The 72,089-nt window shown below is 34.7% G+C and overlaps 2 protein-coding genes and 1 pseudogene across 4 annotated transcripts; 2 read left to right on the top strand and 1 right to left on the bottom strand.

The window, feature by feature from the left end:
• Window positions 1–43,673: 43,673 nt before the first annotated feature.
• Window positions 43,674–44,201, top strand: LOC121230499 (uncharacterized). Its single transcript, XM_041115393.1, has one exon. It carries the CDS (start codon window positions 43,674–43,676, stop codon window positions 44,199–44,201), a length of 528 nt encoding a protein of 175 aa, XP_040971327.1.
• A 1,310-nt stretch (window positions 44,202–45,511) lies between these two features.
• Window positions 45,512–48,563, bottom strand: LOC107962915 (uncharacterized; annotated as a pseudogene).
• Window positions 48,564–55,899: 7,336 nt separating this feature from the next.
• Window positions 55,900–63,340, top strand: LOC107962914 (trafficking protein particle complex II-specific subunit 120 homolog). Of its 3 annotated transcripts, none has more exons than XM_016899479.2 (10): window positions 55,901–56,435; window positions 56,809–57,012; window positions 57,132–57,314; window positions 57,842–57,951; window positions 58,259–58,318; window positions 58,686–58,974; window positions 59,103–59,395; window positions 60,176–61,053; window positions 61,578–62,531; window positions 62,708–63,340. In XM_016899479.2, exons 1-10 carry the CDS (start codon window positions 56,025–56,027, stop codon window positions 62,926–62,928), a joined length of 3,603 nt encoding a protein of 1,200 aa, XP_016754968.2. In that variant the 5' UTR covers window positions 55,901–56,024; the 3' UTR covers window positions 62,929–63,340. The 3 variants fall into 3 exon arrangements, with proteins under 3 accessions (XP_016754969.2, XP_016754968.2, XP_016754970.1); XM_016899481.2 differs by having other exon boundaries at window positions 55,911–56,454; XM_016899480.2 differs by lacking the exon at window positions 58,259–58,318 and having other exon boundaries at window positions 55,900–56,435.
• Window positions 63,341–72,089: the final 8,749 nt, after the last annotated feature.

Below are 72,089 nucleotides of genomic sequence, written 5' to 3'. Positions count from 1 at the left end.
GTGATTTCGCCAACCAAAGTTGAAATTTATCCGAACATGACTTATGGCGAAGAGCTGGTCAAGATTTTGGCTCGAGAAGTCAAACAGTTAAGGAATAAGAATATAGCACTCATGAAAGTTTTGTGGCATAAACATGGAGTCGAGGAAGCCACATGGGAACTCGAGGAGACTATAAGAGATCAGTGCCCGAACTTATTCACCAGTAAGATTTTCGGAGACAAAAATCCCTAAGAGCGGAGAATTGTAACAACCCAATTGTGAAAAAGGACTAAATAGCATAAAAATCCCTAAGAGTGCATGAAAAATTTGATGGGTTAATTTTAACATTTATAAGCCCAATTGTGAAAAAGGACTAAATAGCATAAAGTGAAAAAGTATTGAATTTATAGCTAAAGGTGTTAAATAGTTAGAGAACCAAAATTAGGGGTCTTTAAAAGGCAAATAGACCCTTAGAAGAAGGCATAGCCTACCATAGAGTCAAAGAGGAGACAAATTTGTCAAAATTAGGTGAGTTGGTGACCAATTTTGACTAGATTAAAATAAAATAAAGGGGAAATGATATCATTTTTTTTATCTTCTTCTTCACCAAATTTTTAGCAAAAATTAAGGGTTTGAAAGCTTGAAATTTTTCAGCAACTTGAAGCACTCACAAGTAAGTGGTTTTAATGAGTTTCTTCAAGATTTTTACATTTTTGGACCCCTTGAAGCATAAGCTTTCAAATTATGGTACTATTTTGCAAAATGGTTGAAAGTCTAGGGTTTTTTCATGAGAGAATCTAGGGTGTTTTCTAAAATTTTATGGAAGAATATGAGTCTTGGGTGTGATATAAACAACTTTTGTGAAAGGTGTTAGCATAAAAATACCTAAAGGGACCATTTTGTATAAGTTGTAAAATAGATGAAAAATGTGCAAAATAGTAGGATTTTAGAGTTGTTATAAGAGTAAAAAGGGCTCGGCTAAGGTTAAGATGCAAATAAATTCGATAAAAATCAATTTTCGAGCCTAGGGGTAAAATGGTCATTTTGTCAAAGTTTAGGAGCAAAATGGTCATTTTACAATTTTTGATTTCCTAATTTTATTTAGTGATTAAATAAGTGTATTTTGCTATTATAGATCAAGAATTACTGAATCTAAATCTAGACCAATCGACTAAAGCGAACTAGTCGCCATATTTTGTGATCCGAGGTAAGTTGTTTGTAAATAATACAACTACGTTGTTAATGTATATGTTGAATTGTACTTGAATTTAATATAGTATGAAGTGCTTGATTTCGGAATTGGGAAAGCATGATGATAATAAAGATAGCAGAGTTCCCGTTGAGCCTAGGAAATAAATCGGATATTCATGCCATGACATATGGGTTAATGTGAGCTAGTGTAAGACATATCTGGGACATGCATTGGCCACATTATGAGAGCCAGTGTTAGACCATGTGTGGGACATGGCATCAGCATCGAGACGAGTGCTAGTGTAAGACATGTCTGGGACATGCATTGACTTCGAAATGGAAGCCAGTGTAAGACATGTCTGGGACATGCATCGACTACGAGATGATAGTCAGTGTAAGACCATGTCTGGGACATGGCATCAACTTGAGATATGAGCTAGTGTAAGACTATGTATAGGACATGGCATCGACACCTCACCCCACGTTTGAGGATATAAAAATATCTGATAATGTCTCAAATGGTTCAATGGAGAAAATATGACCTCAAATTAAAGAAAAATTTTAACTGTGTTGTGAGTGGCACAGGTACCTATATGATATGTATGACATGTGAGCTCAATATATGCTATAAGAGGTGTATTGAATATTCATGAGTAAGGTTTGCTTTTGCCACTTGTGTATTATGATACTTGTTGATGAATGGTAAAGTTATGTTGTATATTTATTTATGTGCAACTTGTTAAGCTTTATGCTTACTCCCTCTCCTTTTCTATTTTCTTATAGTGCCACCTATCTAGCTCAAGGATCAACGAAAGTTAGAGATATCAATCACACTATCAATTGAAGCATTCAGTATAGCTTGTTCTATATTTTTTAATATGGCATGTATAGGGCTTAGAGTTTACTATTTTTGGTGCCATTGAGAACTGGCCAAATGTGTTGGCTTGGGTTGAAAACCTTCCATTTTGTATTAAGCCTTAAATGATGGTAATTATTCATTTTGATTTATATGCAAAGATGTTAATTTCATATATGAGTATAATGCACACATGGAATGTTGTTTATTGTGGTTGATTTGGTTTCTTGAGATAGCCTTGTATTGGCTGTGGTTGTTAATGTGTATGTTGTGTAGGTAAGGGTGGCAAAGAGGCTTGGTAAATAGCCTTATATTGTCCATATGGGTATGCTGTGTGTGGCACATGGTCTGTCCTACGGGCATGTGGTTCGGCCGTGTGTCCCTTGCACGTAAACAAAATTTCAAGTCAGTATGCATGGTAGTAAATACACTGGCAGAGACACGGTCGTGTGTCTCAACCGTGTGAGGGACACAGCCTAGCACACGGACCTGTGCTTTGGCTGTGTGACATTTTGGGGATACTGACATCAGAAATAGAATGTCCATGTTTTTGCACACGGGCTAGGACACGGGCGTGTCATGGCCATGTGAAGGACACGGGTCAGGCACACGGGCGTGTACCAGGCCATGTGAAAACCTGTGTAAGTGTGCATTTAAAATTAATTCCAAACGAGGACACGGCCATGTCCTTATATTGCTTAGATTGTGTGAGCCACAAAGGCCATCAACATGACCATGTAGAAATGGCCACACGGGCATGTTGCCCTTCTACATGGGCGTGTGCCTTGTTTTAAAGTCAAATTTTCTATAGATGGATTAAAGACCCAGGCTGATCTCGAACAGTTTTCAATGGTCAATTTGGGGCTCGTAAGTCCATAATAAGAATTTCAAGGTAGAAACTGAAAAATTTTTAAATTGGACTGAGTCTTGGTGACTCGTGAACATTTGGGTGCATGAGATCGAGTTAGGTAATGTCTCGTGCTCCGCTCCGGCGTGGGTTACGGGTATGGTGTCTTACAACTTAGGCCCTTAACTGTGTGAAATTGATTTTGTGAATTATATACTGAGCATGTTATATATATAAGCATGTATACTGAACTGTGCGTGTATCTGATAGACCTATGACATCTCATTGTATGTTGCATTGCATTGGATTGGGTTGATTATATTTGTAGAAAGTTTACTAAAAGGCTCTTAAGCCTAATATACTGGCAGCTCAGCTGCAAATTACTATTTTGTGCCTCATAGGTTGTCACAGCCCGATTTTGGGCCTAGTTAGAATAGTGGTTTTGAAACCACTAATCCGAGGCTGGAAAAATTATTTTTAATATTATTTTATGTGTTATAGCATGATTACATGATGCATGAAAATTTTATGAATTAATTTTAGCAATTGTGAGCTTAATTGCGAAAAAGGACTAACTCGCATAAAAGGAAAAAGTTTTGTTTTACTAGCAAATGGTGTTAAATAACTAGAGAATCATAATTAGGGGTCTTTAAATAGAAAATTGAGTCATTTTATAGGGGTGGCCGGCCATAGAGATAAAGAAAATAGAAAAGTCAAAATTAGGTGAGGTTAGTAACCTATTTTGACTAGAAATAAGATAAAATAAAACAAAAGGATTTATCCATTTACCATTCATCTTCTCTATCGAAATTTTCAGCCAACATAGGGATTTTGAGAGCTCAAAATTTTAGTCACTCTTCACTCTTGAAAGTAAGTGATTTTGATGGCTTTTTTTTTATAATTTTTGTACTTTTAGAACCCTTGTAGCATAAGCTAACTAATGGGGGGCTATTGTAACAGTTTGGTTTTGACCCTAGTTGGAATAGTGGTTTTGGGACCACAAATCTGAGTCTAAAAAATATTTTAATAGTATTTTTTGTGTCTATGATATGTAAATTGATATGTATGAAAGTTTTGTGCGAAAATTTAACTGTTTATGTGCTTAATTTGCAAAAAGGACCTAATCGCATAAAATATAAAAGCTGTGTACTAGATGTTTAAGTGCTTATTTGAGTTGGCTTTCTAGAGTAAAGGTCCTTATGTGGTTATTTGACCATTGGAAGTTTGAATGGACATAAAATGGCATGTGTTAGGTGAAATTATAATGGTTTAATAAAGGTTATAATGGTCAAATGTTTAATAAAGTAATATATGTTATAAAAAAACATGAAAATAGGCATTATATACCTTGTTTGTACCGAAAATTGAAGAACAAAAAGAAAAGATCAAGAGTTCTAGAGTTCGGCTAGTTGGAAGCTTAAATCGGGTATGTTTTTGCTTCCATTTTTTATAATATCTATGTTTTTGTGATCGTTGCTAAGTGTACTATAAAGCCCATGTCTCAATTTCTGATTTTATTGATGATTTAAAAATGTTTCATCGATAAATTCATGATTTTTGTGTTGTTAAATGGTGAAATATGAAAGCTTGATGTTGAGTTTACATGTTTTGTCTTTGGATTTTATTTGGATTTGAGCAAATTCGGGCTAATTTGTGAAAATGTTATTTTGAGGGACTAAAATGTGAAATAAATGAAATGTGTGGACTAGTATGAGTTCTAGGAGAATTCAACCAAACATAAATATATGCAAATTATGTGTATTTTGTGATTTTGTGAATTAGGGACTAAAGTGTCAAAATGTGAAAATATGAAGGTTAAATTGTAGAATGCCCTAAATATATGTTTGTAGATGGAATTGTATTAATTGATGAATAAAAAGGTTAATTTTGAAAGCCTATAGATCAAGAAAGGAGGAATTCGGACTTAGATCGAGGAAAGTCGAAGGTTATCGAGTAGATAGTCCGAGTCGACAAATTCTGAGTACGAGGTAAGTTCGTACTTAAAATGTGATGTTAAGTAAGTTTTGATGCCTTTATTCTACATGAGTTGTATATAATTGAATTGGATAATATGGTGATGAATTGGAAGCTTTGGCAGTAAGTGTTCGATTTAAACTAGCTTTGGCACTAAGTGTGCGATTTAACTAGCTTCGGCTACTTGAGGCACTAAGTGTGCGATACCGACTTAGTCTCGGTTATTCGAGATGGCACTAAGTGTGCGAAAATATTTAGCTTCGGCTAACCTTATAGCACTAAGTGTGCTGATGTGTAAAACACGAATAACTTATGGAAAGTCTTATAACATTCATCATGAGGTAAGTACAAAACTGAATAAGTACGGGAAGCTTCAGGTATGTATAATGCCTAAGTGGTAGATGATGTTATGTATATGAATCTCATTGAGTTGATATAGTTATATGGATTGAAATTGTGCAAATACTCATAGGTTATCATTTTATGTTTATATACTATGAATGTTTTGAGTACGAGCTTACTAAGCTTTTGAAAGCTTACTCTGTGTGATTACTATCTGTTTTACAGTTATCGTAGCTACTGAAGGCTCGGGGATAGTCGAGGATCGTCACCACACTATCGATCTCATTTTGGTATTTTTGAAAATGTAAATATTTTAAGTATGGCATGTATAGGCTAGTAGTTGTGAAGTATGTTTTGTGATGTATATATATTTAGCCATGTGATTTGGCTAATTTGTGTTTGAACTTATGGTTGAAAAAGGTTTATGATATGTGATGTAATTTGCAACTATGGCATGAATGATGTATGTTTTAGCATAAAGAATGGTTGATTGGGTTATACATGTATGTTTGTTTTCTTGCTGTAAGTTGACCCATAATGGGTGGCAAGTTGGCTTAAACCAAGCCTGCATTGTGCCACACGATCAGGGGACACGGGCGTGCCTTGTGGCCGTGTAAGAAAAGTAGTATTCTCTTAAAAATTACATGGCCTCGACACACGGGCGTGTCATATGGCCGTGGGCTAAAGTCAGTATCTAGCTTAGTATCACACGGCCATAGAACACGAGCGTGCCTATTGGCCTTGGGTGAAAGTTAGTATGGTTACCCTGATTTGGCACGACTGTTTCACATGGATGTGTCTGATACCCGTGTAAGGCACACGGTCTGGTCACACAGGCGTGTGACCTCAAAAGAATAGAAAAATTTCCTAAGTGTTGAAAGTTGTGAACATGTTCGGTTTAGTCTCGACCTCTTCCTAATGCATGTTTATGGTCTCATTGACCTAAGAAAAGGACTTATGTTGATGTTTGACTATGATGCTATGATGTTTGTGAAATGCATGCGAAGTGTTTCGATATGTTTGGCAACACCGTTTAACCCTAGTCCGGCGATGGATTCGGGTTAGGGGTGTTACAGCTATTTTGCAAATGGTTGAAAGTTTTAGGGTTTTGTCATGAAAGCTTTTATGTTTTTTGCTGAAATATTATGGAAGAAAATGAGTTATGGTTGTTAAATAAACAACTTCTGTGAAGTAGTTTTCATGAAAACCCTAACTAAGGACCATTTTGTATAAGTTATAAATTATGTGGTAAATGTGTGAAATAACTGGAATTGTGGGCTGCTTCTAGTATGCAAAGAATTCGGCTAGGCTTGGTTAGTGAGAAATTTGATGAAAATCGATTTACGAGCCTAAGGGTAAAATTGTAATTTTGTGAAAGTCTAAGGGCAATGTGGTTATTTAGCCAAAATATGTTTTGTAAAATGTCTTGATTAATGTGATGATTAAATTAGTGAATTTTATCATTATAGATTGAGAAATATGATATCCAGACTTAGACTGGGGAAAAGCCAAGCTAGTGGACTAAATCAAACTAGTCGCCCATATTTTGCATACCGAAGTAAGTTCGTGTGTAAATAATGTACCTTATATTTTGCAATTAATAATTGATGTTGAATGAGTTGTTTAATTAATGTTACAAATATGTCTAAAGAGACTTGATGTGATAAATTCCCGGTTGAACCCTAGGAATATTAGGATACCGAGGTCATGACGTTATGGTACATGCGAGCCAGTGTAAGACCATGTCTGGAACATGGCATCGGCCTCAATATGTGAGCCAGTGTAAGACTGTGTTTGGAACATGGCATCGGCATTGTTATGAGAGCTAGTGTAAGACCATGTCTGGGACATGGCATCAGCCTCAATATGTGAGCCAGTGTAAGACCATGTTTGGAACATGGCATCGGTATTGTTTTGAGAGCTAGTGTAAGACCATGTCTGGGAAATGGCATCGGCCTCAATATGTGAGCCAGTGTAAGACCATGTTTGGAACATGGCATCGGCATTGTTATGAGAGCTAGTGTAAGACCATGTCTGGGACATGGCATCGGTCTCTTACCCTTTTGTATGAGGTTTCTCGAGTATCCTTTAGTATTCCAACCGGTTCAATGGGAAATTTAAAGATTTTATCAAATAAGAAAAGTTGGGATTATGTTGTAAGTGGTACAGGTACCTACACGAAACTCATGAGAATTGAGCATCGGTTTATGTTATATGAATAGTAAGGATGAAAATGAGTAAGTTATGCCTATGATCATATGAAAATTTTGTGTAAGTTTATAATATATTGTGCGCGTGTTAGTGCATGATTAATGTTATTACTTATTTACATGCAAACTTACTAAGCTTTATGCTTACTCCCTTTCCTTTCCTTTTTCTTATAGCATCGCCAAGCTAACTCAGGAATCAAATGAGGTCGGAGGCTCGATTACACTATCAATCAGAATATTTGGTATAGTTAGGTTTATTATTTTGAGTATGGCATGTATAGGGACTTGGTCTTTTTGCTAAGTGTCATATTGTTTTAGCCAAATATGTTGGCTTGTCATGAAGGTTGTTTCATTTTTTATAAGGCCATGGATGATGGCTAATATATATTATAGCTAAATACATTTAATGAAGATTATCATGGATGTGGCTGTTTTGGTTATGTGTGTTTATGCGTAGATAGGAGATGTTTGATGTTGTGTAGGTTGGTGTAAGTAAGGGTGGCAAAAAGGCTTGATAGATAGCCTTGTTTTTGTCCAAACGGGCAGACACACGGGTGTGTGTCTAGGCTGTGTGTGACGCACGGTCTGCCCTATGGGCGTGTAGTCAGGCCGTATGTCCCCTGCACCTAAATTTCACAAAATAGAATCCCAGTAGCAACCACACGGGCGGAGATACGGCTATATGCCTCAACCATGTGGAGGACACGGCCTAGTACACAGTCGTGTACCATAGCCGTGTGGCCCTAAAGGGTTGATGACGTCAGAAACAAAATGTCAAGGTTTTTGAACACAGGCTAAGACACGGGTGTGTCATGGCCGTGTGAAGGACACGAGCCATGGAAATGGGTGTGTTCCAAGCCATGTGAAAACCCCTGTAGGTTCGAATCAAGAAATAAATTCGCACGGACCAGGGACACGGGCGTGTCCCGATATGTTCAGTCCATGTGAGCCACACGGGCTTTCAACATGGCCATGTTAAGAGGACACACGGGCGTGTCGCCCTTCCACACGGGCGTGTACCCTTGGTTGCATTGAAATTTTTCAAAATTTTTAAAAAGTGTTCGATTTATTCCAAAACTATTTCCAAAGCATGTTTTGGGCCTTGTAGGTCCATATTAGGGACGTTAAGAGGAAGTTTGAAAGTTTTAAATTTAAGCAAAATTTTACGACCCAAAAATGTTTGTATGTATGTGTTTAAGTTGAGTAACGCCTCGTACCCTTCCCCGGCTTAAGATACGAGTAAGGGGTGTTACAGCGGTACTATCTGGAGTGTAGGGATGGGTGGGTGGATTTAATCCCCACATGGAGTGTAGGGTTAGACAGGGATGGTGTGCAGAGGCTGGTTGGGTAGGACTTTGTTACTGAATCATAAACACACTCATAAGCCAACACATTGGCTAAACTAATATGACATATAACAAAACAACCAAGTTTCTATACATGCCATACTCAAATAAAGAGGCTAACTGTAACACCCCGAACCCGATACCGTCGCCGGAGTCGAACACGAGGTGTTAACAGACTTCAAACCACTTATTCGACATTTCCCAGACAAACTGCCAATCTGCGTACTAGTCTCTTTAAAAATCATATCTTGAGTTTCACAACTCGAAAATCAGTTTCGTGATTTTTCCCTGAAACTAGACTCATATGCCCATCTCCATAATTTTTTCTAGAATTTTTGGTCGGGCCAATTAGTACAGTTTATTAGTCAAAGTCTCCCATGTTACAGGGATCGACTACACTGACCCTTGCGCATTACGAATTGGATATCTCCCTGCACAGAGCTTCAATACTGATGTCGTTTGTTTCTATAGAAACTAGACTCAGAGAGGAATCTGTAAATATATGGCATGACTCCTAATTATCTCTGGTTAATTTATAATAAATCTCCAAAGTCGGAACAGGGAATCCAGAAACCGTTCTGGCCCTGTCTCACGAGAACCTGAATATCTCTTAACATACTGTCCATATGATCTTTTCGTTACTTCTATATGAAAATAGACTCATCGAGCTTCGAATACATAATTTATTCATCAATTAATTCCACTCCTACTATTTTTAGTGATTTTTTGATCTCACGTCACTGCTGCTGCCAGCATCTGTTACGAAAGCAACTATGTCTATTTCGTGATTTCTCCTTGATCTAACTAGTAATTCATCATACATATCACCAATTATGATCATGACTAGCCATGCCAAAGGCTAATCATTGTCAAACATCACCCTACTACACTATTGCCATATCATGAATTTTAACACCAAAAATAATCAACCATGACATATGGCATAAAAAGGTCGAATTATCAAGATTTACGACCTAACGTTATGAAACCAAACCCAACCGAACATTTATGCCATTTTCGCATGGCTAAAAGTTTACATACCAAAGTTCAAACACAACATAATAGCCTATACATGCCGAAATGCTCTCCTAAGCTGACTAAGAAGAAAGTACCAAAACTTGCTAGCCGGTGTGATGACTCCAATGACGGCCCGATCACGCAAGAAGAGACGAGTCCAAGAAACATAAAATAGGTGACAAGGAAACAGCGAGTGAGTATATAACTCAGTAAGTCATAAGCAATGCACTACCATCCATTAATAACATTATCACAATAGGAAATAAAATGGAACGAGGCTAGTTACTCCATCCATACCGAACCATGCCATGGTTCCTCAGACCTATCGGTTCAATCTCATACCAAATCATGCATTCACATTCCGTATACTCATCAATAGGATATTTGAGGCATTTTCATACATCATTTTATTTTCGTTACAATCATACAACTAAACGGCCTTTCACCTATTCCACGATAAATCTTATGTACGTGACTTCAAGTATATTTGTCACATAGGTTCAAACTTACCAAGCTCAACTCCAAATATAGACATAGCACCTATTAGCCATGAACTCAAGGTACTTACCCGATCCGCTGTCCGTGATCGACTCAATAACGTCGCACACTTAGTGTCCATAATGATTCAAAAGCATATAATAAGTCCGCACACTCAGTGCTATATAATCAACTCGCACACTTAGTGCTATATAATCAAACTCGCACACTTAGTGCTACATAATCAAACTCGCACACTTAGTGCTACATAATCAAGCTCGCACACTTAGTGCTGTACAATTTAAACCCGCACACTTAGCGCCAATCTCATGATCATAAATGTTTATACCCGCACTCTTAGTGCCGAGATCAACAACTCAATACATCTCACCTCTTTTCTCTTCATCCAACACTTTCATCACCACATACATACATGTATATATATATATATATTTCTCATTCCATTCAGCATCATTACATAGACGTTATGATCATTTAAATTAATACAACTATATGCTTAATGACTTACTTGGTGTTGGGTAAGACGGTTCCAACTCGGCTACTCGATGATCTTTTCTTTGCCTTTGCTTGATTCTCCTCCTTTAACTCCTTGAGCTTAATCAATAAATCAACTAGTTTAACCATCTTGCTAAACATTCATAATTCAATTACACATGCATATGTATGTTTGTATATTCGGCAACCATCCTCACTAATTACCCATTTAGTCGATTATACACATAATTAAAGGTAACATCACGAATGGGCATACTTATGTATATATACATATATATGTATATATATATACTTCGGAATGGGCATCACAATTAGATTTAACACCACCTTCATACTCAATTAGATGGCCGAATGTATGTATACATGTACAATGTCAACTATAACATCATTTAAACACCTAATTTCATCTCATGAACACTTAATCGAATTTTCCTAATCTAGCATATTTTCACATCTATTTGTAACATCATGTAAATCCACATATAACTACATTTCTTAAGTTCCATATCTTAATGCCCATTATAGCCACTCCCATAGTCTAAATCTAGCAATCGGCAACACCCACCTTTCCACTATGTTAGCCGAATACTCATTCTCTTCCTAGTCCTAAATTCGGCACCTCCAACAAAATAGCTTAACAATTTCAACTTTCATGCTAACATAACAAGCAACTTAACACATCCATATAACTAGCATGCTAATAGCATCAAGGTATCAACTAAAATTTTTTTAAGCTCCTTAGCCGAATCCTAACTCTCCAACAACCCCAAATCCAACCATGGGATAGATAGAATTTAGACTCATCACCCAAAGGTTGTGTAAACTTCCAAAAATATCATTGAACATACCTTGATCTAAAGGACCACCTTGGCCGAATCTTGCTTCCTCTTCTTCCTCTAGTTACGACAATTGCAAAAGAAAGAAAACATGAACACTCCTTCTTCCCTCCTTATTAAGCATTCAAACTCCCTCATTTTCATGCCACGACATCAAACACTCCTCCTAGATACAAGCAATGGCCGAACTCTTTCAAAGTTTTTCTCCCCTTCTTTTTCTTGGTTTTTCGGCTAGGAGATGGCAAGTATGACACCCATTTTTTTTTGTTCACTTTCCTATTATTATCCCCATCATTTGTTAACCAAAAGAAAACATATTAAATTAGAATGAGTGGAGCATCATCACTCCTTGGCCGGCCACCATGTATTTTATGGGCAATTTGACATGCAAAGCCATGCTTCCTCTCCCTATTATTAATTACTCCTTATAATTCATCTATCATCTTTTCTAACTTCGTCAACTAGGTCCTTTTTGAATTAATTCACAATCCTAAAGCTAATATTAAGCATTTAATTTCTCATATATTCGTTGTCACACAAAAATTTATGCAATTAAAACACAAAAATAATTTTTTTGGCTCGGTAATGTGGTCTCGAAACCACATTCCGACCAGGGTCTAATTTGGGTTGTCACAACTCTCCCCCACATAAGAAATTTTCGTCCCCGAAAATCTTACCGGTAAATAATTTTGGATATCGATCCTTCATAGAGTCCTCAAGTTCCCAAGTGGCTTCTTCAATTCCGTGTTTATGCCACAGTACTTTCACTAATGAGATTTTCCTGTTTCATAGTTCTTTTACTTCATGTGCTAAAATATGAACTGGTTCTTCTTCGTAACTTAAATTAGATTGAATCTCGATCTCCGATGGAGGAATTACGTGCGATGGATCGGACCTATATCGTCGAAGCATCGAGACATGAAAAACGTTGTGAATCTTTTCGAGCTCAGGGGGCAAAATTAATCGGTATGCAACGGGTCCAACTCGTTCGGATACTTCGTACGGACCGATGAACCTCGGACTCAATTTGCCCTTACGACCAAATCTAAGCACCTTCTTCCAGGGTGAAACTTTGAGAAATACTTTGTCTCCAACCTGATATTCAATGTCTTTTCTTTTCAAATCCGCATACGACTTTTGACGATCCGAAGCGGTTTTCAAACTTTCGCGAATTACTCGAACTTTCTGTTCGGCATCCTTAATCAAATCAACCCCAAGGATCTTACTTTCACTAAGTTCAGTCCAAATATTGGGGTACGGCATTTACGACCGTACAAAGCCTCGTAAGGTGCCATCTTAATACTTGATTGAAAACTATTGTTGTAAGCGAATTCAATCAAAGGTAAATACCGTTCCCATGAACTACTGAACTCGAGGATGCAACATCTCAACATATCCTCAAGTATCTGAATTATCCGCTCGGATTGACCATCGGTTTGTGGATGAAAAGCGGTGCTAAAATGCAGCTTGGTACCCAAAGCTTCTTGCAATTTCTTCCAAAATCGCGAGGTGAATCTCAGATCTCTATCCGACACGATAGAAATAGGTACTCCATGTAATCTCACAATCTGAGAAACATACAATTCGGTGAGTTTATCCAATGAAAAATCCGTACGCACGGGGATAAAGTGAGCCGACTTAGTCAGTCTATCAACAACAACCCAAATCGCATCCTTCTTACTTGCTGACAATGGCAGTCCGGACACAAAGTCCATTGTGACTCGATCCCATTTCCACTCGGGTATCATGATCGGCTGAAGTAATCCTGACGGCACTTGATGTTCTGCTTTCACTTGTTGACATATTAAACATCTCGAAACAAAGTCGGAGATGTCCCGTTTCATACCATGCCACCAAAACCGACGTTTCAAATCGTTGTACATTTTCGTACTCCCCGGGTGAATTGACATTCGGCTACAATGAGCTTCGTTCAGAATCATCGAAATGAGTTCTGAATTTCTTGGAACACACAACCGACTTCTGAACCTCAAACAATCGTCATCATCAATTTGAAATTCGGATTCCATATTCGGAATACATTCGCCCGTTTTGCAACCAATTCATCGTCGACTTTCTGAGCTTCACGAATTTGATGAATCAATGATGGTTTGGCCTTTAATTCAGCTACTAACACATTGTCGGGTAGAACAGACAAGTGCACATTCATCGCTCGTAAAGCAAACAGCGATTTCTGGCTTAAGGCGTCCACAACCACATTAGCCTTTCCCGGGTGGTAATCAATGACAAGCTCGTAATCTTTCAACAACTCAAGCCAACGTCTTTGTCGCAGATTTAAGTCTCTTTGAGTCATCAAATATTTGAGACTTTTGTGATCCGAAAATACATGGCACTTTTCACCAAACAAATAATGTCGCCATATTTTCAAAGCAAATACGATGGCGGCTAGCTCGAGATCATGGGTTGGATAATTTCTCTCGTGTGGCTTCAATTGTCTCGACGCATAGGCCACAACTCGACCTTCTTGCATCAATACGCAACCCAACCCGAGTAGGGATGCGTCACTATAAATGACAAACTCTTTGCCTGATTCGGGTTGCACCAAAATTGGAGCTTCAGTCAAATGAGTTTTCAGTTGATCGAAGCTTTTCTGACATTCCTCCGTCCATTCGAACTTAACATCCTTTTGAAGTAGCTTCGTCATTGGTGTGGCTATCATCGAGAAACCTTTTACAAATCGTCGGTAATAACCGGCGAGCCCCAGGAAGCTCCGAACTTCGGTAATATTTCTTGGAGGCTTCCAGTTAAGTATGGCTGAAATTTTGCTCGGGTCAACTCAAATACCCGTTGCGGATACCACATGACCCAAGAAGCTAACCTCTCTCAACCAGAACTCACACTTACTGAACTTCGCATATAACTGCTTATCCCGCAAAATTTGCATCACTAATCTCAGGTGTTCAGCATGTTCGGTCTCATCTCTTGAATAGACCAAGATGTCATCAATGAACACAACTACGAACCGATCCAAATATGGTCTGAAGATCCGATTCATCAAATCCATAAATACCGCAGGGGCATTAGTGAGCCCGAACGGCATCACTAAGAACTCGTAGTGACCGTACCTCGTTCTGAAAGCAGTTTTGGGTACGTCCGAATCTCGAATCCGCAACTGATAATAACCCGATCTCAAATCTATCTTTGAAAACACTGATGCTCCCTTTAATTGATCAAACAAATCATCAATACGCGGTAACGGATACTTATTCTTTATCGTCACTTTATTCAGTTGACGATAGTCAATGCACAACCTCATGGTTCCGTCCTTCTTTTTCACGAACAATACTGGTGCACCCCATGGTGAGAAACTCGGTCGAGCGAAACCTCTATCCGTCAACTCTTGCAATTGAGCTTTCAATTCTTTTAACTCGGTTAGTGCCATACGATACGGAGCTATCTAAATTGGCGTAGTTCCAGGTACAAGCTCAATACCAAACTCTATCTCCCGAACAGGTGGCAAACCCGGTAACTCCTCAGGAAAAACATCCGGGTATTCACAAACCACCGGCACAGATTCGGGTTTCTTTTTTAACTCTTTGTCATCAAGTACATACGCAAGGTATGCTTCGCACCCTTTTCTTACATATTTCTGGGCCAACATTGCTGATATTACAGCTGGCAACCCCCTTAAGTCCGTAGACTCAACTCGGATTATCTCGTTATTTGCGCACCTCAAATAAATAGTCTTGCTTTTGCAATTCACAACCGCATCATGCGCGGTCAACCAATCCAAACCAAGAATAACATCAAATTCGTCAAACGGCAAAAGCATCAAATCGGCCGGAAAACAGGATTCTCGGATTATTAGAGGGCATCTCTTACCCACTTTATCAACAAGTACGCATTGACCCAAAGGGTTTGACACTCGAATTACGAACTCAGTAGACTCAACAGGTAGAGTCTTACTGGATGCTAAGGTTTCGCATACATATGAATGAGTAGAGCCAGGGTCAATCAATGCAATCACATTAGTATCAAAGAGAGTGAAGGTACCAGTGATGACGTCGGGGGAGGATGCCTCCTCTCGTGCGCGAATGGCATATGCTCTAGCAAGAGTACGGTTCTCGGCTCGAACAGCCGTATCAGGGGCCCCTCTCTGATTGCCATCCCTACCTCCTAAAATTCTCGGTGGTCTACCTCTAGTTGTCACTCCACTAGGTCTTGCACCTTGAATCTTATTCTTCTCATCCAGCTCCGTGAAATCTCTAATGAAGTGGTCCTTCGAACCGCATCCGTAACAGGCCCTGTTAGTAGACTTACCCCAACATTCACCTAGGTGTCGTCTTCCGTATTGGGGACATTCAGGTTTCTCTTGACAATTATTGCCCACACTAGCTACCGAAGTAGCTCGGGAGCCCGTCGATGGTCTTGCTCTGATGGAAATTCCCGCAGTCGTCCTCGACTTATTAGTGTCCTCCCTGAACTTCTTAACAGCTGAGAACGGAGCTTTACCCGTCGATCTTTTATGATAGTCTCTAGCTTCAAATTCAGCCTTCTTCTTCTCCCTTCCAAGTTCTTCCGCCTTGCAGGCTCGTTCGACTAGTGTTACGAATTCTTTTATTTCCAAAATACCCATTAGTAGCTTTAAATCTTCATTCAATCCTTCTTCGAATCTTTTGCACATAGCAACCTCATCAGCTACACACTCCCGGGCATACCTACTGAGTCTTACGAATTCATGTTCGTATTCAGATACTTCATACGGCCTTGCTTGAGTTCCAAGAATTCCTTACGCTTTTGATCAATGAACCGTTGACTAATATATTTCTTTCAAAATTTCGTCTAAAAGAAGTCCCAAGTTACTCGTTCGTTTGGGACTATGGAAATCAGGGTCCTCCACCAATAGTAGGCTGAGTCTCGCAACAAGGATATAGCACACTTTAGACATTCATCGGGTGTGCATGACAGTTCATCAAACACCCGAATGGTGTTATCAAGCCAGAACTCGGCCCTTTCAGCATCATCAGTAACTATGGCCCTGAACTCCTCAACCCCGCGCTTCCTAATCAAGTCTACAGGTGGCTTACTCAGCCTCCCAGAATCAGTGACTGATGGCATTACGGGCTCTTGGGGTGGATTATTCAAATTCGGGAATTGTTGGACAGCCGGATTGGTTCGGGCATATTGCGCGACCTACTCATTCATCATGGTAAAGAAGGCTTGTTTAGCCCCCTCACCTTGATTATTCGCAGATGACTGAGGTTCAACAGGCGGTGTCCCTTGTGCAGGAGCAGCCGCTACACTTTCAACGTCATCCGCTAAGATTCTTTCTACACCGGGGTCCATTTACTAATCAAAACAAAAACATTTTAACCGTCAGAAGTCATCACACAGTTAAACATTAATATTCGGCATGTATAGCTAGACTCATACGTGCTATGGTAGTCCTAGAACCGACTAAACCATAGCTCTGATACCAATAAAATGTAACACCCCGAACCCGATACCGTCGCCGGAGTCGAACACGAGGTGTTAACAGACTTCAAACCACTTATTCGACATTTCCCAGACAAGCTGCCAATCTGCGTACTAGTCGCTTTAAAAATCATATCTTGAGTTTCACAACTCGAAAATCAGTTTCGTTATTTTTCCCTGAAACTAGACTCATATGCCCATCTCCATAATTTTTTCTAGAATTTTTGGTCGGGCCAATTAGTACAGTTTATTAGTCAAAGTCTCCCATGTTACAGGGATCGACTACACTGACCCTTGCGCATTACGAATTGGATATCTCCCTGCACAGAGCTTCAATACTGATGTCGTTTGTTTCTATAGAAACTAGACTCAGAGAGGAATCTGTAAATATATGGCATGACTCCTAATTATCTCTGGTTAATTTATAATAAATCTCCAAAGTCGGAACAGGGAATCCAGAAACCGTTCTGGCCCTGTCACACGAGAACCTGAATATCTCTTAACATACTGTCCATATGATCTTTTCGTTACTTCTATATGAAAATAGACTCATCGAGCTTCGAATACATAATTTATTCATCAATTAATTCCACTCCTACTATTTTTAGTGCTTTTTTGATCTCACGTCACTGCTGCTGCCAGCATCTGTTACGAAAGCAACTATGCCTATTTCGTGATTTCTCCTTGATCTAACTAGTAATTCATCATACATATCACCAATTATGATCATGACTAGCCATGCCAAAGGCTAATCATTGTCAAACATCTCCCTACTACACTATTGTCATATCATGAATTTTAACACCAAAAATAATCAACCATGACATATGGCATAAAAAGGTCGAATTATCAAGATTTACGACCTAACGTTATGAAACCAAACCCAACCGAACATTTATGCCATTTTCGCATGGCTAAAAGTTTACATACCAAAGTTCAAACACAACATAATAGCCTATACATGCCGAAATGCTCTCCTAAGCCGACTAAGAAGAAAGTACCAAAACTTGCTAGCCGGTGTGATGACTCCAATGACGGCCCGATCACGCAAGAAGAGACGAGTCCAAGAAACATAAAATAGGTGACAAGGAAACAGCGAGTGAGTATATAACTCAGTAAGTCATAAGCAATGCACTACCATCCATTAATAACATTATCACAATAGGAAATAAAATGGAACGAGGCTAGTTACTCCATCCATACCGAACCATGCCATGGTTCCTCAGACCTATCGGTTCAATCTCATACCAAATCATGCATTCACATTCCGTATACTCATCAATAGGATATTTGAGGCATTTTCATACATCATTTTATTTTCGTTACAATCATACAACTAAACGGCCTTTCACCTATTCCACGATAAATCTTATGTACGTGACTTCAAGTATATTTGTCACATAGGTTCAAACTTACCAAGCTCAACTCCAAATATAGACATAGCACCTATTAGCCATGAACTCAAGGTACTTACCCGATCCGCTGTCCGTGATCGACTCAATAACGTCGCACACTTAGTGTCCATAATGATTCAAAAGCATATAATAAGTCCGCACACTTAGTGCTATATAATCAACTCGCACACTTAGTGCTATATAATCAAACTCGCACACTTAGTGCTACATAATCAAACTCGCACACTTAGTGCTACATAATCAAGCTCGCACACTTAGTGCTGTACAATTTAAACCCGCACACTTAGCGCCAATCTCATGATCATAAATGTTTATACCCGCACTCTTAGTGCCGAGATCAACAACTCAATACATCTCACCACTTTTCTCTTCATCCAACACTTTCATCACCACATACATACATGTATATATATATATTTCTCATTCCATTCAGCATCATTACATAGACGTTATGATCATTTAAATTAATACAACTATATGCTTAATGACTTACTTGGTGTTGGGTAAGACGGTTCCAACTCGGCTACTCGATGATCTTTTCTTTGCCTTTGCTTGATTCTCCTCCTTTAACTCCTTGAGCTTAATCAATAAATCAACTAGTTTAACCATCTTGCTAAACATTCATAATTCAATTACACATGCATATGTATGTTTGTATATTCGGCAACCATCCTCACTAATTACCCATTTAGTCGATTATACACATAATTAAAGGTAACATCACGAATGGGCATACTTATGTATATATACATATATATGTATATATATATACTTCGGAATGGGCATCACAATTAGATTTAACACCACCTTCATACTCAATTAGATGGCCGAATGTATGTATACATGTACAATGTCAACTATAACATCATTTAAACACCTAATTTCATCTCATGAACACTTAATCGAATTTTCCTAATCTAGCATATTTTCACATCTATTTGTAACATCATGTAAATCCACATATAACTACATTTCTTAAGTTCCACATCTTAATGCCCATTATAGCCACTCCCATAGTCTAAATCTAGCAATCTGCAACACCCACCTTTCCACTATGTTAGCCGAATACTCATTCTCTTCCTAGTCCTAAATTCGGCACCTCCAACAAAATAGCTTAACAATTTCAACTTTCATGCTAACATAACAAGCAACTTAACACATCCATATAACTAGCATGCTAATAGCATCAAGGTATCAACTAAAATTTTTTTAAGCTCCTTAGTCGAATCCTAACTCTCCAACAACCCCAAATCCAACCATGGGATAGATAGAATTTAGACTCATCACCCAAAGGTTGTGTAAACTTCCAAAAATATCATTGAACATACCTTGATCTAAAGGACCACCTTGGCCGAATCTTGCTTCCTGTTCTTCCTCTAGTTACGACAATTGCAAAAGAAAGAAAACATGAACACTCCTTCTTCCCTCCTTATTAAGCATTCAAACTCCCTCATTTTCATGCCACAACATCAAACACTCCTCCTAGATACAAGCAATGGCCGAACTCTTTCAAAGTTTTTCTCCCCTTCTTTTTCTTGGTTTTTCGGCTAGGAGATGGCAAGTATGACACCCATTTTTTTTTTGTTCACTTTCCTATTATTATCCCCATCATTTGTTAACCAAAAGAAAACATATTAAATTAGAATGAGTGGAGCATCATCACTCCTTGGCCGGCCACCATGTATTTTATGGGCAATTTGACATGCAAAGCCATGTTTCCTCTCCCTATTATTAATTACTCCTTATAATTCATCTATCATCTTTTCTAACTTCGTCAACTAGGTCCTTTTTGAATTAATTCACAATCCTAAAGCTAATATTAAGCATTTAATTTCTCATATATTCGCTGTCACACAAAAATTTATGCAATTAAAACACAAAAATAATTTTTTTGGCTCGGTAATGTGGTCTCGAAACCACATTCCGACCAGGGTCTAATTTGGGTTGTCACACTAACTATATCCAAAAGATCCGAATGATAGTGTGATCGAGTCTCCGACGCCCTTCGATCCCTGAACTAGCTTGGTGAAACTATAAGAAAAAGGAAAAGAGAGGGAGTAAGCATAAAGCATAGTAAGTTTTTATGTAAATTAATAAGCTATGAAAATATGAAATTTCAACACACACATAACTTCACTTTTTTCATCACATTATCCATAATCACTATAACCATATCCTATCTCGTTCAAATCTCACAATGTCTCATAGAACTTAAGATCATGATTCCTCAATTTTCATCATACCAAAATTGTATCATTCTATATCCTCAATAACTATGAGTTTGGCATTCTTACCTGTACCCACTCAAGATAGCTATACCTCGTCATTCTTTTGCCACATCCTGGGACTACCCGATGAACCGCTTGGAATACTAGGGTTTCTCAGTATATCATCTACACAAGGTAGGGTGCCAATGCCATATCCCAGATATGGCCTTACATAGGACCACATAATGATGCCAATGCCATGTCCCAGACATGGTCTTACATGGGATCACACATTCCCAGCTATGGTCTTACACGATGTCTTATTATGATGCTAATGCCACGTCCCGGACATGGTCTTACATGGGATCACATAACGATGCCAAAGCCATGTCCCAGACATGGTCTTACATGGGATCACATGTCTCTGCCGAAGCCATAACCCATATATGGTCTTATATGGGAGCTCATCCACTCAAATGTCAAAACGAAGATACCATAAGTGTTCCCAAGGTTCAATCGGTTTAAGTCACCACAATTCTTTAACAAACAACATCAATGATATTCACCAAGACAATTAAACCATTCGTATAACATCAAATATTAAATACATAATAAAATGCCATATTAATTTCACACAAACTTACCTCGGTACAAAATATGGATAATTACTTCGATTTAGTCCAAGATCTTGCTCTTTCCCTGATCTAGGCTCGGACTCCGTTTTTCTTGATCTATAATAACAAATTTCACTTATTTAAAATCCACATTATTCAATTTAGTCCAAAAATCATTATATGGAAAAATTACACTTTTTCCCCTAAACTTTGACATATTTACACTTTTGTCCCTAAGCTCATAAAATGAAATGTGTCTAATTTCTTTATTACCCAAGCCCATCCTATTCATATTCCTTCTTATAACAACCCATATTTTTCATAAAATCACATTTTTGACACTTATTTTTGCATGTTTTATAAATAAGTCCTTTTTAGTGTTTTCATGAAAAATCACCTAGGAAAAGATGTTTATCTAACACTAAACTTTCATATTCATTCATAAATCATCAAAATACATGCATGACACACATGGGTAAATTTTTGAACATGAACCCTAGCTTAAAACAATGGTAGAATTAGCTAGTTCATGTTTCAAATATCTCAAAAATATAAAGAACATTAAAAATGGGGCTAGGATGTACTTACTATCAAGCTTGAAAGGTTGAAGAAACCCTAGCTATGGTGACTCTTCAAATTCGGCACAAGCATGAGAAAGATGATGAAATTTTGGCTTTATTTTCCCTTTTTATTCTTTTATTTACCAAAAGACAAAAATGCCCTTAAGGCCTTCCTTTAAAATTTTACCCATGCATGCCCATTTTTGTCCATAAAATTAGAAATTGGGAAATTGCTATTTAAGGACCTCAAATTACTAATCTAAAGCCATTTCATACTTAAAGCTTCTAGAATCTTTAATTTTGCAACTTTTGCAATTTAGTCCCTAAGGTTAAATTGGACAGTTTACATATAAAATTTCTTAATGAAGTTTTCACACAAGCATGTAATCATATCATAGACCTCATAAAAACCAAAAAATAATTATTTTTACTTCGAATTCATGGTCTTAAGACCACTATACTGACTAAGCCCTAATTCGGGATGTTACAACTCTCCCCTCCTTAGGGATTTTCGTCTGCGAAAATCTTACCGGTAAAAAGGTTTGGGTATTGACTTCTCATTGTTTCTTCGGGCTCTCATGTGGCTTCGCCAACCCCATGTTGTTGCCATAACACTTTTACAAGGGCAATACTCTTGTTTCTTAATTGTTTGACCTCCCAAGCTAAGATTTTAACCGGTTCCTCACCATAAGTCATATCCGGTCGTATCTCCACCTCTATAGGTGAAATCACGTGTGAAGGGTAAGAACGGTAGCAGTGCAACATAGACACATGGAACACATCGTGAATCCTTTCCAATTCGGATGGTAAGGCTAACCGATAAGCTACCAGTTCTATTCTTTCAGTCACCTCATATGGTCCAATAAAACGCGAACTCAATTTTTCTTTCTTGCCAAATCTAAGAACTTTTTTCCACGGGGATACTTTTAGAAATACCTTATCACCGACCTGAAACTCAATCTCTTTCCGTTTTAAATCTGTGTAGGATTTATGTCTATCCGAAGCTGCTTTCAAACAATCTTAAATCACATTTACTTCTTCTTTGGTTTCTCGCACCAAGTCAACTCCATGAATGTGATTCTCTCTGAGTCCAGTCCAAATAATGGTGTTCGACACTTGCGCCCATACAAAGCCTCATAAGGCATCATTTTCAAGCTCGACTAAAAACTATTATTATAGGCAAACTCAACCAATGGCAAATACTTTTCCCAACTGCCATGAAATTCGAGAACACAACTCCAGAGCATGTCTTCCAGTATCTGTATTAGTCTCTTTGCCTGTCCATCGGTTTGCAGATGGAAAGCAGTACTAAAATTCAGTTTTGTACCTAAAGCTTCCTGTAGCTTTTTCCAAAACCGCAATGTGAATCTCAGATCCCTATCCGAAATAATCGACAAAGGTACTCCATGTAATCTTACAATTTCAGTAACATTTAACTCGGCTAACTTATTGAGTGAGTAGTCGGTACGTACTGGAATAAAGTGAGTCGATTTTGTCAGTCGATCGAATATGACCCAAACGGCATCTTTCTTTTTTAGTGACAACGGCAGTCCCCTCACAAAATCCATAACAATCCTGTCCCATTTCCACTTGGGAACCATCACAAGTTGCAGTAAACCCGAAGGTACCTGGTGCTCAGCTTTCACTTGCTGACATATTATGCATTTTGAAACAAACTCTGAGATGTCTCTTTTCATGCCCGGTCACCAATACAATCTTTTCAAGTCATTATACATCTTAGTGCTACCCAAATAGATTGACATACAACTACTATATGCCTCGTAAAGAATTTTCCCGATAAGTTCATTATCCCTAGGTACACAGACCTTATCCTGAAACATCAAGCAACCATCGGTACCAATCCGAAAATCTGATTCAACACCCGACATACATTGAGTTCTCTTGGTTTGCAAATCATTGTCACTTTTCTGAGCTCCACAGATTTCTTGGAGAAACATCGGTCTAGCTCTTCCGCTAGTATCGAACCATCATCAGACACCGTTATCTAATTGTTCATAGCTCTCAAGGCAAAAAAGGATTTCCTGCTCAAGGCATCGGCGACCACTTTCGCCTTACCCGGGAGATAGTCAATCACCAGCTCATAATCCTTTATCAACTCTAGCCACCTTCGTTGTCGTAAATTTAGATCTTTTTGAGTTATCACGTACTTTAAACTTTTGTAATCGGTGAATACCCAACACCTCTCACCGTACAAGTGATGTCTCCAAATCTTTAACGCAAACACAATAGTAGTTAGCTCTAGATCATGTGTCGAATAATTTTTCTCATGCAATTTCAATTGCCTCGAAGCATAGGCTATCACTTTGTATTCTTGCATAAGCACACAACCCAATCCATTTAAGGATGCATCACTATAAACCACAAATACTTTTCCTGGCTCGGGTTGCACTAATACCGGAACTTCAGTTAATAATGCCTTCAATTTCTCAAAACTTTGTTGGCACTCTTCCGACCATTCGAACTTGGTATCTTTTTGCAACAATTTTATCATTAGAGAGGCAATCATAAAAAATCCTTTAACGAAACTCCTGTAATAGCCGGCTAGGCCCAAAAAACTTCTAACTTCAGATACGTTCCGTGACAGCTTCCAATAAAAAATGACCAAAATCTTACTCGGATCAACTCGGATCCCATCACCCAAAACAACATGCCCCAAAAATCCAACTTCTTTAAGCCAAAACTCACTTTTGCTAAACTTTGCATACAACCGCTTATCTTTCAAAGTTTGCAAGAAAATCCTCAAATGATCGACATGTTCAGATTCGTCACGAGAATAAATCAGGATATCATCAATAAATACTACGACAAATTTATCCAAATAATGTCAGAAAATTCGATTCATTAAATCCATGAAAACCGCAAGGGCATTGGTTAGACCAAAAGGCATTACCGAAAATTCATAGTGGCCATACCTTGTCCGGAATGTAATTTTTGGCACGTTCGAGTCCTTAACTCTCAACTGATAGTAATCGGACCTCAAATCTATCTTGGAAAACATTGTGGCTCCCTTCATTTGATCAAACAAATCATCTATCCTTGGCAAAGGGTACTTGTTCTTTACCGTCACCTTGTTGGGTTGTTGGTAATCAATATATAACCTCATCGAACCATCCTTTTTCTTCACAAATAAAACTGATGCACCCCACGGTGAGTAACTAGGTCTCGCGAAACCTTTATCCATCAATTCTTACAATTGGGCTTTCAACTCCTTCAACTCAGTTAGAGCCGTCCTATACGGAGTAATATAAATGGGTGTCGTACCCGGAACTAGATCAATGCTGAATTCCACTTCTCTAATCAGGGGCAATCCAGGCAACTCTTCGGGGCATACGTCTGAATACTCATATACTACTGGTACTGACTCAATTTTTAACTATGATTCTTTTGTATTCAACACAAAGGCAAGGTAAGCCTCGTAACCCTTCTTTACACACTTCTGAGCAACCATAGAAGAAATTACTGCAGGCAAGCTATCCGACTCATCTGATTCAACCTGGAGAATATCACCACTTTCACATTTCAGTTCGATAAATTTTCTCTCACAGTTTACTACTACATTATGAGCAGTTAACCAGTCCATACCAAGAATTACATTGAATTTATCAAATGGAAAAAGCATGAGGTTAGCCGAAAAATAGTGTCCTCTAATCATCAAAGGGCAATTCCTACATACTTTGTCAACTAGCACACATTTGCCTAATGGGTTTGACACTTTTATTATAAATTCAGTAGGCTCAACAAGCATGCTCATACTAGACACCAATTTCATACAAATATAGGAATGGGTAGATCGTGGATCAATCAAAGCAATAACAGTAGCATCATAGATAGAATATGTACCCGTAATCACATCCAGGGATGAAGCCCCTTCGCGAGCGCGAATGGCGTATGTCCTTGCAGGAGCTCTGCCTTCAGGTCTCACAGTAGACTCTTTAGGGGCACTCTTACTGCTCACTCCACTACCCAAATTTTTCTGCGGCCTACCACGACCAGCAGAGTTACCCGATCTTGCACTTTGATATCTCTCTTTCTCTGTCATCTCGAGGCACTCTCTAATAAAGTGGTCTAGAGAACCACACTTGAAACAGGTCCTATCACTTCTATGACACTCACCGGGGTGACGTCTACCACACTGTGGACATTCCGGCTGACTTGGTCGAGCATTACCCACACTAGCAATCGAGGTGGTCTGGGCCTTAGTACCCAATAATGTTAATCTTTATTTATATTTGGAAACCCAACAGAAGCATGAGAGCAAGAATTGTGATCCATCAACTTCCTCGATGTGGATTGAAATGACTTGCTCATAGGCCTTTTCCTTGAGTCCCTAGCCTCAAACTCAGCCTTTCTCTTCTCTTTGGCCATGTCCTCGGCCTTACAAGCTCTTTCGACAAGTACAACGAACTTTTTTAGCTTAAGCATACCAATGAACATCTGAATGTCTTCGTTTAATTCATCGTCAAACCACTTGCACATAATGGCTTCGGTCAACACACATTCCTGAGCGTATTTGCTGAGCCTCACAAACTCACGCTCGTATTTAGTTATTGTTATTCTACTTTGCTTCAACTCAAGGAACTCATTTCTCTTCTAATCCATGAATCTCTGACTGATATACTTTTTTTCGAAACTCCTTTTAGAAAAATTTCCATGTCACTCTCTCCCTCGGTACTACCGAGACAAGTGTCTTACAGCAATGGTAAGTCGAATCTCTAAGCAGTGATACCACACATTTCATACACTCTTCCGGTGTGCATGACAATTCTTCAAAAACCCGGATGGTGTTTTCGAGCCAAAACTCTACCCTTTCTGGATCATCGTCAATACTAGCGCGGAACTCTTCAGCTCCTTGCTTCTGAATTTTATCCACTGGGGGTCTATTCAGTCTTATAAAATCCATACCTTCGGGTGCCATTGGACTAGGCTGAGGAATAGGCGGAGGTGGAGAGGGTTAAGCATTTGGGTTCGCTCAAATAAACTCTGTGTACCAAGTATCCATCACGTGAAGAAAGGATTCCCGAGCCCCTTCTCCTCCTCCCTGACTAACCATGAGAGGTCAGGTATCAGTTGGCACCGTTCCTTCTGTGGGAGCCAGTGGGTTACTTTCTACATCATCTGCCACAGCTCGATCGGGATCTATTTACTATATGAGAACACAATTAAAAATTGTCAGAAATCGTCACACTATCATAATATATGTATGGCATGTATAGCTAAACTTGTCCACACGCTACGTTGGTTCGAGAATCGACTAAACTTGTCTCTAATACCACTAAATGTAACACTCCTTACCCGTATTCAACGCTGGAATAGGGTACGAGGCGTTACCGAACATAAAATCACACAATCATACAAAACCAGGCCATAAAATTTCGCCCAAATTTAAAACTTATCATTCGCATGCATAGCATCCCTTATATGGGACTTCGAGGTCCAAAACATACATTGGTTGTGGTTCGGGACTAAACTGAGAACTCTCGAAACTTATACAATGCTTAGAAAATTTTCCTATTTTAGAGGGTCAAACGCCCGTGTGGATAGGCCGTTTGATCTCATATGGTCGTGTGGCTTGGGACACGCCCGTATCCCTAGCCCCTGTAACTCTCTATTTATGACGTCATGAACAAAATGTGGTCACACGGCTAAGGCACACGCCTATGTGCTTAGGTCGTGTGGAGAATTAAATTTTATAATTTTTCTATAAATAGGTGCAGACTTCACATGGCCAGGGCACATGCCCATGTCCTATGGCCGTGTCTCTCACACAGACTAGAGACATGGCCATGTCTCATCCCGTGTGTTTACTACTAGGTATTCTATTTGTATTAATTAGAGTGTAGGCGACATACGGCTAGAGTACACGCCCGTGTGTCTACCGTGTGGACAAATTTAAGGCTATATTTCAAGTCATTTGCCACCTTTATTTACACAACACATTCATGGTTCCAAAGGTACTTAAACTCTCTCATGAATCTAGTTGTGTATTCAATTTCTCAACACTTTAGACTAAATTAAGGCTTCTTATCATAATAACTTTATTGAACCAAACACATATGTATCAATGAGCAATAATTTTTAAATTTGCATGCATGCATTTACATATCAACTCATACTCACATAGTGATCATCATCATTCAGCCCTCACCCACTAAGATCCATACCATAATGGAATTGGCTCATACATGCATAATTGAATAGGTTTACAACCCAATAGTCATTGTAAGCCATATCTCATGGCCTTATACAAAATGAATCATAAACAGACTCATAAACCAACACATTAGCTAAACTAATATGACATATAACAAAACAACCAAGTTTCTATACATGCTATACTCAAATAAAGAGGCTAACTATTCCCAAAAGATCCGAATGATAGTGTGATGAAGTCTCCGACGCCCTTCGATCCCTGAACTAGCTTGGCGAAACTACAAGAAAAAGAAAAAGAGAGGGAGTAAGCATAAAGCTTAGTAAGTTTATATGCAAATTAATAAGCTATGAAAATATGAAATTTCAACACACACATAACATCACTTATTTCATCACATTATTCATAATCACTATAATCATATCCTATCTAGTTCAAATATCACAATGTCTCATAGAACTTAAGATCATGATTCCTCAATTTTCATCATACCAAAATTGTATCATTCTGTATCCTCAATAACTATGAGTTTGCGTTCTTACCTGTACCCACTCAAGATAGCTATACCTCGCCATTCTTTTGCCACATCCTGGGACTACCCGATGAACCGCTTGGAATACTAGGGTTTCTCAGGATATCATCTACACAAGGTAGGGTGCCAAAGCCATATCTCAGATATGGTCTTACATAGGACCACATAACGATGCCAATGCCATATCCTAGACATGGTCTTACACGGGATCACACATTTCGAAGTCGATAGCCCAACTATGGTCTTACACGATGTCTTATTATTATGCCAATGCCATGTCCCAGACATGCTCTTATATGGGATCACATAACGATGCAAAAGCCATGTCCCAAACATGGTCTTACATGGGATCACATGTCACTGCTGAAGTCATATCCCAAATATGGTCTTATATGAAAGTTCATCCACCCAAATGTCAAAACGAAGATACCCTAAGTGTTCCTGAGGTTCAATCGGTTTAAGTCACCACAATTCTTTAACAAACAACATCAATGATATTCACCAAGACAATTAAACCATTCGTATAACATCAAAAATTAAATACATAATAAAATGCTATATTAATTTCACACAAACTTACCTCGATACAAAATATGGATAATTACTTCGATTTAGTCCAAGATCTTACTCTTTCCCCAGTCTAGGCTCAGACTCCATTTTTCTTGATCTATAATAGCAAATTTCAATTATTTAACATCCACATTATTCAATTTAGTCCAAAAATCATACTATGGCAAAATTACACTATTGCCATTAAACTTTGACATATTTATACTTTTATCCCGAAGCTCGTAAAATGAAATGTGTCCAATTTCTTTGTTACCTAAGCCTAGCCGATTCATATTCTTTCTTATAACAGCCCACATTTTTCATCAAATCATATTTTTACACTTATTTTTGCATGTTTTACAAATAAGTCATTTTTGGTGTTTTCATGAAAAATCACCTAGAAAAATATGTTTATCTAACACTAAACTTTCATATTCCTTCATAAATTATCAAAATAGATGCATGACACACATGGGTAAATTTTTGAACATGAACCCTCACTTAAAACAATGGTAGAATTAGCTAGTTGATGTTTCAAAGATCTCAAAAACATAAAAAAAACATTAAAAATGGGGCTAGGATGTACTTACTATTAGGCTTGAAAGGTTGAAGAAACCCTAACTATGGTGACTCTTCAAATTCGGCACAAGCATGAGAAAGATGGTGAGATTTTGGCTTTATTTTCTTTTTTTATTCTTTTATTTACCAAAAGACAAAAATGCCCTTAAGACCTTCCTTTAAATTTTTACCCATGCATGCCCATTTTTGTCCATAAAATTAAAAATTGGTAAAATTATTATTTAAGGACCTCTAATTACTAATCTAAAGCCATTTCATACTTAAAGCTTCTAGAATCTTTAATTTTGCAACTTTTTCAATTTTGTCCCTAAGGTTAAATTGGATACTTTACACATAAAATTTCTTTATGAAATTTTCACACAAGCATGTAATCATATCATAGACCTCATAAAAATTAGAAAACAATTATTTCTACTTCGGATTCATGGTCTCAAAACCACTGTTCCAACTAGGTCATAATTTGGGATGTTATAAGGGCACCTAGCCCGAATGTCTGACTTGGGAGTTCTTCAAGACTGCCTTCTAGGGGAAATATGTGGGGACGAGCTACGTGGATGCCCGTAGGAGGGATTTCCTAAACCTTACTTAGGGAGATCGATCTGTGGCCGAGTATGAGGCCAAATTCCTGCGACTGAGCCGCTATGTGTGAGGTATGGTATCGACTGAGTATGTGCGATGTGTCCACTTCGAGGATGGTCTCAGGGATAATTTGAGAGTCTTGATAGTCCGTAGAAGAAGCGTGATTTTTCTTCACTGATTGAGAATGTGAAGATCGCCGAGAAGGTTAATTGCACTGAGCGTCAAAACCGTGATAGAGAGAGAGGCAGGAACAAGAGGGATTCAGAGTCCTTGAGTTCTATACAGAGGCGTAAGAAAAAGGCCAGAGCTAATGGGCTGGTTAGAATTGGGCCCCCTATTGCTGTTACTAGACAGTAGCCTTGTGTTGATTATGGTAGACGCCATCAGGGCGAGTGTTGAAGAAGGACTGAGGCATGTCCGAGGTGTGGATCATTGGATCACCATATCAGGGAGTGTCCGCTGAGAGCTGATCAAATGCAAGCTCAAGGTACTGGTAATGTACAGCCACAGAAGGTAATACAACAGCCACCGAGAAGCTGTGGATAAGGCATGAGTGGTAATGGTATGGGCCGCTGACAGAGAGCACCAAGCAGAGGTGCTGGACAGACTGAGGCGAGACAGCCAGCTCTAGTATACGTTGTACGTCGCCGAGATGACAGAGATGCTGCAAACGTTATTACAAGTACGTTCTTTATTCATAATGTACTTTATACTACATTGATAGATATAGGATCCACTCACTCCTATATAACCTATACTGTGTCTGAAAACTTGGGGATTTTGGTTGAGAGCACTACGAGTGAGGTTACCGTACTAAGTCTGTTGGGGCAATCTATAAGGGTTAACAGGTTGTTTAGAGATGTCCCTTTAGAGGTTTAAGGTGCAATCTATATGGCTGACCTGATAGAGCTTCTATTTAGGGAGTTCGACTTAATTCTAGTGATGGACTGGTTGGTCAAGCACCGTGTCAGCTTGGACTGTACGACTAAGAGGGTTGTATTAAGGACTGAGGAGGATAATGAGGTAGTCTTGATTGGAGAATGCCAGAATTATTTATCTAATGTGATTTCTGAGCTGGTGGCAAAGAGATTGGTTCGTAAGGGATGTGAGGCATTTTTGGCCTACGTAAGTGTTTCTGATTCTGGGGACTCCACTGTTAAGGACATCAGAACGGTTAAAATTTTCTAGACTTTTTCCTGAAGAGCTACCGGGGTTACCTTTGAATTGTAAAGTGGAGTTTGGGATGGAGCTCCTTCCTGGTACAGCTCCGGTGTCCATCTCTCCCTACCGAATGGCACCGAATGAGCTTACGAAGCTTAAGGCTCAGATTCAAGAGTTATTGGATAGTGGGTTCATCCGCCCTAGTGTGTCTCCATAGGGAGCACCGGCACTATTTGTGAAAAAGAAGGATGGATTCATGCGGATGTGTATCGACTATCGGTAACTGAACAAGTTAACCATTAAGAACAAGTACCCATTATCGAGGAGAGATGACCTATTTGACCAGTTCCGAGGAGCTTCGGTATTCTCCAAGACTGACCTTCGATCTGGATATCATCAGTTAAGGGTTAAGGAGGCTGACGTACATAAGACGGTGTTTAGAACTCGTTATGGTCATTACAAGTTCCTAGTAATGCCATTTGGACTGACTAATGCACCGGCAGCTTTCATGGATTTGATGAATCAAGTATTTCAGCCTTATTTGGATCAGTTTGTGGTAGTGTTCATTGACGACATACTGGTTTACTCGAGGACTGGGGAGGAGCATGATGAGCACCTTCGAGTCGTCCTACAAACTTTAAGGGAAAAGTAACTCTATGCTAAGTTTAGCAAGTGCGAGTTCTGTTTGCATGAGGTGACATTTCTGGGTAATGTAGTTTCTGCTGAGGGGATTCAAGTTTATCCTCGAAAGATTGAGGCTGCTTTAGAATGGAAACAACCTAGGAATGTATCGGAGATTCGTAGTTTTCTGGGTTTCTCATTGATTGTAGAGGGTTTCTCATTGATTACAGTACCCTTAACTAAGCTGCTATGTAAGGGTATACCATTTGATTGGAGTGATGCACAGCAAGAGAGCTTCCAGAAGCTTAAGACTGTACTAACTAAGGCCTTTATTTTGATACAGCCAGAACTTGGAAAGGAGTTCACAATTTATAGTGATGTATCACACGTCAGTTTGGGATGTGTGTTGATGTAGGATGGTAAGGTGGTAGCATATGCGTCTCGTCAGCTTAAGACACATGAAATGAATTATCCGACGCATAACTTGGAATTGGCCGCTGTGGTGTTTACACTAAAAATCTGGAAGCATTACTTGTATGGTGAGAAGTGTATCATCTACACTGATCACAATAGCCTCAAGTACCTCCTTACTCAGAAGGAGCTAAATCTTAGACAGCGTAGATGGATTGAGCTACTTAAGGACTACGACTGCACCATTGAGTACCATCTTGGCAAGGCCAATGTGGTGGCCGCTGCACTGAGCCGTAGAGCTATGATTGATTTGAGGGCGATGTTTGCTCACATAAGCTTATTTGATGATGGCAGCTTATTAGCCGAGCTTCAGGTTAAGCTGACATGGATTGAGCAGATTAAGGGTAAGCAGTTGGAGGGCGAGTCTTTAGGTCTTTGGTTCTGATAGATTGAGAGTGGTAGCACTATAGATTTTGGACTGAATAGTGATGGGGTACTCTGTTTCCGTGGGAGAATCTATGTTCTGAATAATACTGATTTGAGACAGTCTATATTGAGAGAGATGCATAATAGCCCTAATGCAATGCATCTTGGCGGAAATAAGATGTACCGAGACCTCCGTGAGTTATATTGGTAGCCGACGTTAAAACGTGAGGTTACTGATTTTGTGGCGAGATGTCTGATGTGCCAACTGGTTAAGGCTAAGCATTAGTTACCTTTGGGTTTGCTGCAGCCGGTTAAGATTCCTTTATGGAAGTGGGAACGAGTAACCATGGACTTTGTTAGTGGGTTACCCCTAACATCCACTAAGAAGGATTCAGTATAGGTCATCGTGGATCGGTTGACTAAGTTTGCGCACTTCATACCGGTTAGGGTGGATTATTCTCTGCAGAAGCTAGCGAAGCTTTATATTTCTGAGATAGTGAGACTGCATGGGGTACCAGGTTCGATCATCTCTGATAGGGATCCTTATTTCACGTCTCAATTTTGGAGGAAGTTGCATGAGGCTGTGCGTTCAAGCTTGGATTTCAGTACTGCGTTCCATCCTCAAGCCAATGGTCAGTCTGAGAGGATGATTCAGATACTGGAGGATATATTGAGGAGCTGTGTTATTCATTTCCGAGGCAGTTGGGAGGACTATCTGCCATTAGCGGAGTTTGCCTATAACAATTGCTTCCAATCTAGCTTCCAAATGGCACCTTACAAGGCACTGTATGGTCGTAAGTGTCGCACTCCTTTATGTTAGACTGAGTTGGGCGAGCGACGTGTTCTGGGTCCTGAGTTGGTTTCTGAGACAGAAGATAAAGTTAGATTGATTCAGGATCGTTTGAAAGTGACTTCTGACACATAAAAATCTTATGCGGATTTGAAGAGGCATGAGATCGAGTATTTTGTGGGGGACTTTGTGTTTCTCAAGGTCTAGCCATGGAAGAAAGTACTGAGGTTTGGTCGTAAGGGCAAATTGAGCCCTAAGTTTATTGGACCTTACCGTATTCTAAAACGAGTTAGACCAGTTGCTTATCAGTTGGAGCTACCTCTGGAGTTGGATCGTATTCATGATATGTTTCACGTCTTTATGTTGAGGCGCTACTGCTCTAATCCTACTCATATTATCCCTATTGAGGAGATTGAGGTTAGGCCAGACTTGACCTTTGAGGAAGAGCCTATCCAGATTCTGGATGTGACATAAAGGTTCTGAGGAGGAATTCTATCCCTTTGTGAAGGTTCTATAGCGTAATCATAGCATTGAGGAGGTCATGTAGGAGCCTGAGGAAGCGATGCGTCAACAGTATCCTCATCTATTCTGGTCATGTAAATTTTGAAGACGAAATTTTCTTTTAAGGGGGTAGAGTTGTAACGCCCAAAAATTTAAATTTTTGTTTTTGTGAATGTGAGACACAAATATCTATTTACTTCAGTGGTTAAGTGTTCTGGGTATGTGTAGGAGGTCCCAAGTTCAGGCCATGACTTGGGCAAATTTTGATATTTTTATGAACAAAGCCCTATCTCTGGTTAGTAGGCTTTTAAATAAAGTCAATAAAATCATATCAGAATGGGCTTGTTGGTCTAATGGTTAAGTAGTGTGTTGGCTTGCTGATGGTCCTGTGTTCAAATCCCTGCATGAGCAATAGAGATTATTTTTGCTCGTTTTGGTGGCTAAGAGTTTGAGTTGTATTGGAAATCTGAGTAGTGGGAGTTTGATGGAAAGAATTTAGGATTGAATTAGGGGATGTTGGGGAATATCCAAAAATCTGATTTTATTTCTATTTTGTTATTTTCAAAATCCCCAAATCTTTCCTCCATCTTTTGACGTCAGTTTTACCTTCTCCCCTGCTGAAATTCTACTTCCTATTCTTCTTCTAATTTCTGACGCCAACTCATCTGCCATCTTTTCTTTTTACTTCGTTTTTCCTTCTCTATAGTCAAATTTTGCAACGTTCTTCCCCACCCTTGTCGTTTCTTTTCTTCTTTCTTTACTCTTCCGGAGTTCACGCGCTAAGTTCATCGATAATAGTAAGTTATTTTAGTACTTTGTAACTTCAATTTTTAAGATATTAATTAGAGGATTGTGAATATTGTTTTGACAGCCGAGAATCGGGGGTAAGGAGCTGTTCTAGTGTCGAATTATATTGGAGAGCATTATTGGTTTTCAAGGTAAGTTTTTGTCTCATTTAAGCTTTAATGTTATTTTAGTTAAATCTGATTTGGGGTTTCCTTTTTGCCAAAAAGACTGTTCTCTTTTTTTCCATTTTCTTTGTCTCTGTCGATTCTTTGCCCTCTTACTGCAGAACTTTCTACTAAATTTTCCCTCACCCTTTTCCTTCTTCCGATTCTTTTCTCTCGATTTCGTGGTGCTTCGTAGACTACACGCATTCGGTAAGTTCAATTTTTGGTTAAACTTTAATTATGTTTTGGATAAGCGTTAAGAAGGGTTCGTTTGGTGTTTAGGGGTTTTTCAAGGGCTGAATATCATTCATCGGCATTTTAAGGTCGTGAAATCTTTGATATTCAATTGAAGGTAAAGGTTTTCGCTCGAATAATGAATATTCTGTTTCAAGTTTTGGTAGTTTGATTGTTTAAGTGATTAACTAAGTGAAACACTGGTCTATTATAGGTTCAGGATTGCTTGGAGTTGCTTTTGCATCAAAAATGATACATGTATGTACTCGATTGCGCAGAAAATAAAGTTTCGACAAAAGTTGAAAACCTTACTGTTGATGCCACCCGAGCGTGTGGTTGCTCGTGTGGTAGGCCGTGTGCCCTAACATAGCCGTGTGATCAACGAGGTCAGGCCGTCACAGCTAAGGCCAATTTGGGCCGTGTGGGCCCACACGGGCAGGCCATATCGGCGTGTGAGCTCATTTTTACTAAAGTGATTGTTAAGGTTGCACGGGTCACCCAAGTCGACTTTGAACCTTCCGTAAGCTCAGTAAGCACTATTTAGACCCTTAACTATATGAAATTGATTATGTGAATTATGTACTAAGCATATTATATATATAAGGATATATATTGAACTGTATGTGTATTTAATAGACCTGTGATGGCATGACATCTCATTGTATGTTGCATTGCATTGGGTTGGGTTGATTATATCTGGAGGAATTGTACTAAAAGGCTCTTAAGCCTAATATACTGGCAGCTCAGCTGCAAATTTCTGTTTTGTGCCGCATGCGGTACTATCTGGAGTGTAAAGAAGGGTGGGTTGATTTAATCCCTACATAGAGTGTAGGGTTGGACGGGGATAGTCTGTAGAAGTTGGTTGGGTAGGACTTTGTTACTAAAAACTGCATGACTGATACTGATATTAAGATGGGCTAAGGCCCAAATTATTACTGATACTGAAAGGGGCCTAGGAACAAGGCTGTTTGACTGTGCACTGTGATTATTAATTATTTGTTATTTTCTGCGGGATTACACACTGAGTTTATGAAAACTCACCCATCTTTGTTTAATGTGCACATGTAATCTCCAGACCTAGATGGATCAATGCGGCAGACGACTCGATGGTGACCACAGTTCTAGACTGCCATGGTTTTAATTTATGATTATTGGTTTTATTTTTAGTCTATTTTTACTGGTTAAATTTTTGGGTTGTAATTGGACTTTCGGAATTTGGTTTGGTTTTGGGTGTTAATTATCTTTACCCCATGGATTACAACTGCTAGTACCAAGAAACCTCGATTTCAAAAGAAACAAATGATTTTTGGAAATGCCCTATTGCTTAAATTGTTTTAAAAGTTTTCGCAATGAATAACGTTTTGAAACTATCGACTAAATGAGTAACACGATTTTGGAACTAATAAGATATTAAGATAAGTAATTCAATGGAAATGGTTTTATCGTGACGGTATGGTTTTTCAAACACCCTATCATGTGACATCACTAGATCCAACCATAACGTTTAGGCCGGGTTTGGGGTGTTACAACACGGGCGTGTATTTTAGACACATGACCGTATGAGACCCTCACACGGTCATGCCTGCCCTATACTCTTTTTAGTACAAATGAACAGTGAGTTACATGGCTTATTCCCAAAGCCATGTCCCAAGTTCACACGGCAGTATGCCTCTCTTCACACGGGCATGTACCTCAGTCATATGGTCGTGTGCCCCTCTTCACGTAGGCGTTTGACCTCCCTCACAGCCTAGGTATTTCCACATGGCCAGAGCACATGGGCTTGTGGTTCTAAGTCACTTATTTTGGTTCTGTGTATATTTTTTATCTGAGAATGTGTTTGTGTGTTTCAACCATAGCTGATCTTTAGTGAGGGTGGATAAGAATTCTGATATGGGCTTCGGCTTATGTGTCATTTGTGACTATTGTGTGAGATGTTTGATTCTGAATCCGATCTGTTTGGCGTATGTGCATATCTGCTTCTATCTGATTGGCTGTTGATGTGTTCATTATTTCTGTGGGATTCAATGTATATATGCACTTGCATAAAGTATTTTGGGTTGGGTTGTGAAGAGAAGGAAGACTGTTTCTATTCTGATCTGGTAGTTTAACTACAAGCTTATTCGTACAGTGGTTTACCACACTGTACTGCACGTATGTCAGCTTTATTGCGTACCATTATCTGATCTGGCAGTCTAAACTGCAACATGTCTGTACAGCAGATTACCGCATTGCATTGTACTGCATATACGCCAGCCCTTCTGCATATTAATATCTGAGTGGCTTAGTCCACATACATGGCGTGTAGGGTTGGATGGGCCTTTCGAGGTCTTATGTGGTGTGTTTTGGTTGGATAAGCTTAATCAGCTCTTACAGGGTGTGATCGGGGGACGGAAAGGTGTGTTTGCTAGATAGGTAGGTTTTATTACTTGACTGCATTTCATACGCATCTATTTGAGAGTTCTGGGTGCAAGACTATCTGATTGTATTCTGTCTGACTGTGTGTGACTTGGTGTGCTTGAGTTGTTACGTTCTGTTAGGACGTTGGTTCCAAGTTTACTTTCTGACTCTGTGAGTATCTGTAAGTCTGTTGCGCCATTGAATTGAATTTCGTAATTTTGTTTTTAGTCTCGATTCGAATTCACACTGAGCTCATGTAGCTCACCCCCTTAGTGTTTCCCCTTGTAGGTACGTTTCTGAACTCTGACGCTGGACGTGGTATGCAGAGGTCTCGGACAGTCTCTGTTAAAATAATCTATCAGTTATCTTTTCAGTTTTCATTTTGATTTACAGTTGATCAGTAGGGTTTTATAAAAATTGTGGTTCAAGTCCTACTTTTGAATTTTTCTTGTAATCTAATTTTGTTCATAAATTAAACTTAACTGTAATATTCCTATTTGAAATCTAAAAGATTAAACATTCTTGGTTTGTAAAAAGATAAAAATGTTTGTGATGGAATTTGAGATAATGTATTTTGTAAAATTTTCCTACGGTCACTTCAGTGATTAATGTAACCTCCGAGATTCGGTCTAAACTCCTAAGCCGAGTTTTCGGGCATTACAAGCAAAATAAAAATATAAAGTTTTTCACTAAATTCTGACATTGATTATGAAAAGATATAATATTCTTTTGTGATGGATGCAATAACCTTTAAATATATTATTAAATTGACAATTCATAAAAGATTTAAGTTGCGTCTAATGGTTATTGTTACAACCTTTTATGAATTACTATATAGTAAAGTTTATATTAAAATCCTTGAAAGATTTAGGATGCTAGAATCATATTGAAATTCTCGAGAAATTGTTCATTTATATAAATTGAAATAATTTGAACATATGTGGTAAATTTGAATAGTTGAAGGAAGATTATAAAATGATCCAAAATACCTATTTGTGTTTTTATAGAAAGATCATGATTAAAGTTTACTATAATTATTATTGAAACTCCTAAAGAGATCAAAATATATTTCCCCAAATTTCCCTCACTCATGACTTTAAAAAAATGGTAATATAAATACTTATTAATACATTCAAATAGTCATTTGAAAAACTAGTATTCAAGATTGAATACGTAGAATATGAGAAAATATGTGATGTTTTTATGAGGGGAAGTAAATACGCGTTGCACTCTTTTTCCCTTAACCGAAGTTTTGTCTCTTTGGATTTTCCTATTAAGGTTTTTAATGAGACAACATATTTTGCATATTATAGATTGTGTACTATTTTTCTTTCATTAGATTTTTATCCCACAGGGTTTTTCCTAGTAAGATTTTTACGAGGCACATTATCTACCAATGGACATCCAAGAGGGGATGTTATATCTTATTAAGTGGATGTCCATCATGATTAAGATAAAGTTTTAATATAGTTTAAATTCTAATAGTTATTAGAATTAGATTTCTACTTCTTCTGTACTTTTTATGCCTATAAATAGAGACTAATGAAGCAATATAATAATCTCTTTTGATTAATAAAGTACATTCTCTATTATTTTTATTTTTATTTTTGTTCTTTATTCTCCCTTCTCTCTTTATTTTATAACAATTTAACAAATTTAAATATTTATTCTAACTAAATCTTAAATTCTCAAACTGATGTAATGATTCTGAAAAACATTTTTTTTTAAGTGGATTAAACTTGACTCAATCAAAGTAGCCTCGACTTTGCCAATACGTGGTGTGTAATCACAAGCGAAGCAACCGTCAAAGGGTTGACAGTGTCACCCAGCAGTCGTGGGTGTTTCCGTAAATAAAGTAAAGTACAGGGGTAAGCTATTAAAGTGGGTGGATAATTATGCCACCGAGTTGTTCCAAACCCACGTCAGATACCAACCGAGGTCTTTGTGGGCTCTTTCCTCCATCTGCTACTTTCTGTGCGCCTTCTAATCCGTGAATAACACGCCCCAAAAAATCTTGTATAGTTTAATGTTGCCTTTACTATAAAACGCCTTATTGGTCATGCCCATTACCACCTACTAGCTAAATTCCAAAACAAAATCTTAAAATTGTGCCAAACATTTTAATGATGCACAATTATTTTTTTTATTACAAGTGAGAATAAAGTGAATAAATAATCCACAATTATTTTTTATTTAGAATTTTCGTGAAAAGTAATTAGTGCTATAATTTATTTTGGTCAAGGGATTTTGATTAATGTACTCGTTTCCATCTATTTCGATTATATCCATCTGTACGTATTATTTTAATAATAATTTAAAATATATATTTTTAGTTTCAGTTAAAATTTCAGTCTATACTAATTTTATTTATTTGTTGCATTTAATTATAATTAGACCATTCAAAATATTGTGTGCCAATTAATGCATAAATAATATTAAAAATTATATAAAAATATTATTTTTATCAATTTTATTTTTTTATTATACTAACTTTAAAATTTAAACTAAAGTAATGTAGAAAAATTAATAAATAATAAATTAAAGAATTTTTTCTAACAAACAAACTAAATAAAAAAAAAAGAGAAAATCTCTAAAAGTTTTGCACAACTTTACATATATGTTTTAATTAAACGTCCGTTTTTAAGGGATGTAGATTTTTTAAATAATATTGTGGATGACTTTTTTATTTAATTTATATTTATTGAATGAATAAATTTTATTGGTAAAGTTTATTGATCATTAATATAATTGATTAATATTTTTATATTTGAAATTATTTGATTTAATTCATTTTATATATTAAATATTTTTTTAAAATATCGGTAAATTTAAAACGGTGTACCGAAACAGATCAGTACTTGTACGAAATAGTTCCGGTAGAAAAATGGCGTGCTTACTAGTGCGGTACGATTACCTTTTGATCTCTTGAAATCGTCAAACTCTCTCAATAAGTAGGTATTATTTTTGGAAGAAATAGGGGTTTTGTCTCCAAACTCTACAGAGAGTCTAAGTATCTTGAGAGATAATGAGTTCACAAAACAGACACGCCTTATCAAGATGGACCATACTTAGATCAAGTGGTACCATGCCTCCCACCCAATGACTTACATGTTATAGATTAAGGATTCAAACCCTATCAATGACATATTACCAAACATTTTCTTGGTAGGTGATTGCAAATTCTAACAAGGTGCTCCAACTTAATCAACTGATCACCTCTCAAAATTCAAATTATATGCCAAGTTAGAAAACAAAGCTTATACTCAATTTGACGATAATATATAAACTTGTAGAGGAGTCTGATAGCCCAAAGGATCAAAGTAACGAATTTTTCAATTTAATTTTTTTCTTCAAAATGTAATTATGATATGATCACAAATAATACATATTTAAGCAACTTAATTATAATTAATTTTCTATAAAAAAACTATAATTAATTTAGTGTGGAGCACAAACCATACTAAAAATTGAAATATATCTCAACTTGTACTAGAATAAATAATATGAAACTTAAACCAAAAAATAAAAAATAAAAATCTTATAGATAACGTACACATGACGTGATATTTTCATATTATGAGACTCAAATATGGACACTCAAGATTTTTCGAGCAATCTGATGCTCATTGGCTTCTTTTTTTTTTGTATAAAGATTTGTATCCTAAAAGCAAAACTCTAAAAAATTTATATGATATGTAAACTTTAATTTTATACAATCATTTAATATGAAATTTTGGTTTTAATTCAATTTTGTACATTTAAAAATATAAATCAATGGAGTTATTTTTATCTCGAATAAATTTAATTATTTATGTATTTAATAAGTAACCTTAAACTTGTGTATTGTATTTCATAATAAAAAAACATAAATTATATAAATTTAATTATTTGTGTATTGTATTGTATTAATAGTGTTAGCTATTTTTGAAAAGTTTAACTGAAATAAAAATTTAATAAATAATATTGCATAAAATCAAAATACGCATTTAAAAACATAAATTATATATATTAAGAATTAAAACACGTGCGTTTTAATTAAAGAAATAAAATCTTCTAAATTGCTTGAAGAAAATTGCTCAATTTTGAATTCAATTAGAGTTTCAACAAGAAAATTTAATATATATTAAAAAAACTATAAATCCTATTACACATATATGAATGCGGAAATTACATATTTAACATATAGAGGTGCGTTTGAAAATTACATACAATAAATAATGAAACGTATGGTTTGAAACTAATTAATCATAATAAAGTATGAAATATTTACAATATTAAAATAAAAAATTAGATTAATTTGTATGTAAATTAGATATACAATCAATGAAGGTAATAAATTGTGTATATTAAAATAAAAACATATAAAAAACATTAAAATGAATTTTTGGTAGACCGATAAATTTAAAGTTTTAGTAATCTTATTAGTGTGAGTTCAAACCTCAATGTAGGTACATTTTTACTATTTTTAATTACAGAAATATATTTTCATAATTTACCTAATAGTACAGTAACAAAGAGAATCAATGTATGTGTTAAAAAAATAGGCATAATGATCTATTTGTCCTTCCAATTTTACAAAAAAAGACATTTTAGCCATTCATTTAAATTATTGCCTCGGTTACCCCTTAAACTTATTCTATCTGTCAAATCACCCCAAACATAGATGGAAAAATTAATCGGTTAAATTTCTTGACATGGTATCCACGCTAGCACTTAATTAATTTTTTAAAAATTAGAAAATATTTTTACTACATTTTTTATAATTTTTATTTTTTTGAAAATAAATTTTATATATTATTTTTGTTATAAAATAAATAAACGGAGAGTAAAGAACAAACAAAATGAGAGAGTAAAAGAAAGCGTATTTTATTGATCAATCGGAATAATCTACAATACTTTCCCAAAGTCTATATTTATAGACATAAAAAATATAAATGAAATAGAACTCTACTCCTAATGACTATTAGAATTTAAAGTATATCAAAAACTTATCTATATCTTGGTGGATATAGTATCAAGAAGTATCGCTTGTGGAACCTCAATATCCTTGAGTTTATTCGCTAAATGGCAATTAGCACATACAATACACTCAATTGCTTCTCGTGGATTTTCATATCATTGTTGCACAAAAATGGGATATGCATTTGAAATGGAAGCCCCGATTATTATATAGATCCTGAGCAATACGTAAATGGATCGAGTAATCTCCTCATTTATCTAAGAAAAAATATTTCTAATTTGCATGGTCCAATCATTGATCCCGAAATTTTCTACAATAAAATTAGGTAGGTCACTAATATAGTTACCTAGCCACAATTGTGCTATTTACTTTTACTGAAAATTAAAAAAAGAAAAAAAGAGAGAAACTAAATCAGAGGAGAAATTGTATTCTCCTAATGCGTAAAAAGAGTAAAGTAAGTATGACTTCACATGCTTTGCTTATCTCGAAAATAAAAAAAAATCTATTTAATAAGATATTTATAAAAAATTTAAAATAAAAAATAATTAATTGTTGATATAATAGTCTTAACAAAATTAATAAATGATAAATTTTTTATTATTTTAAAGTGATTAAAGTTTAAAAAAATAAATAGCTGAAATAATTGTTTTTAATAAAGTTGGAAGATTTTATAGATTATATTATTAAAAAGAAGTTGCAACACCGCCATGATGAGAGTGGCTTTTAAACCGCCATTAAAAGCAAATAATTTAATTTTAATTTTGCTTCTCCTATAAAAATCCCTCTTTCCTTCTAACTCAAACCACATTACATGTTTCATTTCCTTTTATCTCATGAAATGCAAGAGTTTCTCCTCTTTTTGATAAATACTTAATTTCGCTTCATTTGAGTCTTCTTTCTTAAATTTCGTCTAAAAATCCTCTCCCAATTTCATTTCCAAAGCTTTTCAATTCTCTTGATTGTTCATATATTATAAATTTCTTCTTTTTCAGCCATGGGTGTTGCAGTTCTAAAACCAGACGATTGTTTGAAGCTACCAAATCCCGTGAAACAACGAAATAGTCTTTGCCTTAATCCGAACCGATCGAATCGGTCACACCCAAACCGTAAAACTCGGTCTCCTACTACCTCCCCTCCTTCCCAGTCGGCCGGCCCCAAGGTACCGGCTAAAGATCTCGTGATGGGTCAAGTTAAGATCCTCAAACGCGGTGAGGTTCTAAAAAAACCGACGCCGGAGAAATCCGTCAGGTTCGAAAAGGAAAACATTGACGTTGCAGATCTGGGTTCCACTAACCGTTTGGGTCCTGAACCCGGTTCCGTTCCTACCCAGATCCGACTGACCAAGTCAAACAACAATAAGAAGGTCGTTCCAGCCTCTTTTTATGCTGGGTCGGCCTTTATAACCTCGCCGCCTCCGAGTTCCGTCCCGATGCCGGTGTTTTGCACCAAGAAGATCAGCGTTACCGTGAAGAATGACGACGCCACGAGCGACTTAAGGAGGATATTAAGGCTCGATTTGTAGTCATACTCAGAAATTAATTCGTGTCAGTTTGTCGATTTCATCGTTTGGGTTCTCTTTTATATTTCGATCATCCCTTATTTTTTCAAGGGGAAAGATCGAAACAGGAGTAGGTTTTAGCTTTTCAAATAGTGTTCTTTATGTTGTATAGCGTAACTTGGGTCTTAGATTTGCTGATTTGCTTGGTTTAGAATGCAAAGGTGTGTCTGGGTTTTCGTCTATAAACTCTCAGTCTTTTTTTTTTAATTTCCTCACAGAAAAATGTAATTTCTAGTTTGGGAAAAAGGATATATTTGGTGGGTTATCATCTGAATTAGGATTAGTCTAAATTTCGTTTGATTGATATATGTATAATCGGTTATTGATTTGTTAGTGAAGTTGCGTTTGATTTCTGTGTTAATTATTGCTGTTGTTTCGGTGGAGTTTCGATAACCAAAGATTACTGCTACAAGAGAGTATTTGGAATAATCATAGTTCGGAATTTTATACGATCTCTGGAAATGATGAGGGAAGAAGGCGTTTCCTGTTTAAGGGTCTGAAAAACAAATCAAAAGATGATAGATTGATCCCCCATCAAAGCTTCCCAAACTGTACGGAATGTTTGGAGTAAGGTTTCTAAAAAAGAGCTGTAATAGAATAGGCCTATAATTAGTAATTCAATTGTTGTAATAGAATTTAATTGTTTGGTTGAATTTAATGGAATAAAGTTGTAATAGTATTATTGTGTTTGGTTGAATGGAATAGATATAAAATAGTATAAAGAAAAAAACTAAAATGATAATAATATTCTTAGTAAAAATTTTTTAAATATGGATATTAAATTTTAATTAGGTTCTTATTAAATATAATATAATTTGATAAAAATAAAAATAAATAATTTAATCATATTTTAATATAATTATTATTAAATATAACTTAATAACATTCTTAATATAATTATTTTTATATTTAAATTATACTAAAATGTTTTTTTATTTTTATATTTAATTATATTAAAAAATTAAAAAAATTTATTTACTATATTTTAAAAAAGTACACTATTATTTGAATGCATTACTTCTGAATTTATCTCAATTTTATGATTTCAACTAAAGTTTTATTTGTTATTTACATAATTTTTATATAAAAAAGCTTTTTACCTGTGTTATACTCTAAAATTACTTGATTGTATTAAACACAATTTTTATTACAAATAAAAGAAAAAAGTCACAAAGCATCCAGAAGAAAAATAGCATTTTTTTATTTTTCTTTTTTCAACTAAAAGAAACAAAAAATATTTGTTTATCTACATTATAAAATTGGAAAAGGCGATGTTAATGAGAAAGTTTTGCATTAATGATTACATTATAAAATTGTTTTACATTATAAAATCCCAATGCTTCATTACAATACTCCCTCAACAGCTTTGCCAACTGGTTCGATATCGAATAGATAAATACAATTTATTCTAATTGTTGAAGAAAATAATACAAAATTCATTCAACTCTACACATCATCAGTAATGGGAAGATTATCATACCACAACAGTACCTTTGAAAAACTCAACACCAAGGTTTTCTGCAACAAAATTGAGGTCTCTCAAAACTGTGAACTTGTTCATCCTGTTGAGCCAACAGGCTTTCAGTGTAAGAACTAAGCTGCTCCAGGCAAGCCAAAAGTATCTGCAAGGAATATCAATGGGATATTGATAGGCATATAACTTAAGTCAAGTCTGACACAAAACTAGAATACAAGAAAGTGAAGTTGAAATAAAACTGACACTAGCATAAGGATACTTCTTTACTTTTCCACTCGCTCACCCAAAATGGAAAACCTAAGGTTTTGCTTGGTTGCAGAAATCTAAAAGAAAATAGCAAACAGGACCATGTTTCCAACAAATCACATCATTATTTTCATTTGACACTAGTATCCCTTGAATGCAAAAATAGAGATTAACCCATTAAGATAATACGGTACCTAAAAAATGCCAGGCTACCTATTTTTCCTCCAAAATAACTTTCGTGCAATAAAAAAGCGATGACAACTGACCTTGCTTTGCCAAACCAAAGCCCAACCATCTTGTTCTACCAAATTTGTCAAGCTAGAAAATTTACCTTCAAACAAGTGAAAATGCATCTTCTCAGACTAACAAAACAGAACTGTATGAATATTAGTTATGTTATTGATTAGGATATAAGAAACTTTTGATTACCCAGTTAGAAGGTTTAGAATCTTAAGTTCCTTTCTGAAGTAATAATGATCACCAAATGAATAAACAATATGCCTTTGAAGAGCATCCTTCGCTCCATAACTAGATTTCCTCATAAATCGAAGAAGCAGTCGTTTAACGGGATTCAAGCATAAGAACCAAGAGTCTATAAAAGATACCTGATAACAGCAAATATATTATCATTTAGCAACACATAATAATTTCCAAACACAATTATTTTAACAAATAACTTATATAAAACATAAAATCAGCTGCCAAGAATTTCCATTCAAATACAGTAAATAAAAGGACAACTGCAATATTAATTATAAGCTGATCTGATGAGCTAAAAGCTCAACTAGGGCGGTCATAACTCATAAGTCATACTAGCATAGTTATCTTCTATTCTTGTTCGCTGTTTTATTTGTTTGCTATTACTATTGACTACAGATGCATGTAACTATAAGTTCTTTCTAGCAACAGAAAACTGAGAATCGTTGCTTCACCACACATGCCAAAAAGGAATGAAAAGTTAAATAGCAAAAATATAGAACCTCATATAGCTGCACACTCTTGGACTCACTAAAGGGCGTCATAAAAAGGCTTGCTTCAAGAATCGACTATAGCCTGACAAGGAAAAGGAGTTAAAATGCATAATCAATAACAATAACCAGAAACAAGAGAAAAGAAAAGTTAGCAACCAACAACATCTTTTGTTTCTCATGTTTTTGTTATTTTCATGATTGCAATTTAGTGCTAACCCCTCCATTGCCATGGAATTACTGATATGCCTCTTTATCACAATTTTAAAGCAATGTACTATCTATTCAACATTCTCTTATCATGATAAAAATGGAAGATTTATAACATCATTAAGAAATACATAAATTTAATCTAAAAAAAACATAGAAAAAAGAAACCATACCTGAGAGTTTGCTCTAAATGATAGACAGACTAAAGATGCTTCAGGGACAGCCAACTTGCTAGCATCAATGCCACTTGCATCAAAAACAATCGGCAGCTTTGATTTTCTACCATCAGAATATATAACATCCATGGCAGTAAACTTCCTTGCTGCAATTCCAAGAATTAGAATCTTATTTGCCAGTGTAATCTGCAAGAAAAGAAAAAAAACTAACAATTAAAATGTTTACAGAAAGTAACATTAATTTTACTCAGAAATCAGTTGCAATTCAACTAATTTGAACAGATTTGCAAATGATATAGCCTATATGTATATAAAAAGAACAAATCAGGTAATACCTTACCACCGTGTTGTTTTAGCTTAGAAATATCATCAAAATATCCTCTATTCAATTCATCAACACTGCCCTAAATCAAATTAAAACAATTATTTATATTAAATTTCATGGAAAGAAGAGCACGTAACAAAATTTCAATAAACAAGCAAAGCTTAAACTTACAGTCTTGCTCGTTCTTTCTAGATTTTTTCCTCGCTTGCAAGCTGCACACACAACAAAAAAAGTTAAAAAGAACTATAGCTTAAAAAATCAAATATTTTAGAGTTAAAAAGGGGGAGATGGAGGAATTGCCTTGTAAATATTGAAGAAGCGAATAGATGATTTTGAAGCGAAATGTTGAAGAGGTGAAGGGGAAATCTTTGGGTCATGACTTAGGAGGTATCGACAATTTGAAATCGAAGCTCATGCATGGTTTATCACTCGGTTTACCCTCAACATTTTTGGTTTTCGATTTAGATTTCAATTCCCCCTCTAAGAACCCTCTTGCTCTTTCCAACAATCGATGGAGTTTTACAGATCAAGAAAAAAAGTGGAAGAGAGGAAAAGAAAAACTCTATTGAGAGAAAGAAAAAGAAAGCAGAAAAAAGAGGACAGAAAAATTAGAAAAGAGGAAGATGGAATGAACGAGGGAGAAAGTGGGGAGAGTTTCAGGTGAGAAAATGGGAGAGGGCAAAGTGGGGAGAGTTTTTGTGGTGATGGTCCCCTTAAACACCGAATCAGTAATCGGTGGTGAGGCTACAGAATAGAAATCAGGCAATTTTGCTGCATAGGCCTGTAATGGAATAAGCCCGTAATAGGGCATTCCATTGAACCAAACAGTGTTTAGGATGGGCCCACGGAATAGGGTTGTAATGGCATAGCTATTACATTGAACCAAACATGGTGATCTCTTGTTCTTTGTTTCAATGGTACAGCAGGAGATGAAGCTTTTGCAAGACTCTTATACTTGATTGATAGACAAGTAACATTATAATGACCCTTAATTTGCAAGATTCTTAAATCCAGGCTCTATCCAACTTATTTAGATTTGGACCTACCTAATGATCCCTCTCCGAGTCATGTGGAAAAGAGATTTGACATACTACTTGCTACTTTGTTCGATTTTAAATTTAAATATTGAGCCTGGATTCACCAATTCCCAATAAGTAAAAATTAAGGGTGCAGGAGCCAACACTGACTGCTCATACATCTTGCTCTCATGAGGTTATTTTCCCTAAAAGCCTTACGTCAGCTCATTACCATTCGTGATGTGACCAAGTCCATACAATCAATACCCCATGGCTATTTTTCACTATCTTTAGGCTTTTACCACCACTGGTTGCACAAAAGAAATATCTTGTCCTTTTTTGTTGTTGGATTTTAGCTATTTAACTCTAATTTAATAAAAATAATTTTTTCTAAAAAATAATTTAAAATAAATTTGAATAATTTATCATTATCATCATTTTCGATCTTTATTTTCTTTAAATCTATTATCCTCATTATCATTTTCAATAAACACTGGCTTCCTCAACTTTATCCTTCACAACTTAAATTTTAATTTTCTAAAATTCAAAATAAATATTTAAAAATTGAATAAAATTAATTTTAGAATATAAATGTAACAAAATTATTTCATCATTGTTTCAATTGATCTTCCATCTCTTCAATATATAAATTTAAAATATAAATTTTAGGAAATAATATTAAATTTTGATTTTTTTAAATGTTACATGAAAGTGTTGGATGGTAATGCATCGCTGAATTTAGTTTTAATTGGTATATAAGTATAAATTAATTAAAAAAACAAATTTATTACTAATGAAAAATGGCTCACTATAAGAGTTGCAATTTGTTTTATTACTGTTAGAATTAAATGACCCGAATTTTTATTTAAATAAAATACAATAGTAAAATAAAATAAAATAAAAGTAAGATCCATATAGAACTACACTTCTTTTATTTTATTTTAGAATAAAGTTTTTTAAACCTTATTAAACTCCATCTATTTTATATTGATTAAAATAAGGTCTTTCAGTCTTACTAGAATATGACTTTACAAGCCTATAAATAGACATAGTCTATTTTTCTTGTATTCATTCGAATTCTACATAATGAATTTTTTTCACCTCTGCTTGTGGTTTTTTCTCGAAAGGGTTTACACGTAAAAATTTGTGTGTTCTTTATTTTATTTTATTTTATTTTTTCACAAATTGGTATCCAAGTTTCCGGGTTGTTCATCTCGATCACGGTAATGGCGTCTTTAAAGTATGAAATTCCACTATTAGATCGCAACACCAGATTTGCGTTGTGGCAGATTAAGATGCAAACAGTTCTTGCCCATATGGATCTGGAGGATGCCCTGCTAGGGATAGATAAGATGCCTTCGACATTAACAGATGAAGAGAAGAAGCGTAAGGATCGAAATGCCTTAACACAATTACATCTGCATTTGTCCAACGAAATTTTGCAGGATGTGATTAAAGAGAATACTATCACTGTATTATGGAAGAGGCTAGAACAAATATATATGTCGAAAACTCTAACAAGCAAGCTGCATATGAAGCAGCGTCTTTATGCTCATCGTTTGGAGGAAGGTGCGTCCGTACACGAACACTTAACAGTGTTTAAAGAAATTCTCTCAAACTTGGAGGCCATGGAGGTTCAGTATGATAAGGAAGATCTAGGGTTGTTTCTACTTTGTTCGTTGCCCCCGTCTTATTCAACCTTTAGAGACACGATTTTATATAGCCGCGAGTCTCTCACAGTTGATGAGTTTTATGATTCTTTGACCTCGTATGATAAGATGAAGCATCTTGTGGTTAAACACGACTCTCAGGGAGAGGGTCTCATTGTTCGTGGGAGACAAGATCGGAATACTGATGATGATCGTGGAAGGACACAGGAACAAAATCCTCGCGGTAAATCTAAGAGTAGATCAAAGTCTTCAAACAGAGGTAAAACTTGTAACTTATGAAAGAAGAAAGGGCATATTAAATTTGAGTGCTATAAGCTACAAAATAAGATTAAAAGGCAGGCTACGAATCAAAAGGGAAAACAACCAGAAAATTCTGATGAAACTAATGTTGTAGAAGACTACAGCGATGGTGAACTTCTAGTCGCTTCGGTCTACAATTCTAAAGTGAGCGAGGAGTGGATACTTGATTCAGGCTGCACTTTCCACATGAGTCCCAATTGGGATTAGTTTACAACTTACGAAATAGTGTCTAAATGTGTTGTTTTTATGGGAAATAATACTTCGTGTAAAATCGCAGGTATTGGAACAATTAAAGTTAAGATATTTGATGGAGTTATCAGAACACTTAGTGACGTGCGACATGTTCCAGAATTGAAAAGAAATTCAATTTTGTTGAGTACTCTTGATTCAAAAGGGTACAGATACACAGCTGAAAGTGGGGTTTTAAATATTTCCAAAGGTTTTCTTGTTGTGATGAAAGAGTAGAGAAAGATTGTAAAGTTATATGTTTTATAGGGTTCTACTGTTACTAGTGATGCAGCTGCCGCTTCCTCTTCCTTGTCAAATGATGATATTACTAAACTTTGGCATATGCGGCTAGGGCATATGAGTGAGAATGGTATGGCAGAATTGAGCAAAAAAGGACTTCTTGATGGGCAAGGAATTTACAAACTGAATTTCTGTGAGCACTGTGTTTTTGGGAAGTAAAAGAGAGTTCGATTCACCAGAGAAATCCATAACACGAAGGAAATGTTGGAGTATATTCATTTTGATTTGTAGGGGCCATTCAGAGTACCTTCGAGAGGTGAAGCTAATTATTTGCTAACATTTATTGATGATTTTTCCAGAAAAGTTTGGGCTTTCTTCTTGAAGCAGAAAAGTGATGTGTTTTTCGCATTTAAGTCTTGGAAAATTATGATTGAAAAATAGACGGGAAAACAAATGAAATACCTCCGCACAGACAATGGCTTAGAGTTCTGTTCTGATGAGTTTAATAGATTGTGCAAGTCAGAATGGATCGTGAGACACTTGACAGTTCGCCATACTTCGTAGCAAAATGGCGTTGCAAAACGAATGAACAGAACGATCATGGAGAAGGTTCGATGTATGTCAAATGCCAACTTATGAAAGTCGTTTTAGGCCGAAGCAGCCTCTACTGCATGTTTTTTGATTAACTGATCCCCATCCGTTGCCATTGAGAAAAAGACTCTACAAGAGGTATGGTCTGGTAATCCTGCAAATTATTCTAATTTAAAGATTTTTAGGTTTCTTGCTTATGCTCATGTTGATAATGGAAAATTGGAACTGAGATTCATTAAATGTGTTTTTCTTGGTTATAAAACTGGTGTAAAAGAGTATAAATTATGGTGTCTTGAAAATAGAAAAGTTGTGATTATCAGAGATGTTGTTTTTGATGAAACTGCTATGCTGCCTAACTTATCTCTTAAAGACTCTTCCAATAAAGAAAATCAAAAGCAGGTGGAGCATCAAATTAATACAGAGTCGACTCCTCAAGCCAGTACAAAAATTAAGGATAGAGTTGCTTTTTCACCGCAATACTCTATCGCCAAAAAAAGAACTAGAAGAGAAATTAAACCTCCAAAGAAGTATGCTGAGGCTGATCTAGTTGCTTATGCTTTAAATGTGGCTGAAGATATAGATGCAAAACAAGAGCCATCTAATTATTCTGAGGAGGTTAGCTGTGAAGACTCAGAAAAGTGGATGTTTGCTATGTAAGAGGAGATGGAATCACTCCACAAAAACAGAACATGGGATCTTGTGAAACTTCCTAAAGGTAAAAAGGTTGTTCGTTGTAAATGGGTGTTTAAAAAGAAAGAAGGGACTCTATGAGTTGAAGAACCTAAATATAAAGCAAGGCTTGTTGCAAAGGATTACAGTCAAATTTCAAGAGTGGACTTCACAGATGTGTTCTCCCCAATTGTTAAGCATAGTTCGATTAGAGCTTTGCTTGGTATTGTGTCCATGCATGATTTGGAGCTTGAGTAGTTAAATGTAAAAACTACATTTTTTCATAGAAAACTTGAGAAGGATATTTACATACAACAACCAGAGGGTTTTACAGTCTCAGAAAAAAAGGACTATGTTTGATTGCTGAAAAAGTCCCTTTACGATTTGAAACAGTCACCAAGACAGTGGTACAAGAAGTTTGATTCCTTTATAACTTCTCATGATTTCAAAAGAAGTAGTTTTGACAGTTGTGTTTACTTTAAGAAAAACAGTGATGGTTCTTTTGTGTATCTACTTCTTTATGTTGATAACATGTTGATAGCAGCAAAAGATAAATGAGAGATAAGAAAGGCCAAAGCCCAACTAAGTGAAGAATTTGAGATGAAAGATTTAGAACCAACAAAGAAGATACTTGGTATGGAGATTCTCAGAGATAGAAAAGCAAGTAAATTGTACCTAAGTCAGAATGGGTACATTGAGGAAGTTCTTTGTAGGTTCAATATGCAGAGTGCTAAGCCTGTTAGTACTCCTTTAGTAGCTGATTTTAGATTTTCATCGGTTTTGTCTCCACTATCAGATGATAAGATTGAGTACATGTCACATGTTCTGTGCTAGAGTGCTGTGGGATCTCTCATGTATGCTATGGCTTGTTCACGTCCAGATTTATCATATGCAGTCAGTGCAGTTAGCAGATACATGACGAATCCCGGTAAAGAACACTGGAAAGCAGTTCAATGGATTTTAAGATACTTACGAAGTACTACTGATGTTTGCTTACAGTTTGGAAGAACTAGAGATGGAGTCATTGGGTCTGTTGATGTTAATTTTGCTGGAGACCTTGATAGAAGAAGATCTTTTACAGGTTATGTCTTTACAATCGGAGGTTGTGCAATCAGTTGGAAAGCCACTTTGCAAACTACAGTCGCTTTGTCTAGTACTAAAGCTGAGTACATGGCAATTATTGAGGCTTGTAAAGAAGCTATCTGGTTGAAGGGACTCTTTAGTGAACTCAATGAAGACCTTCAAATTAGTACTGTATTTCGTGACAGTCAGAGTGCAATCTTCCTTACAAAAGATCAAATGTTTCATGAGAGAACAAAATACATTGATGTTCGGTATCATTTTGTTCGTGATATTATTGCTCGTGGTGATATTGTTGTGAGCAAAATTAGTACTGATGAAAATCTTACAGATATGATGACTAAGTTACTTCCTATAACCAAGTTTGAGCATTGCTTAGACTTGGTTGGTGTCCATTGTTGAAGTTAAACCCTTAAGGGGTTTTATGGAAGAAGTGGAGAACTTGTTCGTTGAGAGTTCACGATGAAGAACTTGTTCATTGAGAATTCGTGTCAAGGTGGAGATTGTTAGAATTAAATGACCCGAATCCTTATTTAAATAAAATACAGTGGTAAAATAAAATAAAAGTAAAATTCATATAGAACTACACTTCTTTTATTTTATTTTAGAATAAGGTTTTTTAAACCTTATTAAACTCCATCTATTTTATATTGATTAGAATAAGGTGTTTCAGTCTTACTAGAATATGGCTTTACAAGCCTATAAATAGGTATAGTCTATTCCTCTTGTATTTATTCGAATTTGACATAGTGAATTTTCTTTTCCTCTGCCCGAGGTTTTTTCCGAAAGAGTTTCCACGTAAAAATTTGTGTGTTCTTTATTTTATTTTATTTTTTCACAGTTTGATTAATATTATCATAAAATTACAAAATTAATATATTATGATTTCATTCAAAAAAAATTTTAAATTTTAATGTTGTAATATAATAAATAATAAAATTTAATTTTGTTTGTTCAAAAATTTCTTTAAATTTATGCTTTTATATAGATTATAAATAAAATGCTAAACCTATTTTTTTTTACTATCAACCTATTTACTAAATGGTACAAGGAAGCATTTGTATTTGCTTTATTTGGATAAATGCTTGTCTTGAGTATAGAACAGTTTTAAAATTTATAGCCAGCATTTACTCCTTAATGGATTTACAAAATGTGGATGATTATTTATTGAACTCGCTCTGGTAGATATCTTGAAAAAAAAAACAAAATAAAAAGGAGTTATAAAAAAATAATTATATTAAAATAAATAATTTAAAAATATTCAACATGGATATCGTCATATTTGTAAAAAAAATATAAATTATTAGAATTAAATAAAAATGAAATTTGAAATTTAAGTTGTTTTTATCTTATAGAGGGTCATGTGTATTAAATCAAATAAAATTCTTAGGAATTTTGAAAAAGGAATTGAGCTATTGAAATCTCTTTTAAAATTACTTATTTGAAAAATTTCCATATATTTACTAAAATAAGTAAATTCAATTTTAGAAATTTAAAAACCTAGATACAAGTGAAATCCCTCTCAAACACGCTTTTAATCTCTAAACTTGACAATTTTTCTCAACTTGATCCTTGAATTTTTTTTTTCTCACATTAATCATATAACTTGACAAATTTTCTCAATTTTGATCCTTGTGATAATATAGCATTCTAAGATTATGGCATATCATCATCTCCTTTTAATAAAAAAAATATTTTTAGGCAGAAATTGAAAAAAGTTGTCTAATTTTAAGATTAATGTGAAAAAAAAAATTCAAAGACTAAGATGAGAAAAATTACAAGTTCATAGGCAAAATGTTGATTTAACCTAAAAACAATATATAAATTCTGAACTTTGTCGTGAAGGATGAATTTTACTTATAATATCAAAATGGTTTCATATATATATCATTCTGAGATTAATTTAAATTTAGAATAGTTAAAAAGCAGTTGAGAAAAACCTCATGAATTTTATTATAAGTTTTAATTATATTTATTTTTAAAAAAATAATATCTAAAATTACTCATAATTCTTTTTAACTCATAAATATAAAGATGGGTAATTATATTGATTCTTTTTAACCCATAAATATAAAGATGGGTAATTATATTAATAGTTTGTACAATATTTAGTTGAACATTTCAATTAATTAGTAACAGCGGTAATTTTACAATGGAGGTAGATATTAATCATAGGCTGTTGATGTAATTAGGGATGATTGGCTTTTCCTGACTTCCCTCCCTCTTTATTTAATTATTTAATTAATTTGTATATTAAAATATATTCAGTTTCTAAAAAAATTATAGATCCGTAATTATAGATACTTTCCCACATATGGAATTTAAGATTTCTAATTTTATTTTAGTGAATTTGGTCTCCTGTTTTTTTAGTTTTTTAATTTTAGGTTTATTATAATATTATTTTTTGTTATATGATATTCTGATTTTTTAAACAAAATAAATAAATTAAATACTGCAACCCCATTTGTCGACCTGAATCGTACTTGGCCAGGTGCCTCTTCGACTTGACCGATTCGTATGTTCCTAATCTAATACACCTACCACCACACTATCACCACTGCGCCTCTTCTTCCCTTCCGTCCGATCTGGCAATGGAACCCGACGTGAGCATTGAGACATCATGCATGATCCGGATCGCCGTCCTTCCAATAGGCAAAGTCCCCCCTCCTCTTCTGCGGGATTACCACTCCATGCTCCTTCCGCACCACACCATCCCTCTCTCAACCATCAGCTCCTTCTACACGGAGCACCAGAAATCGCCTTTCGCCCACCAGCCTTGGGACACAGGCTCGCTCCAGTTCAAATTCTTGTTGGGCGGGTCTCCGCCTAGCCCTTGGGAAGATTTCCAGCCTTATCGCAAGTTCCTCTCCGTGATTGGCATTTGCCACTGCCCTTCGTCACCAGATCTTGATCACGTCATCGATCAATTCAATGCTGCCTGCAAAATTTACACTTCGGCTCTAGTTCTACGCTGCTTCGCCTTTTGTCCTGGCAATTCGCAAGTTAGTTCTCAGAATTAAGGTTTCTATTTTACTTCTCATTGAATCACATGCTGATATCTGGTTATTGGTTTCGATTATTATAAATTGACTTGGATTCTAATTATTAGTAATCTGTCGAAGGAATGGTTATATTACCTAGATTCTAGTGTGTCGTGAATGCTTAGGTTTTTTGTATAAATTTGAAGGATGATAACCCATATTGGGTGTAAGATACGAGCATTTTTGGGAATAAAGTCTGAATAACATAGTAGAATGATATGATTTGTGTTTTTGAAACCTTTTATTATGTTTACTATTTGTTTATCTTAATAAACTAAACAAAACCTAGCTTTTAATGAATTACGTGATCTAATTACTTTATTTTCTGCTGCAGTTGGATGATGGTAAGAAAAGGGAGAACTTGGTTTTGTTTCCTCCTGCAGACCGTACAATGCAGGAGTTTCACTTACATACAATGATGCAAGATATCGCTGCTTCATTACTGATGGAATTTGAGAAGTGGGTTCTTCAAGCAGAATCTTCAGGAACTCTTCTGAAGACGCCTTTAGATTCTCAAGCTACTCTTAGCTCAGAGGAGGTTTATGTTTAGGTGTTTTATGCATTTTAGTCTGTGAGCGCATGGGCGTGGGTATGCGCGCACTTCTGCATGTGTGTGTGTGTGTGTGATGTGTTTGTTTTTATTAAATAACAATGCAGGTGATCAAGGCTAAAAAACGAAGACTTGCTCGTGCACAAAAGACAATAGGGGATTATTGTTTGTTAGCAGGATCGCCTGTTGATGCAAATGCTCACTATACTACTGCACTAGAGCTAGCCAGGTTGACTGCAGATTACTTTTGGTATGCTGGGGCATTGGAGGGTAGTGTTTGTGCTATACTGGTAATTGCAGGATGTTAATCAAGCTCATCTGCTATTTATGATATTTGTATGGACCCTTAAATGTCCTTGTTTAGATTTTATAGATGTTCTTGAACAGAAACAAATGGATAAGGCTAGCAACTCACTTGTTGAAATTTGAAGCTAAGTTTTTTTAAGGAAATCTCTATTGGAAAAGTGTCTCATAAAAGTTTTACAACGAGACACATGTTTAGTTATGTCCACTACCAACTTTAGTGCTATGGTTAAATTCCAAGATTTATCACATTTGAATTCGTGATGTTTTATTTTCCTAATTGAGGATTTGTCCCATGTGTAAGGACTAAATTGTTCCTCCTTCTGTACTTTATTATTATCTTTTTACTTTTCTAGGGTAGGATTTTTTGTAGGGGGAGGGGGTTGATGTTTTTTAAATTAGGCTATATTGACCTTTTGCATCATAACTGCAAGTGATAATATAGATAAAATATTTGCCCATATGATATGAAATTTATTCATCTACTGTATAATTATTTATGCCTTATTATCAGGTTGATCAAATAGGCCAGAAGGATACAGGTGTAGAGGATGAGGTTAGATATCGGTACAATAATGTCATTACGCATTATAGGAAATCCTTCATTCAAGACAATGTTCAGAGGTATTTGGTGTCTTTCCATTGCACCTTCTTTGAGTTTCAACTACACATATTTTTAGATTTTCGCATCTACACTCTATTCCCCTACTTTTTAAGTTATATTTATGTTTGTGTTGTACCCATCTTCATTTGAATATTCTTTTAAGCAAATTGGATGAGGTCTTTATGATGCACCTTATTCTTGTCAGCCTAATCTTGTGTAGCATAATAAAAAGTGTTTGATTTATGCACATATTTTATTAATCAATGGAAATTTATCTAGCTTTAACTTTTTGAGAACTAACTCTTTTAATTTTTTTTTTAAATGCAGAGTTTCACCCATTACCTTTGAACTTGAAGCTACCTTGAAATTGGCCAGGTTTTTATGTAGGTGTGTTTCAATTTTCAATGGAATTATAATTTCATTGAGTTAGTTGTGGACATGACATGCTTAACTCCTTGGTATAGATAAATTATAGGGAGATTGCAAGTTGTATTAGATAAATTAGAAATACATCTTGGCATTTTGAAAATTCGGTTGTATCATTCAACCCCCTCTTCCTAACTCCCATTTATTTTTTATTGTTTTACGTTGTTAATGTGATAGTTGGTATTTATTCATTTTCTAAAGAATACGGTGGAGACACTTTTATGACAAACTATATAAATTCCAAGATCTTGTACATAGTTTTATGTGTTAAGTCTTGTCAAAATGCATTCTTAAAATAACATTGTTTATATTCTTGTGGTAATTGTAGGAGAAAATTGATTAAGGAGGTTGTGGAGTTGTTAACTAATGCTGCTGATGGTGCTAAATCTTTGATCGATGCCAACGACAGACTCATATTATATGTTGAAATAGCTCGCTTATTTGGTACTCTTGGTTATCAACGAAAAGCTGCCTTCTTCTCAAGGCAGGTAGCTCAGTTATACCTACAACAAGAAAATAGATTTGCTGCTACCAGTGCCATGCAGGTCCTAGGAATGACCACCAAAGCATATCGTGTTCAGAGCAGAGCATCCATCACAAAACATTCCATTTCTAATGTATGGAACTATGGAGCAAGTTTTGAATTGTCGACTTTATAAAGGCACTTCAATCTTATTGAAGTTGTTCTTTCTTTGTAAACTAGCATACTATAACAACCATCAATATATTCTTTCTTCTGTGGTAGGAAACTGAACCAGGGAATGCTGATAGTGGAAAATTGCATCATCTGTTAGTAGTTTCACTGTTTGAATCACAATGGAGCACCTTGCAGATGGTTGTGCTGCGAGAGATACTTCTATCTGCTGTTCGTGCAGGAGATCCTCTTGCTGCCTGGAGTGCAGCAGCAAGGCTACTAAGATCTTATTATCCTCTAATTACACCTGCTGGACAAAATGGCCTTGCTAGTGCCTTGAAAAGTGCAGCTGAAAGGTTGCCTTCGGGAACTCGATGTGCTGACCCAGCCTTACCTTTCATAAGGTTTGTCTTATTGCTTTTGATTTTATCTAGATTTGGGGATGGATAATTGTATTTCCTCAATGTAATGGTTTTTGTGCTTTTGTTGTGCTCAAATGTATGTTGAGACATTCTGTTTTCTCTTAGTTTTGTCATAAGCTTTTTGGTGTGGTTTAAGTGAAAAAAACAACAGCGATAGAAAGAATTAATGCTAAACAAACTTGTAAGAAAGATGGAACTCGAGAAAACTTAGGGTTTTGCATTAATTGAAATATAATAATCAGAAATATTGTTGATGTAAATTAGTTACAACATACATATAATAGATTTTCTTGCAAATAAAGTTTTATTATTAACCCTAAAATTAATCCTCAAGAAATATAAATAATACTTTAAACTAAATGTTATAAAATAAACTGAAATAGAACTAAAATAATAAAATTAATTATTATAAAATCATAATTAAGCTTCTGTGTCACTTTTTTTGCATACTTTCTCCTTCAATTCTTTTACTGAGGTTCATATATTTTCTCATCGTCAATTGTGATAAACTATTGACTTTCACTATCAAGTTTATGTGCTTCTATTGCACTTAAATGTGGAGATTTTAATAATAGTTAGTTGCTGAGACATTATGTTTTCTCTTAGTTTTTGCATAGGCTTTTTCCGCATGCTTTCCTTGTCTATCTATTATTTTTTTAGGTCTATGTGTTTGCTTATTGTCAATCATGAAGAAACTGTTGACTCCCACTTCCTTAATACCCCAGTATGCAAAAAAGTTGATATTATTTTCTATGAATGTAGGGTATACTCTTTTCCTCTCCATCCCTCACAAATGGACATTGTAAAACGCAATCCAGCAAGAGAAGATTGGTGGGCTGGATCTGCTCCTTCAGGACCTTTTATCTATACACCATTTAGCAAGGGAGAGCCAACCAAAAATGGCAAGCAAGATTTGGTTTGGATTGTTGGGGAACCAGTTCAGGTCTTTGTGGAGTTAGCTAACCCTTGTGGATTTGATTTAAAGGTTGACAACATCTATCTCTCAGTGCAATCAGGGAATTTTGATGCTTTTCCCCTTAGTGTAGATCTCCCAACTAATTCATCCGAGGTGATCATGTTATCTGGAATCCCAACATCTGTTGGACGAGTGGAGATTCCAGGATGCACTGTTCATTGTTTTGGTGTAATTACTGAGCACCTTTTTAGGGATGTTGATAATTTGCTTCTTGGAGCGGCGCAAGGACTTGTGCTTTCTGACCCTTTCCGATGCTGTGGGTCGCCAAGGTTGAAAAATGTGTCTGTACCAAATATTTCTGTTATACCTCCATTGCCATTGTTAGTGTCGCATGTTGTAGGTGGTGATGGTGCCATTGTTTTATATGAAGGTGAAATTCGAGATGTTTGGATAAATCTAGCTAATGCTGGCACAATTGCAGTTGAGCAGGCACACATTTCACTATCTGGAAAAAACCAAGATTCTGTCATCTCGATTGGATACGAAAAACTAAAGTCTGCTCTTCCATTGAAACCTGGTGCAGAAGTGACGATACCTTTGACCTTGAAAGCCTGGCAGCTTGGCTTGGGTGAGAGTGATACTGCAGCTGGTAAGGGTGTCTCCGGTAGTATGGGTAGAACTGTGAAGGACGGATGTTGCCCCTCATTGTTGGTCCATTACGCAGGTATTTTTGTGAAATTTATATGGTGAAATCAGACACAGTCTCTCATAACACTGAACCACATTTTCCTTATGCTGCCAATATCCCGTTGATGCATTTAATGTGATATTGTGTTTCCAAGTTTCTTTGATATATTCTTTGCAAGATTCCTGTAGATTGGATGGAATGATCTACGATTTCCCTTATAATGTAGCCTTGCTGTATTTATACTAGCAGCTATGATGCATAGCAAAGCCCATTCTTTGCAGTTAACTATTCGTATGCTAGTAGTTTTGCATAAAGGTGGAAGTGTATCCATTATCAACCCTCTCAGAAATATTAGTGGGCTAGATTCTGTACCAAGTTTCTAATACATCTTCACTAGAGCATGTGCCACTTGTTTGGAAGCTTGACATAATCAAGTTCATTTGACTTGGATGAGTAGTAACTTCTTTATAGTTCCATCAGTCTTGAACTGCATGTTGGAACTTTTAGAATGAGATTATCCTTTCAGCCTTTTCCTAATGTTGAAGTCCGTTCTTTTTCAGGGTCATTGGGAGATGCTAGGGATCTTGAAAAAAACAAAACATCTGTGCCCCCAGGAAGGCGTCTGATTGTTCCACTACAAATCTGTGTTTTGCAAGGTTTGTCTTTTGTGAAAGCTCGCTTGCTTTCCATGGAGATTCCTGCATATGTGGGCGAGAGTCCTTCCAATCCGGCTAATGTGGATGGTAACCATTCAAATAAAGCTGTTGGCTATGGAAGTAAGATAGAGAGATTAGTGAAGATTGATCCCTTTAGAGGAAGCTGGGGATTACGTTTTCTTGAACTAGAGATGTCTAATCCAACTGATATGGTGTTCGAAGTAAGTGTTTCTGTCTTGGAAAAACCAAGCAATGAGGACGACGTTTCTGTTGACTATGCTGCTGAATATGGTTATCCCAAAACAAGAATTGACAGAGAATACTTCTCAAGGGTTTTAATACCACTTGAGCATTTTAAGTTACCTTTTCTTGATGATTCATTCTTTTCAAAAGATCTGCAGCTTGACGAGTCCACCAGTTGTAAAAATTCTAGTTTGTCAGAAAGAAATACAAAATCTGAACTAAATGCTTCCATTAAGAGCCTCGTTTCCAGAATAAAAGTCAGGTGGCAATCAGGGCAGAACAGCTGTGGAGAACTGAATATCACAGATGCTATACGAGTAGCCCTTCAATCATCCATCATGGATATACTATTGCCAGATCCTCTGACTTTTAGCTTTAGGCTTGCTAGAAATGTTTCTAAAAATGCTGCAAATCTTGATTCACCAAAAGAATCTAGTATTAATATTCAGCCTTCTATGTCAAACAGTTATGTAATCGAACATGATATGACTCCTATGGAAGTTCTAGTTCGGAATAACACGAAAGAAACCATCAAAATGAATCTTAGTGTTACATGCAGAGATGTAGCAGGACAGAATTGTGTTGAGGGCACGAAGGCAACTGTCTTCTGGGCCGGTTAGTTCCTTTTCACTTTATGGTATCATATTTTAGCCATTAACTTAAACCTATCTAATTTATCAACTTCTTTTTAGTTTGTTGGGCAATTCATAAAGAACATTTCCTCTGTTTTTTTTAAGAACCATCAAATTAGTGTTTTCGACTGAGAGGTCAACCATGTTTTTGTTAATCAGGTGTTCTAAGTGGAATCACCATAGAGGTTCCTCCACTTGAAGAAAGCAAACATAGTTTCTTTCTGTACTTCCTTGTCCCAGGTGAGTACACCATGGTTGCTGCTGCTGTAATCGACGATGCAAATGACGTTTTAAGAGCTAGAGCAAAATGTGAATCGCCTGACGAGCCTATTTTTTGTCGAGGACCTCCTTTCCATGTTCGTGTCATTGGGACTGCATGACATTTTTCTTTTTTTTCCATATGCTTTCATAAAGTGAACTTCCTAAACCACTGCCTCTTCCCCTATACACCGAAATTGATATTCTATCTCAGAAAACCTAATCCGCTTCTCAAAATCCAGTTACCCTACAAATTGAGTGCATGCTTTTGAGAAGATATGAAGATTACTTATCTATCCATTTTTTGGTTTTTTTATTCATTTTATATATATATTGATTTTGTGAAATATATTTAATATTTCCATTTATTTTGACTATTGTCCTCATTTCTATCGTCACAATTCGAAGGATTTGGACCAAATTAAGCAGTAATGCCCATATGACTTTGTGATTCGTGAATTATGTTTTTGTTGGACTAAAAATTTACTAGTCATTAAGAGTTTATAAACGTGAATGGTGTTGTTTGCATTGCCATCAAATTCCAAAAGTTATTCCTCCCTTGACAGTGTGAATTCAATTTCAAGCTTAAATTTATGATATGCTTTGTTTTTGAAATGAAAATTTTTCGTGTTCAGATGATTTCAAATTGTTTGACTTATTCCAAGTTTGATCATTTTATGTTCAGTTATTTTAGATTCAAATCATTTAGTTTTGTGAATTTCATGTAGATGTGTTTCTGTGGATTCTTTTAAGATAAGTTTCTTTACTTAAAAGAATTGTTCTAAAATGCAAAAAAAAAAAAAAAAAGTTGTGGATTTCCTTGTATTAAACGAGGGAGAGATCCATCAAGGCAAAAGTACTACCTATGTAAAATCTAGATTTAAGTTAAATGTTTTCAGATATAAAATGAAGTTTTTGGAATGCAAGAGAAATCAAGCATTGCAAATATTTGATTCAATGAACTTAAAACACCCCAAAACATGATGATTTGATACATATAATTAACAAATCTGCTTTTATTAAATTAACTTAGCTTAGCCTTCTTTGATATATGCGTTTTCCTCTTCCCTTACAAACCCAACATCAATTATTTTTTCTTCTTTCCACTTAATATTTATTTGTTTCTCAATTACATTGCCCAAATTCTATAATATACATTTATATGTTCACAATTCATTTTATACACATTTCTATGAGGATTGTTGTTGCCTCTACCAGGATTATAGTTGGTAATTTGCAAAAGTAAATGAAGTTAAAGAGTTGTTGGAACGGTGTCTGACAGTTTAAGTCAATATTTTAACAGGGTATGAAGTTGATAATAGATAAAAATAAGTAACAGAGAAAGCTTGTCAAGATCTAATATTTTTAATTGATTCCATGATTGCTCGTTTGATGCCCACAAATCTATTAGTCCATTAGTGATTGGTTGATGCAACATCTCTTATTTGTTAAGGATGTTATCGGCTCATTTTTTGTGCACCTTTATTGAGTTGTTGAAATTTTTCTCGAGCCATATTTAAGATCTTAATCCATTTTAGTAAGTGTTATATTGCCATCAAAGTTTCCTCTCTTCAAATATAAGCTATAAAATATAATTAGTTTCACAAATATAATTTAATAAATTTTTGGTTGTATCAATTCAATATATATCTTGCTCTTGATGAAATATCATAAAAATATTAATGATTTATTTTTTCCAAAATATACTTGTAAGTAGATTAATTAATTCTCCAAAATATTCAAAGCTTGTTATTGCTATTCAATCACTTTCCATGGCTTCCATGCTGATAGATATTTTTGAGCATGTACGGGTTATGTCAACATCAATGAATAGAGAAAATCAGCTTTCATTAATAGTACCATTTAGACCAGAAGATTGTGAGTTTCCTCAAGCAAGAAAATGGTGTGACATCTTTGAAAAAAGATTGGTGTGACATCATATCTTCAGAATTTTATACAAGAACAAATAAAATATTACCACCAAAAAACAAAAGAAAACACAACATCATCAAACCCATTCTTAATATATGATATTTATTTTCCCTTGTGCATCTAAGACTCTGTTTAGTAACTTTATTTTTTTTTTTAAGCTAAGAAAGTTTTTTAAAGTAAAAGTAAGAAGTGCACTTCATTCCCCCATTTTATTTTCATTCTTTTGCTCTTTGCATGCTTTCACCACAACTTAAATCCTAAGTTGGTAGAGGTGGCAAATCGATGGAATTAGATTAGGTTCTTTTCAATTGAAATGCTTGCGGATACAAAATCTAATTCGACTTTAATCATTTGGGATTATTACAAATTCATTTTTTTTTTTGGATTAGTTAGGTTTTTAGCTCACTTTTTTTAGACTCAAATTTTTCATATTTTGACTTATTTTTTAAATTTATCGAAATTTTTTGACCAGTATCAATAAGTCATTAGCCTTGATATTGTTAAAACAAAGAAATCATGGTTTTGTATTGATGGTGAAGTGAAGAGACCAAAGACAAGTTGCAAGTGGCTTAAAAGTGCCATTGTGGTCCATGAAGAAAACAAAGCCTAATTTTGAGGTTGAAAGAAAGGGGGTGAGGGAGGGGCAACTCAAAAGGAACATAAAGCTAGAAATGGGAAGTGGGGGACCAAAGCTACCATTGCTATAAATTCTCCAAGTTTTAGGCACATTCTCACCCTTTTTTTTTTTCTTTTTTTGAAAAAATTTGATTTTTGATATTCATATTAAGTCATGATTATATTTTGAATAAAGTCATATCAGATCTTAAACAAAAGAATAAAACTCTCTCCACATTTTTTTAATCTAAATACTTAAACCCTAAATTTCATTTAAAATATCAAATTTCTTTTACCTCTCAATTTAACAATACAAGGAATTCTCAGTCTTTCAAAAATTTATATCTTGTCAATTATTATTATTTTATCAAACAACACATCCATCTCTACAGCATTTGATTGAAAAGCCATGTAATAATAAAAGGAAAAGAAAAGAAAGCATCTTATTATTCAATGAAAGTAGGTTGCTTACCCCCTAATGATTCACATTTGAGCATTTCTCCAAAGAACCCAAAGCATTTTTTTTGCCCCAAAATTCCCTAATAATTGAACCAAATTAGATACCCATTTTTACTCTCTCTCTCTCTCTCTCTCTCTCTCCTCCTTTTAACATTGCACGATTTGTTTGAAAAGAAAAATTATTAAATACATTTGGTAACAACTTTCAAAATTAAGAATTATGGGAATTAATATAATTTTCGTTATTAGATCAAAGTAAATAGTTTTAAATTTTAGATTTTATATTTAACTTGTTAAAATAAAAATTAGAGCACACAAATTTTCCTTTTTTTTTCTTTTCTTTTGTGCTATTAAAGTCTTAAAGATGAAAAAAATGGTATAATCTTTACTTTTATATTTAATTTTTGACTTAAAATAGTAAAAAGTCCTCAATTTTTTTAAAAAATAATTAAACTCCTATTTCTTTTTTTTCATTGAATTAGATACTTAAACTATTAAAATACATCAAAAAAATTCTCAAACTTTTTCCAAAAAAGAAGAAGCAATTAAACCCCTTGCTTTTTTTTAGCACTCAATTGGGTACTTGAGTTTTTTAAAATGCATCAAAAAGGCCTTTAAACTTAAAAAAAAACAATTAAGCCCCTACTTTTTTTGGCATTCAATTAGGTACTTAAACTTTTAAAATGCATCAAAAAGACCATCAAATTTTTTTCAAATATATCAATTAAGCTCTTTTTATTTTTATTTTTTACACTCAATTGGGTACTTGAACTGTCAAAATACATCAAAAAAGCCCTTTAACCATTAAAGTTAACTGCCCCTAATTTTTTTTTAGTTAAAGCCATAACATGTTACAACCACGGCATGACATGTGGCAAAAAATAATAAAAAATATTAAATTTTAATAAAAAATAAAAATATTAAAAATTACAATAAAAAATTGTAAATTTTTATAAAAATCATAAAAAAATTATAAAATATATGGCAACATATAAAAAGAAATATAAAATTTTATAGTCATAAGAAAATTATATAAATGTAAAAAAATATAAAAATTATGGTACCAAAATAAGTATTTTATAATTTTTCTATAATTTTTTTATTTTTTATTTTTTTATCATGTTTTGCCACATGTTATGCTGCGTTGCCACATGTGATGGGTTTAACTAAAAAAAAAAACAGGGGTTGTTAACTTTAATAGTCAACAGTTGTAGTTAATGGTTAAAGGGTCTTTTTGATACATTTTATGGTTTTTATAAAAAAATTATAATTTTTTACAATTTTTATAATTTATTTTCTAATTTTTAATAAAATATTAATATTTTTTATAAATTGTATTGATTTTTTTATGATTTTTTTGTTATATGTCACGCAATGGTTGTAAGACATGGTGGCTTTAAATGACAAAAATGAAAGACAGTTAACTTTAATAGTCAATAATTAAAGTTAATGGTTAAAGAGTATTTTTTATGCATTTTGACAATTCAAGTACACAATTGAGTGCAGAAAAAGAAAAAGGAGTATAATTATTATTTTTATAGCATTAACCATTAAATTTTAATTTTTTATATTTTCTCACCATGCATTTTACTATTATTTTATTTTATAAAAGATTTCGGTCATTTGAGTATTATTATTATCATGTTTCAATAAAAGTTTGTTTTTATAATATTTTATAATTTGATGGTTATTCAATGTTTGAATATAAAATAGAGAAATTTTGACAGATTATTTATTTATTTATTTATATCACATAATCTTTTAAGAAATAAAAAGAAAAAGAAAGGTGGGGGCTTTATCACGCCTAGCCAATTTAGTGCTTTCACAAATTCAATGCCTGTGTTTTCATAACAAAAGTTGTTGATTTGAAATGTTTCTGTATCTCAAATTTCAACTTACACACACATTTTCTTTATACCAAACTCAATGAATTCAGAATAACCCTCTAATTTCAACTGCTTCAAACTCCTCTTCACTTTTCCTTTTTAATTTCACTTCCAATTAGTTTTTTCATTTTCAAAATCCCAAACTATCTTCTTTTTTATCTCTATCCATCCAAAACTATCTATTTTCAAAATAAATTAATGGAGTTTTATTATTTATATTAATTTCTTTATAGCTAACAAAATTTACACTCACTTTTTAAACAAATTCGGTAAACATATCACTAGGAGAGAGCAATTGATTAGTTGAGATTAAATTTATTGATTAATCAAACCAAATCAACTTAATATCGATTCAATGTTTATAATAATTGATTTTGAGTATAAATATTGATATAATTGTAGTAACTTCATATTTATATATAAAGCAACCCATTTTTATTTTAGTTTTTTTTAAGAATTATAAATTATAAATTAATATAATGATAAATTTATACTTTAATTCTCTTAAAATAATAACTTTTAGTTTAATCTCTTTTAAAATAATAAGTTAATACCGTGATAAAACTATACTTTAATTCTCTTAAAATTTATAATTAAATTTTAACCCTTAAAAATAAATTTATGCTTCATCCTCATATATATATATATATATATATATATAAGTCAATTAAATTGACCTATTTTAATCATCTACAAAATCGAATTAAGCATCATAATTAACTTGACTAAAAGCTATTTGTTAAGTCGGTTTAATCCAATTTTTACTCACCCTACTCATATTTAATAGCAATTCCATTTTAACAAAAAATATTAATAGTATCGATAAATGAATTATTTACTAAATAAAAAATATAATTTCTAACTTTTCTTTTTAAAAATTTCAAAATTTACCTAAATATATATAGTAATTAAAGGATAAAATGCTAATTGACTTAAACTTCAACCCTGACCAACTTCATCTCTTTTCCTCTTTTAGATACTAACTCTTTTGACTAAAAACTTGTAACATATATTAGTATTATCAAAATTACATTAAATTTGCCGATTGAATTTTAGTAATATGGATATTATTGTCAATATAGAATAATGTAGATTTGAGCATACTAAAACGCATTATCCTCCTATTTATGGGTTAGGATTAAGTTATAAGTAATTCCAACCGTTATAGAAAAAGACAAATATAATCAAAACCTATAATATTATTGTTAAAGAAGAATTACATTAAATTTGAGTTATTTACTTAATATGGATATATAAATAAATATATCTGGTTTCATAAAGGACAGCCTTCACCATTAACAGGTGCACAATGAGTAACTTTATCATTCATGATCCTAAATTAAAATGAAAAATATTATAATAATATTCAAAAGATTTAACGACAGAAGATAAGACAAGACAAAAGCAAAGACAAGCCTTACATTAGACTATTAAATTAGTAAATGTTGGACCCACGTTGTTTTATATTATATAGTATATAGTAAAGTTAGTAACCTACACCGGCCTGCCAGTGCCACCCACATAATAATAAAATGCACATTTTTTTAAAACAATTAATAAACTAATTATTAAATTAGGGGTAAATTTTCGTTTTGGTTACTTAATTTAAAAAAGTTATAATTAAAATATTTAAAAGTTTTTATTTAAGTCACTGAACCATTTAAAAGTTTCTATTTAAGTCATTGGTTGTTATGTTTTTTTTAAAGTTTTGCCATCGAGCTCTAAACAACGATTTAACAATTAATATGATAGGTCAATACCCATCAACGAGTAGAAGAACATACTTTAAATCCAAATCGACTTGACGGTCAGTGTCAGACATTAGGAAAAAGATGTTTGAATTTTGGTCCACAGAATTATGATGTCCAAAGCTGTTTCATAAAAAAAACTGAATTATAAAAGAGAGCTTTTGATTATTGATGTAAGTAGTGTGGATAGAGAAAGTCATATAGCATTGATTTTAAAAGTTCGGCGACTTAAATAAAAATTTTGAATAGTTTAGTGACAAAATTGTAACATTTTTTAGTTAAGTGACCAACACAAAAATTTACTTATAATTTAATAACTAACAGTGTAGTTTACCCTAAAAAAACATGGGTTTAATTTGAAACCTATATCAAATGTTAATCCTTAAATTTAATGTTACAAATCAAATAACATTAACTCAATAAAATTTATCTATATTTATACTATTATTTAAACTTCTAATTAAGTTAATGTCATGGGTTAACTAAGTACCAACTTGGTTGAGAATAGATTAATTTATCATTTCTATTGAATGATTAGTGATATTATTTTGATGTCATTTTTATCTTTTCATATTTTTATATAATTTTTAAATAAAAAAACTAAAACTTACATATATATAAGGATCAAACACAAATTCAATAGATTTATAAACAAGTTCTTTACCACTACAATAATAATTATTGATTATTTAAAAAAACAAATTTTTACATAAAATGTTTTCTCTCACAAACACACCTATGTTCTAAATATGTTGTTTCCACAAATATATGCATGTGATTGAATTTCTAGTATAGATAATATTGTTGATTGAGTTGGTGTCATAAGTCAACTCGATATTTAATTTTTCATAATTAGATTTTTAATATTGAAATTTTCTTTCACCAACATGATGACATGCTATAGACAAATGACAAGATCATGATAAATGATTGAGTTCATTTACTATTCTTAACATGATGTATTCACCTATTTAATTTCTTTTTACTCATAATTTAAATTAATTGTTCCTTTTTTTTTTAAAACACTATTAGTTTCAGAACATACATTTTATTATTTGTTATATGTTATTTTTAAACACATACTTATATTATAAATATGTGGTTTCTCAATGCATACGTGTATAATAGATATACTAGTTTATGTTATAAGTTAACTAAGCCTCAACTCAATTAAGAAATTATTAAAATACTATTTATATAAGTTATATTGTTATAAGGGTGTTTTTGTCTTTCTACTAAGCAATAAAACTCAATCATAATAAGATTTGATCTGACACACATAATAAATTTTAAACATTTAATTGTAACATTTCAAAGCTTTTACTTGTAGCTCCCACCAAAGCCTTACACTTCAAATCTATCGATATTGTATTGAAACTAGAAAAAAAAAGAAAAAAACAATTGAAACTAATTAAAATTAATTATTATGAAAGTTTGATAAAATATATGGACTATTTATGATATTTGCCCATTTTTAATTCTAAACGATATTATTCTACCATTTTACTAATTAATCTACAACCTCAATTATTTTGCTAATTAATCTTTTTTATTTCATATATATATATATAAACTCAGTTGTCTTGTGTATTTTTATTAAATTTTATTTTTCTAACATAAGTTTTTTTTCCTTTTGCAAAGTTTAAACATAATGAAAGAACACAAAGAGGTTTTCTAATTATGTTGTTGTTTGTGGAGTTTAATATCTTAATTAAAAATTTAAATGGTATTCAATAAAAAAATAAATATTTAATATCTTAATTAAAATTTTAAATGGTATTCAGTAAAAAATAAATATTTTTCTAATAATTTTGTTATATACTATTTTTATTGCAGTCTATTTTTGACATGAATTTAACTTACTATTAAATTTAATTCAATTTAATTTTATTATAAAGAGCCAATAATCCCAAGCAATTTAATCTAAATCTAAAAATTGATCAATCCTAAAAAAAACAATTTGAACTCAAAATACTTAAAACTCGAAATAATTTAAATAAAAAATAACGAAATCACAATGACCTAAACAAATAATTTGAAATAACTTAATCCCAAAGCAGTCAAACATTAGGGTGTGTCTAATATTACTTTTAAAAAATATTTTTGAGGCAAAAGTATTTCTAAAAAAATTATTTTTTTAAAGAAAAAATGCTTCTCCTAAACAAAAAAAATTAGCCTAAAAATACTTTTTTGAGAAGTTAAAAATTTTAACTTCTCTTTTTGAAAAATATTTTAAAACTAAGCCTTAAAAAAACTTAACTAAAAAAGCTCAAGCTTCAAATTCGAAGGACCAAACCTAAAACAGCTATAAATCATTCGTTAACCAAATCCAAAATTAATAAAAAAAAAATTTAAAACCTAAATTTATTAGATCCAAAAACATCTCAACCTACTCAATTAGATAAAATTCTCACTATTATTTTATAGATTGTTTTTATTTCTGAAAGAAATTTATTGTTTTTTAAATGTGTATATTTTTAGGAAGTATTTTATTGCTTATCGAAATTACTAAAACACCATTACCATAAAGCGTGTGGGTCCATGCAAGTGATTGACAATGGATAAGCGTGACGACTTCCTAATGGTTGATATTGACTGCCACGTCATTTCTGCGTTAAGGATGCTCCACGATACCTAGGCCGG

This window comes from Gossypium hirsutum, chromosome A06, assembly GCF_007990345.1.
Source record: "Gossypium hirsutum isolate 1008001.06 chromosome A06, Gossypium_hirsutum_v2.1, whole genome shotgun sequence".
Classification (NCBI taxonomy): Eukaryota; Viridiplantae; Streptophyta; class Magnoliopsida; order Malvales; family Malvaceae; genus Gossypium; species Gossypium hirsutum.
This window is presented reverse-complemented; position numbering and strand designations above follow the sequence as displayed.

Excerpts from the sequence above, each read along its gene's own strand:
- LOC107962914 (XM_016899479.2), top strand. The coding sequence starts at position 56,025 with ATGGAACCCGACGTGAGCATTGAGACATCATGCATGATCCGGATCGCC. Across the intron at positions 57,315-57,841 it reads GTAGTGTTTGTGCTATACTG|GTTGATCAAATAGGCCAGAA; the intron begins GTAATTGCAGGA and ends CCTTATTATCAG. Across the intron at positions 58,319-58,685 it reads TTGGCCAGGTTTTTATGTAG|GAGAAAATTGATTAAGGAGG; the intron begins GTGTGTTTCAAT and ends TGGTAATTGTAG.
- LOC121230499 (XM_041115393.1), top strand. The coding sequence starts at position 43,674 with ATGGGTGTTGCAGTTCTAAAACCAGACGATTGTTTGAAGCTACCAAAT.